The following is a 72,089-nucleotide window of genomic DNA, read 5'->3' on the forward strand; positions in this document are numbered from 1 at the left end:
CATACATCACAAACTGCTACATACTCTGCAATATCCTTCTTCATTTCGGTCCACCAGAAAGTATCCTTCAAATCCAAATACATCTTGGTATTTCCAGGGTGAATCGAATATGGTGAATCATGGGCCTCTTGCAGAATCAACTTCCTGATCTCCGGGTTGTTAGGCACATAAACACGGTCTTCAAACCATAGGGTATCGTGCTCATCCTCATGAAATCCTTTAACTTTTCCTTTGCTCATCTTCTCTTTTATAGAGGCAACCTCCTTGTCAGTCTTCTGAGCTTCTCTGATCTTATCCATCAAAGTAGATTGGATCTCCAATGCTGATACATAGCCTCTCGGAACTATCTCCAAACATAGCTCACAAAGGTCTTCGGCTAACACCTTCGGTAAATCTCCTGTCACTAGTGTGTTGACATGGCTCTTACGGCTCAGTGCATCGGCTACTGTTGGGGAACGTAGCAGAAATTTAAAAATTTTCTACGCATCACCAAGATCAATCTATGGAGTCATCTAGCAACGAGGGGAATAGGAGTGCATCTACATACCCTTGTAGATCGTGAGCGGAAGTGTTCAAGAGAACGGGGTTGATGGAGTCGTACTCGTCGTGATCCAAATCACCGATGAGCGAGCGCCGAACGGACGACACCTCCGTGTTCAACACATGTACGGTTTGGAGAGACGTCTCCTCCTTCTTGATCCAGCAAGGGGAGAGGAGAGGTTGATGGAGATCTAGCAGCACGACGGCGTGGTGGTGGAAGCAGCGGGATCTCGGCAGGGCTTCGCCAAGCACCAACGAGAGGGAGAGGTGTCACGGAGGGAGAGGAAGGCGCCAGGGACATGGGTGCGGCTGCCCTCCCTCTCCTCCACTATATATAGGGGCCAGGGGGCACCGGCCCCTCTAGATCCCATCTAGATGGGGGGCGGCGGCCAAGGGGTGGCTTGGCCCCCAAGCCAAGTGGAGGCGCCCCCACCCCTAGGGTTTCCAACCCTAGGCGCAAGGGGAGGCCCAAGGGGGGCGCACTAGCCCACCAGGGGCTGGTTCCCTTCCTACTTCAGCCCATGGGGCCCTCCGGGATAGGTGGCCCCACCCGGTGGACCCCCGGGACCCTTCCGGTGGTCCCGGTACAATACCGGTGACCCCCGAAACTTTCCCCGTGGCCGAAACTGGTCTTCCTATATATAAATCTTTACCTAAGGACCATTCCGGAACTCCTCGTGACGTTCGGGATCTCATCCGGGACTCCAAACAACTTTCGGGTTACCGCATACTAATATCTCTACAACCCTAGCGTCACCGAACCTTGAGTGTGTAGACCCTACGGGTTCGGGAACCATGCAGTCATGACCGAGACAACTCTCCGGCCAATAACCAACAGCGGGATCTGGATACCCATGTTGGCTCCCACATATTCCACGATGATCTCATCGGATGAACCACGATGTCGAGGATTCAATCAATCCCGTATTCAATTCCCTTTGTCAATCGGTACGTTACTTGCCCGAGATTCGATCGTCGGTATCCCAATACCTTGTTCAATCTCGTTGCCGGCAAGTCACTTTACTCATTTCATAACACATCATCCCGTTACCAACTAATTAGTCACACTGAAAGCATTATGATGATGCATTACCGAGTGGGCCCAGAGATACCTCTCCGTCATACGGAGTGACAAATCCCAGTCTCGAGTCATGCCAACCCAACAGACACTTTCGGAGATACCTTTAGTGTACCTTTATAACCACCCAGTTACGTTGTGACATTTGGCACACCCAAAGCACTCCTAAGGTATCCGGGAGTTGCACAATCTCATGGTCTAAGGAAATGATACTTGACACTTAAAAAAGCTCTGCAAACGAACTACACGATCTTGTGCTATGCTTAGGATTGGGTCTTGTCCATCACATCATTCTCCTAATGATGTGATCCCGTTATCAATGACATCCAATGTCCATGGTCAGGAAACCGTAACCATCTATTGATCAACGAGCTAGTCAACTAGAGGCTTACTACGGACATGTTGTGGTCTATATATTCACACATGTATTACGATTTCCGGATAACACAATTATAGCATGAACAATAGACAATTATCATGAACAAGGAAATATAATAATAACCATTTTATTATTGCCTCTAGGGCATATTTCCAACAATCTCCACTTGCACTAGAGTCAATAATCTAGTTACATTGTGATGAATCGAACACCCATAGTGTTCTGGTTTAGTCAACGGATCTGCGACATTCAGGTCCGTATGCACTTTACAAATATCTATGTCTCCATTTTGAACATTTTCACGAATGGAGTTGAAGCGACGCTTGATATGCCTGGTCTTCCTGTGAAACCTGGGCTCCTTGGCAAGGGCAATAGCTCCAGTGTTGTCACAGAAGAGAGTCATCGGGCCCGACGCATTGGGAATAACTCCTAGGTCGGTAATGAACTCCTTCACCCAGATTGCTTCTTGTGCTGCCTCCGAGGCCTCCATGTACTCCGCTTCACATGTAGATCCCACCACGACGCTTTGCTTGCAACTGCACTAGCTGACTGCCCCACCATTCAAAATATACACGTATCCAGTTTGGGACTTGGAGTCATCCAAATCTGTGTCGAAGCTAGCATCGACGTAACCCTTTACGACGAGCTCTTTGTCACCTCCATAAACGAGAAATATATCCTTAGTCCTTTTTAGGTACTTCAGGATATTCTTGACCGCTGTCCAGTGTTCCATGTTGGGATTACTTTGGTACCTTCCTACCAAACTTATGGCAAGGTTTACATCAGGTCTGGTACACAGCATGGCATACATGATAGACCCTATGGCCGAGGCATAGGGGACGACACTCATCTTTTCTCTATCTTCTGCCGTGGTCGGGCATTGAGCCATGCTCAATCTCGTACCTTGCAACACAGGCAAGAACCCCTTCTTTGACTGATCCATATTGAACTTCTTCAATATCTTGTCAAGGTACGTACTCTGTGAAAGACCAATGAGGCTGTAACGCCCTCGATGCGGCTATATCTCCCACGTGTCGAAGCACGACTTAGAGGCATAACCGCATTGAAAGCAATGTCGCAAGTGAGGTAATCTTCACACAACCCATGTAATACATAAGGGAAAAAGATACATAGTTGGCTTACAATCGCCACTTCACACAATTACATGAATAAAGCATTACATCAACCAGATACAATCAAGGTCTGACTACGGAACCAAAATAAAAGAAGAACCCCAAATGCAACAAAGGTCCCCGATCGACCCCAACTGGGCTCCACTACTGATCAACTAGAACAAAACAACACAAAGGACAAGATCTTCATCGAGCTCCTCCTGAGCTTGGTTGCGTCATCTGCAAGGACTCATCGGCACCTGCAAACTGGTTTGGAAGTATCTGTGAGTCACGGGGACTCGGCAATCTCGCACCCTTGCGACCAAGACTATTTAAGCTCATGGGTAAGGTAAAAGGTATGAGGTGGAGCTGCAGCAAGCGACTAGCATATATGGTGGCTAACATACGCAAAAGAGAGCGAGAAGAGAAGGCAAAGCATGGTCGATAAAAGTATGATCAAGAAGTGATCCTAGAACAACCTACGTCAAGCATAACTCCAACACCGTGTTCACTTCCCGGACCCCGCCGAGAAGAGACCATCACGGTTACACACGCGGTTGATCCATTTTAATTAAGGTCAACTTCAGGTTTTCTACAACCGGACGTTAACAAATTCCCATCTGCCCATAACCGCGGGCACGGCTTTCGAAAGTTCAAATCCCTGCAGGGGTGTCCCAACTTAGCCCATGACAAGCTCTCACGGTCAACGAAGGATATTCCTTCTAGCGGGAAGACCCGATCAGACTCGGAATCCCGGTTACAAGACATTTCGACAAGGTAAAACTAAACCAGCAACACCGCCCGAATGTGCCGACAAATCCCGATAGGAGCTGCACATATCTCTTTCTCAGGGCACACTCAGATTGTCTTAGGTACGGGTAGGCCAGCCCAGAGTTGCCCCTGGTGGCCATCGGCAGCTGACAGGTTGGACCAACACTCAGAGGAGCACTAGCCCGGGGGGGTTAAAATAAAAATGACCCTTGAGTCTGCAGAACCCAAGGGAAAGAAAAGGCTAGGTGGCGAATGGTAAAACCAAGGTTGGGCATTGCTGGAGGAGTTTTATTCAAGGCGAACTGTCAAGGGGTTCCCATTATAACCCAACCGCGTAAGGAACGCAAAATCCGGGAACATAACACCGATATGACGGAAACTAGGGCGGCAAGAGTGGAACAAAACACCAGGCATAAGGCCGAGCCTTCCACCCTTTACCAAGTATATAGATGCATTAATTAAATAAGATAAATTGTGATATCCCAACAAGTAAACATGTTCCCACAAGGAACAACATCTCCATGTTCCAACAAGGAACAAACTTCAATCTTCACCTGCAACTAACAACGATATAAGAGGGGCTGAGCAAAGCAGTAACATGGCCAATCAACGGTTTGCTAGGACAAGGTGGGTTATAGGCTTGGTTCAACAATATAGGAGGCATGATAAGCAAGTGGTAGGTATCGCAACATAGGCATAGCAAAAGAGCGAGCAACTAGCAAGCAAAGATAGAAGTGATTTCAAGGGTATGGTCATCTTGCTTGAAAACCCGTAAGGAAGAAGAACGAGTCCATGAAGAAGATAAACGGACGAAGTCGAACGGGTCCTCACAAACGCGACGTTGTCGGAACCAACCCGAAGAAGCAAACACCGGAAAGGAGCAAACAACATAGTAAACAACCATCACATCAACATGGCATGATGCACAACCAAGTATGATGCATGTCCGGTTTAATGAGGCATGGCATGGCAAAGTGCACAAGCAATCCTACAAATTAAGTGGAGCTCAATATGCAACTCCGCTGCATATTGACGAAACACCACGTTCAAGTTATTTAGTTCGATCTCGTTTATGTACCCAACAATATTAAATGATGTTAAACATGGCAAGAGGGTGAAGCAAATGAAAACTACCTATCTAGGCAAGTTTAAATGAGGCCGGAACAACAAAACAACATGTCCGAAAACTCCTCATGTGCATATATTAGGTTAGGTCCTGTTCTGCCCTAAACCATATTTTAGAGTTGTTAGGCATGCAAAACAATGTCACCATGATAGACTAGGCAAAATTTTACCCCATTTACATATAAAGTTTGTTAAAAACGGAGCTACGGTTATTTAGTTATGAATTAAACCATTTTAGCATGGCATAGGAGCAAATTTAAACAAACATCATTTTAAAAAATTTAAACATGGGTGAAAATGACATGTTATGAAACTAGATGAAAATCTAAGCAAGTTTCATATATTAAGTTTTTACATTTGATGCATGGTTGGTGAGTTATTAAATGCATGAAGAACAGGGACTTATCTGCAAAACGGGTAGTACTCAGGAAATTAGCTAAAACGTTCTGCGGAAAAAAAATACATCTCGGGCCGAATCTGGTTGGCCCATCAGTGGGAGGGGGCGCAGCAGTGAGGCTCACCCATGGGCTTGGCCCGTTCGGTGGAGATGAGAGAGGCCGGCAGGCTGGGCCTTGGAGAGGCAAGGAGGCCCGCGCGAGGCGAAGGAACTGGGCAGGCCGGCTGCTGGGCTCGGCTCGCTGGATCTGGACCAAGTCAACGAGGGGCGGCCTCGTTCGGGAAGCAAGGCGACGGCTGCGGTCAACGTGAAGCGCAGGCGAGCGGGCACCTCGTCCTCTGCTTGTCAGGACGCAGAGCAGCGGTGACGTCTTAGTGCGGCTCCACGTTGGTGCCGGCGACGAGGAAAACGGGTGGAGGAAGGAGCGGATCCGCGGCGGCTCGCGGTGGTCCTGGACGGCGACGAAGCAATGGATCCAGGCGGCGAGGCGGTGGCGAAACTCCAAGGCCATGGCGGCCTCCTTCGGTTCCCTGTCCAAAACGAGACAGAGAAAGAGATAGTTGAGAACGGGGAAGGGAAAGCAGGCAGAGAGAAGGAAGGGAAGAAGAAAGGAGCAGGGGAGGTCGGTCCTGGTAGCCGTTGGTCTGCTCCAGCGAGCTGGCCGGTGCTCGGGCGGCTGGAGCCTTGGGCGCTCGCGGCTCCAGGAGAGGGGCGACGGGCAGAGGAGCTCGGGCTCCTACAGGATTGGTGGTTGGACAGGAAGGAAAAACGAGGAGAGGGTTGGTCTGGCGGCGGTGAAGGGACAGATCCCCTAGGGATTAGGGTTTGGTTAGAGTTTGGTCCGGTGAATATATAGCAGGTGGACTAGGCTTAGGGGCTATTCGGTCCATCCGATCATAATCGGACAAACCCAGATAATTAGGTTAGGGGGCCCAATTAACAAAACGGAGACGTTTTGTAGATGTTTGGGGATGATCCGGACACAACGGTGGCGACAGTCTGGGTCGGGTTCGGGACAACTTTCGGACGCGCGCGAGGGGGGCTGCGGGCTGACGAGAGAGGTTAGGTTGGACCTGACGGTAGGTAGTGGGCTGTGTAGACGGTCTAGAGAGGAAAGAGAGGGAAAGCCCGGCAACAGTTTTCGGAGACCGAAAACGTCCGACGTTAGACCGGCTATATTGCCGCTATAGTTATCCGTTGGGGCGTCAAACGGACTCCGAACGCGATGAAACTTCACAGGCGGTCTATCTACACTATAATAAGACCGCACGCCAACTTTCAACCCATTCCGAGAACATTTTCCGGCCACTTATAAAATAATATTTCGTACATGCCGCGGGCACGTGCAAGTGTGTCTGGGCTCAGAACGGACAACGGAGAGAACACAGAGAACCCGGACGAATGCAAGTGTCGAAAACATGATGATGCAATGCACAAGATGACATGATAAAATGCAACACGCAAGCGAATGACATGGCAACGACGGCGAATAACTGGATGACACCTGGCGCAACGGTCTTGGGGCGTTACAACACTCCACCACTACGAGAGGATCTCGTCCCGAGATCTAGAATGGCGACGGAGGGGAAAACGGAAGAGAACGAGAAGAGGTAAAACTAAGTTGCTTCTTTTACCAATGAGTGAAACCAAAGAACCTTGCGAGGTTGAACAATTTCGAGCAAAGAATACAACTGAGATGAACGAAGTTGAAAACACTCCGTTAGAAGAGAGGAACAAAGAACATTGCAAAAAACCTTGAGGTTGAAAGGCAAGATATATATTGAAACCACTCCGGTTAAAACAAGATAGAGAAGGATTAAGAATGATATAATTTGGACAGCACTCCGACTGCAAATGGAAGGAATTAACAAGAACTTGACAAGATGATAGGATGCTTGATGAGATCAACAACATACTGCCTCCGGAACTATTGAATGAATGGAACAAGGGGTAAGAAAGATCTCGGATAGCACTCTGGTTTAAAAGAGATGAAAAACTTGATAAAATGAAAGAGCTTGAGCAAAGGGACACAACACTCCGGTTGAAAGGATAAGCACGAAAGGGACATGATCTTAGACAACACAAGATGAAGGTTGAAAAGAACAACATCAAAGTGCCTCCGGAACGAAAGAATAGAAGATAGATAATTGAAATAGGAGAATTGTGAAGAAAGTGCCATCTTATGCCACAAGAGAGCTTGATAAGGCATCCTGAGGAGACGGGTCGAGCGGAGTTGTTGGAACACCAACAATGAAAAGAATAACCTTGATATGGTCTTATGGAATACATCTCAAATTATGAGGTGACAACCTGCCACTCACGGGAAAAAATTGGATTGATAAGAACAAGGAGACGAGAAACTTATCTCACCGAGAGGATAAATGAAGAACTTGGGTCATTTATAAGCACCATAAATAGCAACAATCCTCAGGGAAAGGTTTAGGTCAAATATAAGCCAAGATAATTCCAATGAATAGATTGATGGGTTGTAAAGGATCTCATGAACGAATTGAAAATGATGGATTTAAATATCTCATTCCTGACAACTTGTGAATCATGAAACACCAAACAATTGTCAAAAATGACGTAACACCACCTCAAAAGATAAGGTAGAACGAATTGCACTTTGGAATGAAAGATGGAGAATACATGAGCTCGTCTGAAAAAGAATCTCGATGAACACTTCGAGAAGGAATTAAGTCCTTGATGAACCATCATGTAGAGCCTCCATGAAGAACTCCGGTAAACAAAGATAATAACGAAAATAAAGAGAAGTTGGAAACACAAGGTGAAACCTTATAATGACTTAGATGGATCTCCGTGATGAAATAGTTGAAAAAAAAGGTTGGAACTCTGGGAAAAGAGAAGATGAACAATTGAGATCAAGAATTTGATGAGCCTCCGGAATAGGGAATTAATCATTTGGATGAAACAAGAATAAGAATTGCATTATGCTTATCCTTCACCAATTAAATTGATGACAATCAATGGATTTGACACACTACTTATTCTCGTATCAAGGATTAAGAGAGATATAACATAAACTTGGGAAGGTCTTCAACGATCCACCGGTAGAATGAAACAACGAACAAATTGATATGATAACCAAGGAAAGAGATCTTGAACGAACCACCGTAAGAATTGAGAACGATTGAAGAAAAGGTAAAGAAACACCAGGAAGAAGGAATTAAAGAACGAATGAAGATACTTGAGGGAATTTGATACATGAGAACGAAGGGATCATGAACTGATTAGAGATCACTTGAATGATGCACCGGTAAGATTTGGAGAACGAGAGCTGAAAGCTGGAATGAATAATAATGAGATGATGGCCTCCGGAGAATCAAACTGAAAAGACTCCTAAATTTGCACCGGATGGGTGAAAAGAATAGTCACAAAGAAAACAATTATGAGAGGAAGACATCAAGCTAGAACCATGAATCTTGAAAAGAATGGAGCAAGATTTAAGAGAAACTCTTCTTCGGTCTTCAAATGCAGAGAATGACGATGAGAAACACCACCATGAATTATTTAGGCACTCCGGAAGAATCAAAACGAAGAGGTTGAGCCAACGATGAAAAGAATTTGAAAGATCTTAGAGAAACCCTCTGACTGATGAAAATTCATTCTTACGTCACACTTCGAAAAGAAATTTGGATAGCTCCGGGAAAATAAGAAGAGTCAGGTAAGATCCTGGAAAAAGACCTGTGGGTTAGGGCCCACTCAAAAGATACACCGTTGAAAAGATTACTTGAAAAGGAGAATGCACCGGTTGAATTAAATGACTTGAATGAGATAACATCCTCGAAAGAGCTTGAACGAAAGCAGAGTGGAAACACGAATCTTCGGGATATCTTGAGCACTCCAGAACAAATGAATAGCAAGTAGGGAATGATTATGAGGTGCACCGGCATAAGAAAAGCATTGGGCAAAAAGAAAAGACTATGCTCAATACCAAAGCTTGAATTGAGTCCACCGGAGAAGAAAAGAATGAAGAATGACGAACTTGAGGTTCCGTTAGGATCTTCATGAGAATCACCGGATAAGGACATTGACGGAAAACATGGAGAGACTTCCAATCAATAAAATGGATACTTGAAGAAGAAATCTGAGTCCTTGAAGAAACAAGGGGAGGGAGGGTGGGAAAACACCGTTGAGAACGAAACGAACACCGTTGAGAAGAAATGATAATTGATCTTGCTGATGTTGAAATGATCGGATCCACTTGAAGAGAGACACACCGGTTGAAAAGGATTGGCAAGACAATCTCGATTATCCAGAAGGATTAGTATTCACATCGGAGTATGAGAACACCATTTGGGGAAGGTATGGAATCAACACTTGACATTGAAGCAACTTGAATACCACAACTCAAAACAAAACAAAGGATTGGCTTGCAGACTAAACCGGAACAAACATATGATAGAGATTTCGTCCGAAGTTTTCATGGTGGGACCTACACGGGCTCGATCGTACAGCACCATCATATACAAGGCAGTGCACATGACATACGAAGCGTCCCCGAGTCGGCATAGCCAAGGACTCTTTAAGACACAACGAGACCACTGTAAAACCAACCGTGAATAGGCGGACCACTAGACGTCGAACCCCAATTTCATATCATATATCCGTCGGAAAGATATCCTAAGAGCTACTTGAATTCCCACTTATAAACTCCCGAAACTTTCCAGTTATGCAATCAGGTGTTGGGGATACAGGGGAAGCATAATATCTCACCCAAAACGAGCAAATCCTACATCCAGTTGTATCCATCCTTCAACACATAACCAAGAAACCTTCGGAAATCGTCTACCTCAACCTTCGAAAAGCATCCGTTATACAAGTTATGGCAATACTCCCGAACTCCCGCCCCAGTACTGGGTGGCGTCGAGGTTATCTCACCAACAACTGCATAAAAGAGATTTTCTATGTCGGCGAAACTAAACTCAGGTATTCCAGAACTGCAACAATAAAATTGTGACGACAACACCTCAGAGCTCAACTCCCTGGGACACTGCCACAACCCCTAAATGACAGGAGGCACCAAGAACAATGTTCTCGTCACAAATCCATCGAAACGATTCCAAGATACCCGTGTGATCCTAATTTTTTTTAGTGAAATTTGAGAAGAGAAGAGTCAAAACTCTACGTCAGGATGCCTTACCAGAGCGATGAAGGGACTGGGGAGTAAAAAGAATTCCTAAACTCTCCGATATATAATTCCTAAATGACTCAAAACATTTTTTTCTAGACTCAACAACGGCTGCTAAAAACGATCAAGCAGTGGGGGCTCCTAAGGTCGGGGAAGGCTCTGATTATCAACTTGTAACGCCCTCGATGCGGCTATATCTCCCACGTGTCGAAGCACGACTTAGAGGCATAACCGCATTGAAAGCAATGTCGCAAGTGAGGTAATCTTCACACAACCCATGTAATACATAAGGGAAAAAGATACATAGTTGGCTTACAATCACCACTTCACACAATTACATGAATAAAGCATTACATCAACCAGATACAATCAAGGTCCGACTACGGAACCAAAATAAAAGAAGAACCCCAAATGCGACAAAGGTCCCCGATCGACCCCAACTGGGCTCCACTACTGATCAACTAGAACAAAACAATACAAAGGACAAGATCTTCATCGAGCTCCTCTGAGATTGGTTGCGTCATCTGCAAGGACTCATCGGCACCTGCGAACTGGTTTGAAAGTATATGTGAGTCACGGGGACTCAGCAATCTCGCACCCTCGCGATCAAGACTATTTAAGCTCATGGGTAAGGTAAAAGGTATGAGGTGGAACTGCAGCAAGCGACTAGCATATATGGTGGCTAATATACGCAAAAGAGAGCGAGAAGAGAAGGCAAAGCATGGTCGATAAAAGTATGATCAAGAAGTGATCCTAGAACAACCTACGTCAAGCATAACTCCAACACCGTGTTCACTTCCCGGACCCCGCCGAGAAGAGACCATCACGGTTACACACGCGGTTGATCCATTTTAATTAAGGTCAACTTCAGGTTTTCTACAACCGGACGTTAACAAATTCCCATCTGCCCATAACCGCGGGCATGGCTTTCGAAAGTTCAAATCCCTGCAGGGGTGTCCCAACTTAGCCCATGACAAGCTCTCACGGTCAACGAAGGATATTCCTTCTAGCGGGAAGACCCGATCAGACTCGGAATCCCGGTTACAAGACATTTCGACAAGGTAAAACTAAACTAGCAACACCGCCCGAATGTGCCGACAAATCCCGATAGGAGATGCACATATCTCTTTCTCAGGGCACACTCAGATTGTCTTAGGTACGGGTAGGCCAGCCCAGAGTTACCCCTGGTGGCCACCGGCAGCTGACAGGTTGGACCAACACTCAGAGGAGCACTGGCCCGGGGGGTTAAAATAAAGATGACCCTTGAGTCTGCAGAACCCAAGGGAAAGAAAAGGCTAGGTGGCGAATGGTAAAACCAAGGTTGGGCATTGCTGGAGGAGTTTTATTCAAGGCGAACTGTCAAGGGGTTCCCATTATAACCCAACCGCGTAAGGAACGCAAAATCCGGGAACATAACACCGATATGACGGAAACTAGGGCGGCAAGAGTGGAACAAAACACCAGGCATAAGGCCGAGCCTTCCACCCTTTACCAAGTATATAGATGCATTAATTAAATAAGATATATTGTGATATCCCAACAAGTAAACATGTTCCCACAAGGAACAACATCTCCATGTTCCAACAAGGAACAAACTTCAATCTTCACCTGCAACTAACAACGCTATAAGAGGGGCTGAGCAAAGCGGTAACATGGCCAATCAACGGTTTGCTAGGACAAGGTGGGTTAGAGGCTTGGTTCAACAATATAGGAGGCATGATAAACAAGTGGTAGGTATCGCAGCATAGGCATAGCAAAAGAGCAAGCAACTAGCAAGCAAAGATAGAAGTGATTTCAAGGGTATGGTCATCTTGGCAGAAAACCCGTAAGGAAGAAGAATGAGTCCATGAAGAAGATAAACGGACGAAGTCGAACGGGTCCTCACAAACGCGACGTTGTCGGAACCAACCCGAAGAAGCTAACACCGAAAAGGAGCAAACAACATAGTAAACAACCATCACATCAACATGGCATGATGCACAACCAAGTATGATGCATGTCCGGTTTAATGAGGCATGGCATGGCAAAGTGCACAAGCAATCCTACAAATTAAGTGGAGCTCAATATGCAACTCCGCTGCATATTGACGAAACACCATGTTCAAGTTATTTAGTTCGATCTCGTTTATGTACCCAACAATATTAAATGTTGTTAAACATGGCAAGAGGGTGAAGCAAATGAAAACTACCTATCTAGGCAAGTTTAAATGAGGCCGGAACAACAAAACAACAAGTCTGAAAACTCCTCATGTGCATATATTAGGTTAGGTCCTGTTCTGCCCTAAACCATATTTTAGAGTTGTTAGGCATGCAAAACAATGTCACCATGATAGACTAGGCAAAATTTTACCCCATTTACATATAAAGTTTGTTAAAAACGGAGCTACGGTTATTTAGTTATGAATTAAACCATTTTAGCATGGCATAGGAGCAAATTTAAACAAACATCATTTTAAACATTTTAAACATGGGTGAAAATGACATGTTATGAAACTAGATGAAAATCTAAGAAAGTTTCATATATTAAGTTTTTACATTTGATGCATGGTTGGTGAGTTATTAAATGCATGAAGAACAGGGACTTTTCTGCAAAACGGGTAGTACTCAGGAAATTAGCTAAAACGTTTTGCGGAAAAAAATACATCTCGGGCCGGATCTGGTTGGCCCATCAGTGGGAGGGGGCGCAGCAGTGAGGCTCACCCATGGGCTTGGCCCGTTCGGTGGAGAGGAGAGAGGTCGGCAGGCTGGACCTTGGAGAGGCAAGGAGGCCCGCGTGAGGCGAAGGAACTGGGCAGGCTGGCTGCTGGGCTCGGCTCGCTGGATCTGGACCAAGTCAACGAGGGGCGGCCTCGTTCGTGAAGCAGGGCGACGGCTGCGGTCAACGCGAAGCACAGGCGAGTGGGCGCCTCGTCCTCTACTTGTCAGGACGCAGAGCAGCGGCGGCGTCTTAGTGCGGCTCCACGTCGGTGCCGGCGATGAGGAAAACGGGTGGAGGAAGGAGCGGATCCGCGGCGGCTCGCGGTGGTCCTAGACGGCGACGAAGCAATGGATCCAGGCGACGAGGCAGTGGTGAAACTCCAAGGCCATGGCGGCCTCCTTCGGTTCCCTGTCCAAAATGAGACAGAGAAAGAGAGAGTTGAGAACGGGGAAGGGAAAGCAGGCAGAGAGAAGGAAGGGAAGAAGAAAGGAGCAGGGGAGGTCGGTCCTGGTAGCCGGTGGTCTGCTCCAGCAAGCTGGCTGGTGCTCGGGCGGCTGGAGCCTTGGGCGCTCGCGGCTCCAGGAGAGGGGCGGCGGGCAGAGGAGCTCGGGCTCCTACAGGATTGGTGGTTGGACAGGAAGGAAAAACGAGGAGAGGGTTGGTCCGGCGGCGGTGAAGGGACAGATCCCCTAGGGATTAGGGTTTGACTAGAGTTTGGTCCGGTGAATATATAGCAGGTGGACTAGGCTTAGGGGCTATTCGGTCCATCCGATCATAATCGGACAAACCCGGATAATTAGGTTAGGGGGCCCAATTAACAAAACGGAGACGTTTTGTAGATGTTTGGGGATGATCCGGACACAACGGTGGCGACAGTTCGGGTCGGGTTCGGGACAACTTTCGGACGCGCGCGAGGGGGGCTGCGGGCTGACGAGAGAGGTTAGGTTGGACCTGACGGTAGGTAGTGGGCTGTGTAGACGGTCTAGAGAGGAAAGAGAGGGAAAGCCCGGCAACAGTTTTCGGAGACCGAAAACGTCCGACGTTAGACCGGCTATACTGCCGCTATAGTTATCCGTTGGGGCGTCAAACGGACTCCGAACGCGATGAAACTTGACAGGCAGTCTATCTACACTATAATAAGACCGCACGCCATCTTTCAACCCATTCCGAGAACATTTTCCGGCCACTTATAAAATAATATTTCGGACATGCCGCGGGCACGTGCAAGTGTGTCTGGGCTCAGAACGGACAACGGAGAGAACACGGAGAACCCGGACGAATATAAGTTTCGAAAACATGATGATGCAATGCACAAGATGACATGATAAAATGCAACACGCAAGCGAATGACATGGCAACGATGGCGAATAACTGGACGACACCTGGCGCAACGGTCTCGGGGCGTTACTGAGGCGTCTCGATCTATCTCTATAGATCTTGATGCCTAATATGTAAGCATCTTCTCCAAGATCCTTCATTGAAAAACACTTGTTCAAGTAGGCCTTTATGCTTTCCAAGAATTCTATATCATTTCCCATCAATAGTATGTCATCCACATACAATATGAGAAATGCTACAGAGCTCCCACTCACTTTCTTGTAAACGCAGGCTTCTCCATAAGTCTGTGTAAACCCAAATGCTTTGATCATTTCATCAAAACGATTGTTCCAACTTCGAGATGCTTGCACCAGCCCATAGATTGAGCGTTGGAGCTTGCACACCTTGTCAGCATTCTTAGGATCGACAAAACCTTCCGGCTGCATCATATACAATTCTTCCTTAAGGAAACCATTAAGGAATGCCGTTTTGACATCCATTTGCCATATCTCATAATCATAGAATGCGGCGATTGCTAACATGATTCGGACGGACTTCAGCTTCGCTACGGGCGAGAAAGTCTTATCGTAGTCAACCCCTTGAACTTGTCGATAACCCTTAGCGACAAGCCGAGCTTTATAGATGGTCACATTACCATCCGCGTCTGTCTTCTTCTTAAAGATCCATTTATTTTCTATGGCTCGCCGATCATCGGGCAAGTCAGTCAAAGTCCATACTTCGTTTTCATACATGGATCCTATCTCGGATTTCATGGCTTCCAGCCATTTGTCGGAATCTGGGCCCGCCATCGCTTCTTCATAGTTCAAAGGTTCACCATTGTCTAACAACATGATTTCCAGGACAGGGTTGCCGTACCACTCTGGTGCGGAACGTGTCCTTGTGGACCTACGAAGTTCGGTAGCAACTTGATCTGAAGTTTCATGATCATCATCATTAACTTCCTCTCTAGTCGGTGCAGGCACCTCAGGAACATTTTCTTGAGTTGCGCCACTCTCTGGTTCAAGAGGCAATACTTCATCAAGTTCTACTTTCCTCCCACTTACTTCTTTCGAGAGAAACTCTTTCTCTAGAAAGGATCCATTCTTGGCAATAAAGATCTTGCCTTCGGATCTGAGGTAGAAGGTATACCCAATAGTTTCTTTAGGGTATCCTATGAAGACGCATTTTTCCGATTTGGGTTCGAGCTTTTCAGGTTGAAGTTTCTTCACATAAGCATCGCATCCCCAAACTTTTAGAAACGACAGCTTAGGCTTCTTCCCAAACCATAATTCATACCGTGTCGTCTCAACGGATTTTGACGGAGCCCTATTTAAAGTGAATGCGACAGTCTCTAAAGCATAGCCCCAAAATGACAGCGGTAGATCGGTAAGAGACATCATAGATTGCACCATATCCAATAGAGTGTGATTACGACGTTCGGACACACCATTACGCTGAGGTGTTCTAGGCGGCGTGAGTTGTGAAACTATTCCACATTTCCTTAAGTGCGTGCCAAATTCATGACTCAAATATTCTCCCCCACGATCTGATCGCAAGAACTTGATTTTCCTGTCACGTTGATTCTCAACCTCACTATGAAATTCCTTGAACTGTTCAAAGGTCTCAGACTTGTGTTTCATTAAGTAGACATACCCATATCTACTCAAGTCATCAGTGAGGGTGAGAACATAACGGTAGCCACCGCGAGCCTCAACACTCATTGGACCGCACACATCAGTATCTATGATTTCCAATAAGTTGGTTGCTCGCTCCATTGTTCCGGAGAACGGAGTCTTGGTCATTTTGCCCATGAGGCATGGTTCGCACGTGTCAAATGATTCATAATCAAGAGACTCCAAAAGTCCATCTGCATGGAGTTTCTTCATGCGTTTGACACTAATGTGACCAAGGTGGCAGTGCCACAAGTATGTGGGACTATCATTATCAACTTTACATCTTTTGGTATTCACACTATGAATATGTGAAACATCACGTTTGAGATTAAATAAGAATAAACCATTGACCAGCGGGGCATGACCATAAAACATATCTCTCATATAAATAGAACAACCATTATTCTCGGATTTAAATGAGTAGCCATCTCGTATTAAACGAGATCCTGATACAATGTTCATGCTCAAAGATGGCACTAAATAACAATTATTGAGGTTTAAAACTAATCTTGTAGGTAAATGTAGAGGTAGCGTGCCGACGGCGATCACATCGACCTTGGAACCATTCCCGACGTGCATTGTCACCTCGTCCTTCGCCAGTCTCCGCTTATTCCGCAGCTCCTGTTTTGAGTTACAAATATGAGCAACCGCACCGGTATCAAATACCCAGGAGCTACTGCGAGTACTGGTAAGGTACACATCAATAACATGTATATCACATATACCTTTGGTGTTGCCGACCTTCTTGTCCGCTAAGTACTTGGGGCAGTTCCGCTTCCAGTGACCACTTCCCTTGCAATAAAAACACTCAGTCTCGGGCTTGGGTCCATTCTTGGGCTTCTTCCCGGCAGCTTGCTTACCGGGCGCAGCAACCCCCTTGCCGTCCTTCTTGAAGTTCTTTTTACCCTTTCCTTTCTTGAACTTAGTGGTTTTATTCACCATCAACACTTGATGTTCCTTTTTGATTTCCACCTCCACTGATTTCAGCATCGAATATACCTCAGGAATGGTCTTTTCCATCCCCTGCATATTGAAGTTCATCACAAAGCTCTTGTAGCTAGGTGGGAGCGACTGAAGGATTCTGTCAACGACCGCATCATCCGGGAGATTAACTCCCAGCTAAGACAAGCGGTTGTGCAACCCAGAGATTTTGAGTATGTGCTCGCTGACGGAACTATTCTCCTCCATCTTACAACTGTAGAACTTGTCGGAGACTTCATATCTCTCGACCTGGGCATGAGCTTGGAAAACCATTTTCAGCTCTTGGAACATCTCATATGCTCCGTGTTGCTCAAAACGCTTCTGGAGCCCCGGTTCTAAGCTGTAAAGCATGCCGCACTGAACCAGGGAGTAATCATCAACACGGGACTGCCAAGCGTTCATAACGTCTCGGTTTGCTGGGGGTGGTGCTTCACCTAGCGGTGCTTCAAGGACATATGCTTTCTTGGCAGCTATGAGGATGATCCTCAAGTTCCGGACCCAGTCCGTATAGTTGCTACCATCGTCTTTCAGCTTGGTTTTCTCTAGGAACGCGTTGAAGTTGAGGACAACATTAGCGTGGACCATTTGATCTACAAGACATATTGCAAAGATTTTATAGTATGTTCATGATAATTAAGTTCATCTAATCAAATTATTAATGAACTCCCACTCAGATAGACATCCCTCTAGTCATCTAAGTGATACATGATCTGAGTCAACTAGGCCGTGTCCGACCATCACGTGAGACGGACTAGTCATCATCGGTGAACATTTTCATGTTGATCGTATCTTCTATACGACTCATGTTCGACCTTTTGGTCTTCCGTGTTCCGAGGCCATGTCTGTACATGCCAGGCTTGTCAAGTCAACCTAAGTGTATTGCGTGTGTAAATCTGGCTTACACCCGTTGTATGCGAACGTTAGAACCTATCACACCCGATCATCACGTGGTGCTTCGGAACAACGGACCTTAGCAACGGTGCACAGTTAGGGGGAACACTTTCTTGAAATTATTGCGAGGGATCATCTTATTTATGCTACCGTCGTTCTAAGCAAATAAGATGTAAAACATGATAAACATCACATGCAATCAAATAGTGACATGATATGGCCAATATCATTTTGCTCCTTTTGATATCCATCTTCGGGGCGCCATGATCATCGTCGTCACCGGCATGACACCATGATCTCCATCATCATGATCTCCATCATCGTGTCTTCATGAAGTTGTCTTGTCAACTATTACTTCTACTACTATGGCTAATGGTTAGCGATAAAGTAAAGTAATTACATGACGTTTATGTTGACACGCAGGTCATAAATAAATTAAGACAACTCCTATGGCTCCTACCGGTTGTCATACTCATCGACATGCAAGTCGTGATTCCTATTACAAGAACATGATCAATCTCATACATCACATATATCATTCATCACATCCTTTTGGCCATATAACATCACACGGCATATGCTGCAAAAACAAGTTAGACGTCCTCTAATTGTTGTTGCAAGTTTTTACGTGGCTGCTATAGGTTTCTAGAAAGAACGTTTCTTACCTACGCCAAAACCACAACGTGATATGCCAATTTCTATTTACCCTTCATAAGGACCCTTTTCATCGAATCCGATCCGACTAAAGTGGGAGAGACAGACACCCGCTAGCCACCTTATGCAACTAGTGGATGTCAGTCGGTGGAACCAGTCTCACGTAAGTGTACGTGTAAGGTCAGTCCGGGCCGCTTCATCCCACGATGCCGCCGAATCAAGATAAGACTAGTAACGGCAAGTAAATTGACAAAATCAATGCCCACAACAACTTGTGTTCTACTCGTGCATAGAAACTACGCATAGACCAGCTCATGATGCCACTGTTGGGGAACGTAGTAGAAATTTAAAAAAAAATTACGCATCACCAAGATCAATCTATGGAGTCATCTAGAAACGAGGGGAAGAGGAGTGCATCTACATACCCTTGTAGATCGCGAGCGGAAGCGTTCAAGAGAACGGGGTTGATGGAGTCGTACTCGTCGTGATCCAAATCACCGATGACCGAGCGCCGAACGGACGGCACCTCCACGTTCAACACATGTACGGTTGGGAGAGACGTCTCCTCCTTCTTGATCCAGCAAGGGGAGAGGAGAGGTTGATGGAGATCCAGCAGCACGACGGCGTGGTGGTGGAAGCAGGGGGATCTCGGCAGGGCTTCGCCAAGCACCAACGAGAGGGAGAGGTGTCACGGAGGGAGAGGGAGGTGCCAGGGACTTGGGTGCGGCTGCCCTCCCTCTCCTCCACTATATATAGGGGCCAGGGGAGCCGGCCCCTCTAGATCCCATCTAGATGGGGGGCGGCGGCCAAGGGGTGGCTTGGCCCCCAAGCCAAGTGGAGGCGCCCCCCACCCCTAGGGTTTCCAACCCTAGGCGCAGGGGGAGGCCCAAGGGGGGCACACCAGCCCACCAGGGGCTGGTTCCCTTCCTACTTCAGCCCATGGGGCCCTCAGGGATAGGTGGCCCCACCCGGTGGACCCCCGGGACCCTTCCGGTGGTCCCGGTACAATACCGGTGACCCCCGAAACTTTCCCGGTGGCCGAAACTGGTCTTCCTATATATAAATCTTTACCTCCGGACCATTCCGGAACTCCTCATGACGTCCGAGATCTCATCCAGGACTCCAAACAACTTTCGGGTTACCGCATACTAATATCTCTACAACCCTAGCGTCACCGAACCTTAAGTGTGTAGACCCTACGGGTTCGGGAACCATGCAGTCATGACCGAGACAACTCTCCGACCAATAACCAACAGCGGGATCTGGATACCCATGTTGGCTCCCACATATTCCACGATGATCTCATTGGATGAACCACGATGTCGAGGATTCAATCAATCCCGTATTCAATTCCCTTTGTCGATCGGTATGTTACTTGCCCGAGATTCAATCGTTGGTATCCCAATACCTTGTTCAATCTCATTACTGGCAAGTCACTTTACTCATTCCGTAACACATCATCCCGTTACCAACTACTTAGTCACACTGAGCTCATTATGATGATGCATTACCGAGTGGGCCCAGAGATACCTCTCCGTCATACGGAGTGACAAATCCCAGTCTCGATTCGTGCCAACCCAACAGACACTTTCGGAGATACCTGTAGTGTACCTTTATAGCCACCCAGTTACGTTGTGACGTTTGGCACACCCAAAGAACTCCTACGGTATCTAGGAGTTGCACAATCTCATGGTCTAAGGAAATGATACTTGACACTTAGAAAAGCTCTAGCAAACGAACTACACGATCTTGTGCTATGCTTACGATTGGGTCTTGTCCATCACATCATTCTCCTAATGATGTGATCCCGTTATCAATGACATCCAATGTCCATGGTCAGGAAACTGTAACCATCTATTGATCAACGAGCTAGTCAACTAGAGGCTTACTAGGGACATGTTGTGGTCTATATATTCACACATGTATTATGATTTCCGGATAACACAATTATAGCATGAACAATAGATAATTATCGTGAACAAGGAAATATAATAATAACCATTTTATTATTGCCTCTAGGGCATATTTCCAATAGCTACTATGTTAGCCTTTCCGGGATGATAATGCAATCTCATATCATAATCCTTGATGAGCTCCAACCATCTCCTTTGCCTGAGATTTTGCTCCTTCTGCGTGAAAATATACTTCAAACTCTTGTGATCCGTGTATACTTCACAATGGTTCCCAATAAGAAAATGTCTCCAAGTCTTCAATGCATGCACTACGGCTGCTAACTCCAAATCATGCGTGGCATAATTCAACTCATGAGGTTTCAGCTGTCGTGAAGCATACAAAACAACTCTTCCCTCCTGCATAAGCACTGCTCCAAGTCCTCGACGTGAAGCGTCGCAATATACTTCGTAATCCTTGCGCTGATCTGGCAGAATCAACACTGGCGAGGTAACCAAACGTTTCTTCAACTCCTGGAAACTGGCCTCACATTCCTCAGTCCATTTGAACTTGGTATCCTTCTTCAACAACTCCGTCATAGGCTTCGCAATTTTTGAGAAATTCTCTATGAATCTCCGGTGGTATCCTGCAAGTCCAAGAAAACTCCGGATCTCTCCAACTGTTGTTGGTGCTTCCCAATTTGTCACAGTGACAACCTTGGTGGGATCTACTACTATACCTTCTCCGGATATAACGTGTCCGAGGAATCCAACTTCCTTCAACCAAAACTCACATTTGCTGAACTTGGCATATAGCTGATGTTCTCTGAGCTTCTCAAGTACCAAACGCAAATGCTCCTTATGCTCCTCTTCATTCTTTGAGTAGACCAAAATATCATCAATGAACACCACGACGAACTTATCCCAAAACTCCATAAACACCTTGTTCATCATGTTCATGAAATATGCAGGTGCATTAGTCAGACCAAATGACATAACGGTATACTCGTACAGCCCATACTTAGTGGTAAAAGCCGTCTTAGGTATATCCTGCTCTCGTATTTTTAACTGATGGTATCCTGATCGCAGATCGATCTTGGAAAATACCTTAGCTCCTTGTAATCGACCAAACAGATCATTGATCATCGGCAGTGGGTACTTGTTCTTGATTGTTACCTCATTCAATCCTCGATAATCAACAACCATCCTTAACGATCCATCCTTCTTCTCCACTAGAAGTACTGGCGATCCCCAAGGCGAAGAACTTGGGCGAATATAACCTTTATCTAGTAACTCTTTAATCTTCTTCTTAATCTCCTCCAAATCTTTTGCGGGCATCCTGTATGGTCTCTTAAATATGGGCCATGTGCGTGGCAAAAGCTCAATCAAAAACTCAATATCTCTATCCGGTGGCATGCCTGACAACTCCTCTAGAAATACGTCAGGGAAATGCTTCACCACTGGTACTTCCTCCTGCACAACTCCTGATAAGGAACTTACTTGGGTCCTCTTCGGCACATGCCGGGATACATACTTGATCCTTCATCCTTCTGGCATCGTAAGAAAAATTGACTTACTGGCGCATTCAATGTTCCCTCCATACTTCGATAACCAATCCATGCCTAATATCACATCCAATCCTTGAGATTCCAATACTATTAGGTCCGAGGGGAATACATAGTTACCAATCCTTAATGGTAACCGATCACACCATAGACTAGCCATATACTCTGCTCCAGGCGAGGTTACTAACATGGGTGACCTAAGGGCTTGGGTTGGCAGTTTATACTTATCCACAAATCCCCTTGAGATGTATAAATGCGATGCACCAGTATCAAAAAGGACGAGTGCAGTAAATGACTTAACCAAAAACTTACCTATTACTGCATCTGACTGAGCTTCAACCTCCTCCACATTAACGTGGTTCACCTGTCCCCTATTGAAAGGGTTCGGCTTCTTCCCAGATCTTACATTGCCATTTCCATTCTGGGCTTCAGGACATTCATTGGCGTAATGTCCAGTCTTCTGGCACTTATAGCAAGTGACTTGGCTCAGGTCTCTCTTGGCTGGTGTTGATGGGTTGGTATGGTTCTGGCCGTTGCTTCCTCCATTCCCATTACCATTCTTGGGGCCATTATGATTGTGCGAGCTGCCTCCTCCGTGGGTATGCTGAAAATGTCCTCCCGGTTTAGGGGTAAAATGTGGCTTCTGCTGAGCTCCAGAATTGTACTGCCCTTGTCCATACTTCCTCTTGCGGTTTTCAATCTACTGTTGTTTCCCTTCAATCATAAGAGCGTGATCTACCAACTCCTGATAGTTGTTGAAGCTTGCTACCATCAACTGCATGCTCAACTCATCATTCAGTCCTTCCAGAAACTTCTCCTGCTTACCTGCATCCGTAGCAACGTCATCTGGGGCATAACGTGCTAGCTTACTAAAGTCATCCACATACTGACCAACTGTCCGTCCTCCTTGGCGCAAGTTGCGAAACTCACGCTTCTTCATGGCCATAGCTCCTGCTGAAACATGGGCGGTATAGAAAGCCTGCTGAAATTGGTCCCATGTCACCGTGGCTATAGGGTAGGTGATAGTGTAATTCTCCCACCATGATGCTGCTGGTCCATCTAACTGATGTGCGGCAAAGCGCATCTTCTCAGCATTAGTACATCCTGTAGTGGTTAACTCCCTTCCAATCTTGCAGAGCCAATCATCTGCTACTATAGGCTCGGTGCTACTAGAGAACACTCGCGGATTCAGCCTAAGAAAACGGGTTAAGTGATCAACAGGTGGTGGCGGTGGGTTGTTGTTGTTGTTGTTCCCCTGATTCTGATTCTGGACTAGCAACTGCATCAACGTATTCTACTGCTGGATCAACTGAGTGAGCTCCGGTGGGAAAGCAAAACCATTGTCACGTCTCAGAGGCATCTGGGGTTTAGAAAAGATGAGACTATAGAATAGAATGAGGTCTAGAGGGAAAACACTACCCATATGCACATGAGGCAAATGCAAACAAAATCACTTCATTCAATCAAACAAGGGCATACAACGGTCTATCTATCGTTACAAAAGTGCTCGGGCTATACTAGATACATGGGAGAATACTACTACTGATATGGTGGTCGACTAGAAAAACTGCTCCAATGAAGACTCCATGATATCTGCTCCAGCTTCATCAACATAGTCATCATCACTATCGTCCGGGTCTGAGTCGGTGTCGTCGATGGTGATGTAGTTCTCTGGACAAGTGTAATCTTCGTCTTCTCCTCCAGTTGCGGGAAATCCCATGAACACTTTTAGCTTCTTCTTCAGATCATCACTCTTCTCTACTAGTGTTGCTATTTCCTCCTCATATCCATCGCGTGTAGACTTGAGTTCTTCCTCCAGCTCCGTGATCTTGGTCATGGCCTTCTTCAGGTCTATCATGCATGCGCATATCTGGTTCTCCTGGCGTCAAATGTGCTAGTTTAACTCCTGGATGAAAGCTGCAATTGATCTATCCTTCTTGGTGCTAATCATCTCCCATTGCTCATCTCGGTGCCCACAAATCTGATAGATAGTATCCTTGAGATCCTTGTGGTAAACTTCTCCAATGCGCCCCATAGTGATGTGGGCTGCCATACTCTTTCCTAGACTCCAGGTTGGTGCATCAAAGGAAAACTCGATGGGCTCAGTGACGGGCATGAACGTCCTTCCTGGAACTTGAACTTGAATCATCCAGCGTTCCTCTTCAGGTAAAGTGGTGTTGTAGGTCCCGGTGAAGCTTGGTACTCCGATGTTCAGGTATCTAGTGACTTCCTTCAAGTGACGTCCAAAGGGTGTATCTTCATCTGGTTGCGTGAACTTGTTCCTTGCATCCGCCATCCTAAAAGAGTAGAAAAGACGAGGAGTCAGAAATGAGAAGAGTGAGTAGTGATCTAGGGCTTTTAGCTTAGTGGTCGTGTTCTACAGTCAGCGTGGGCTCTGATACCATCTTGTAGCGACCAGACCTCAAGCAGTCTGATCTCTGTGCTTTAGTGTCATCCTTGGATCAGTAATGCTGACACGCACAGTACTTGAAGGATTTATAACAGAGTAGCAATTACACACTTATTACATCGAATGTCTCAAAAGAGAACTTATTGCAATAAATATGGCTTAAGGCCATCTAATAACGATAACAGCGGAAGGCTTGGAAGATAAGTGAGTCCATCAACTCCAACGGCATCACTGAGTATAGAACCACGACCTAAAGGCACCTTACTCGTCGTCTGAAAAGTCTGCAACATGAACGCTGTAGCTCAAAAATGGGTCAGCACATGGAATATGCTGGCAATGTAACACATAGAGAGTAATGAAATAATAAAGCTATACTACATGCATATTTGGCTGGTGGAAAGCTCTATGGTTACAGTTTTTGCATAAAGCCAATTTTTCCCTACTGCAAAGGAATAAATTTTATTTAACTATCATGGTGGTTGTTAAACATTGAGAAGATAGACATCCTCTCAATCCCAATTAAGTATCATCATTAAAACCCAACAATATTAATTTAAAGTAACATGATGAGATTCACATGATAATCCAAGTACTAGATACTCAAGACGTCCATAACCGGGGACACGGCTAACCATGATTAGTTTATACACTCTATAGAGGTTTGCACACTTTTCCCCACAAGACTCGATCTCCTCCGTTGGGATTCTCGCACTGCATGATGTTTGAGAAACGGATGACCGAGACATAGTCTTTTAGAAGTGCTAGCACCTTACGATCGGGTAGACAGTACCAACCTACATCCCCTACATCTACTAGTCTACCACTTTAAGAGTTCGCATGACTTAGTTAACTATGCTAGAGCCCATAGTAGCTTGTGGCTGCACACGGAAGTTTCTAGTATGAATAATCTCATGATCCCTTTGAGCCTGGGTGGAGGTCCATAAAGAAAAACAGGCAATCGCTGGAATACCCAGGTGCCTCAATCCACCCAGATGAGTGTTTAAGTTGCCACCTTAAATAAACCATTAATTTATCAATCTCACATATGTCATGGATACACTCACCCAATCCACGTCTACTAGCATAGCATGGCATAATAAGCAAACGTAGAAGTAACTCCCAAGGGTTTGATAATAAAACAGGTAATAGGTACTACCTCATCTACTTCCCAAAACCCACAATTTAATTAGATCCTAATCATGCAATTGTTTGAGGATTGATCTAATGCAATAAAACTGGGTAGTAAAGAGGTATGATCAAAGTGTTACTTGCCTTGCTGATGATCCGCGAAACCTATAAATTCAAAGTAGCAAGCGGCGCACTCCGGGTACTCTATCGCAAACAAACAAGCATACAATAAGTACTCATCTAATGCACGGGTAAAACTCAAATAAGAAAACTAACTAGAAAGTTCAACTTAAGAACTCCGGTTTGCAAAAAGAATCAAATCGAACGAAACAACGAAAGTCAAACAACAAAAGAAACAAACTTCGTTTACTAATCTGGATCTAAGTCAAATTTTACAGATGCAAAAAACTTGTTTGAGTTGGTTAAACGGAAAGAGGGTTTCGAGACGAAACTCCAGGCGCTTGAATCCCCTGATTCCGATAAAAGAGCGAAAAGATAAACTAAAACAAAAATCGGATCAGAAATAGCGATCAGAAATAACCATGGAAAATCCGAGAAAAAGAAAAGCTGACGAACAGATTAACGAACAAACGTTCATTTTCTGAAACTAAACGATGAACGCGTTCGTTAAAACGAATGAACGAGCGAACGCTCGCTAAACAAATAAACCGGGAAAACCGATTTATAAAAAAACCAAACTAGGGTTTCTAAAAAACGGATCGGGTTTAAAAACACGGACCACGGCGGCAACGGCGGCTATACCTCCGGCTCGGCTCCGGCGGGACGACGCGGGGTGGCGGGGCTGCGGCGGCGGCGCTAGGTGGCTCGGCGGGGCTGGGCGGCGACGACGCTAGGCGGCTCGGCAGGGCTGGGACGGGGTGAGGGCGGCGGGGTGGCGGCGTATTTATAGGAGGGGGGCTCGGCCGGCTTGGGGAAGGGGCGACAGCGGAGGCGGCTCGGGGTCGGACTCCCCGAGTTCGGCAGCGACACGGCAGGGCTGGCGGTGGCGCTGGCGAGGCCGGCCCGGCTCGGCTGGGCCTTGGCCCAGTCAGGCTCTCGCGCATTTTTTTTAAATAATTCCACCGAATAGAAAATAAATTCTAGAAAAATAAATAAAAATCTAAAAATGCCAAAACAAATTTTCACCGTCTAAATAAAATATTTAGAACAGGATGAACATTTTCTTGGCCCTAAAATGCAGTTTTGAAAACGTGCAATTTTTCCTAAATTCAAATAAAATAGCGAGAAAATCCGAAATAAAAATCTTACTTGATTTTTTATTAAACCTTCAATATTTCTTTATTTTGAGAAAGTCATTTTATTCTCTCTCTCATATTTTATTATAGAAATAATTGAAGAAAAAATAAATAAAATCAATGATCCTATTTTCAAAATTTGAGAAAAACCCAAATATGAAAATAACGAAATCCCCAACTCTCTCCGTGGGTCCTTGAGTTGCGTAGAATTTCTGGATCAGGCCAAAAGCAAATAAAATATGATATGCGGTGATGACCTAATGTATAACATTCCAAATTGAAAATTTGGGATGTTACATAATACTAGTAGCGATGGGCAGGAAACACGCTAGTACTAGTTAGATTAGCAGTAGCACTGGATAAACACGCGCCGCGGCTATATGTCTTAGCAGTAGCGTGTGCCGCACGCGCTACTTCTAAGTAATAGCTGTAGCGCCTTACTAGTAGCACGGTTCCCCGCGCTACTAATAGGCATTAAACCCACGCTACTACTAGGCTTTTCCCTAGTAGTGGGTGGTCCAGGTGAAAGCAGCGGCTCGAGGAGGCAGGCAGTCGTCCAGGCAGCGTCTCGAGGGGGCTTCCTCCTATCTGGACCTGTGCCTGCGCAGGGACGACGGCTCGGCTTGTCATGGCCGTGGCTGGAGGGTGGAGGAGGTACCGGGGTAGCTGCCCCGTGGAGAAGGTGGATGGTGGTGCGGTGGATGTGCGACTCTTGTGGCGGAGCATGGCGGATTGTGGTGTTGTCTCTCCCGTTGGCGAGGCTCGAGGCGCCGTTTGTGGTGGGATTGTCCTTGGCCGTGGGGCACGGTGCTGGGCGAGCGTTGCTCCGGTGACACTGGCCAGTGCGATGGTGGCACATTGCCTCCTCTCGGTTGTAGGCGGTCTTGACACTGGTGGCCTAGGCCCGGCGAGCATGGTGGCTTGGAGGGTTGGTTGTCTGTGGTGGTCTTGGCGGTGGGTGGTTTCAGCTCCGTGTGCGAGGTGGTGGTGGAGGCGGTTGTGTTGCGTAATGCGACGCCTCCTATAGTGTTGGTCGACCTGATTGAACAACTCCGGAACTTTGGATTTTTGTGATCTTGGGCTCGGAGAGATTCCTGTTTCGTAACACCGGGCCTAGCAATGGCGACGTCCGTGGACGCCGTTCCCTCCTTGGAGGCGTTGCTTTGGCCCCGATTCGACTCCCTCCCTCGTGCTCAGGGGAAACCCTTGGTCCGAGCTCTAGACTAGGAGGCGGCGACGTCATAGCGTCGTTAATTCATTGGAGGCCGTCTTGTAGCTTGAGGAGTCCCGGTGACATGGCTCAAGTCGGTATCGGCTACTACTCTGGGCGTGGGCCTCCGAGGCGCAATGTACACCATCATTGGCGCCCTCCTGACGACATCGTCTTTAGGTCTTCCTAGGCCCCATCGTCCACTTGTCGACTTTTTCTTGGCGCAATTGGTGGGGTAAGTTGGCATGTGTTGTCATTGAGTCTTGATCTTGTTGTAGAGGTCTCCGGCGTCGGTTGTGATGTGGCTTGGTTGCTATGTGTCTTGCCTCGCTCATCGTCTTTGGCATGAGGTTGACCTAGGTGTAGCATCGTATCGTAGTTCACGTGATGGATGTGTTCGGTGGATGTGGATATCAATCCTTGTGATTGGTGTGGTAATGGCCAAACCACGTTGTATCCGGCTTCTTTGCCGCTTGTTCTTTACTTTTGCAGGATAAAACATAGTTTTATTCCATGGTAATACTGCTAAAACAATATATGATACACATGCTTATGAGTATTCTAGAAAGGAAAGAATATAGATATTTTTCTCTAGAACACTCATCCGTTATATATTTTTGCATTAATAGTTTGTTCACTACAGACAAAGTAATCAATTATTGCAAGCCAGATGTAGTTAATTATCGGATTCCCTGATACTTTCCAAAAACAAGAACTCAGTTTGTTTGTACATAAATACTACCTCCTCCGTTTCTAAATAATAGTCTTTTCAGAGATTTTAATATAGACTATATACGGAGCAAAATGAGTGAATCTACTATTTAAAAATATGTGTATAAACATCCGTATGTAGTCCGTATTGAAATCTTAAAAAAACTTTTATGTAAAAACGGAGGGAGTAACTAATTGTTCATTTTTTTTAGAAAAGGATATGATGGCTAGCTTTATTGAATTAGAAAACAGATACATCGTTTAAGAGTTTATCAACAATGCAATATGGGGGATCATTCACCCAGCTACTCAAACACTTATTACAAAAACTATAGCAACAAAATTTACCAAATGATAACAATGTTTAAATTTGACCTTCCCAATTAAAAACGCCGTATCAACACAATCTGCAAAAATAGATGTAGCCGCATCCCACCATTGACTTTGGCCAGTGCAAAAATTGATCACATTCAGTAAATCAGACTCAGCTTCTACCCGATTGAATCCAAGTGAATTAGCAAGCATTAGTCCATCCTTTATTGCCATAGCTTCCATAGTCATCACATCTGCAGCAAAAGGAACAAATCGACATTGTGCAAAAGGAACGAACCATTACGTAGCACGACCGCCGTTGCACCTGAACCTTCATCCTCAAAAAATGCAGCATCAACATTGGCCTTAATGAATTTTGGATCCGGCTTCGTCCACTTTTGAAGAAAAGAACACTAATTGTTCAACACCACCCAAATCATATGTGGTCCTCGATGGAAATAATTAGTAAAGCTTGGCAGATCAATATAATCTACTAAATAAAATATCCAAAAGTACAGATGAATTGCAAAAAATGATTTAAAGCTTGGCAGATAAAATATAATTTGCTAAAATATCCAGATGTACACAATAAATTACAAAAAAAAGATTACACCACCTTGGGTCAGCGTGATCTGCTCCGAAATAATTAGTAAAGTTTGGCAGATCAATATAATCTACTAAATAAAATATCCAAAAGTACAGATGAATTGCAAAAAATGATTTAAAGCTTGGCAGATAAAATATAATTTGCTAAAATATCCAGATGTACACAATAAATTACAAAAAAATATTCCACCACCTTGGGTCGGCGTGATCTGCTCCGAAAATTGAGGCATTTATATACGAAAAAAACGCGTGGACGGTAGGATTCGAACCTACGCGGGCAAAGCCCATATGATTTCTAGTCATACCCAATAACCACTCTGGCACGCCCACTGCTTGTGTTGACGACTGCACCCGGTGTTATATATACGGTGTTTTTGTCAGGCCTGTCATCTCCATAATCCGCAATGCTAGACGTGACTGTCGTGTTTCGTACTTCGGGGTCAGCATTATGACAGCAAAACATATTACTTAATAAATCAATTTTTCGTACTCTATCAATTGGTACTCATATTAGCAAGAAAATATATGATGATTCAAGACATCTCAATGTATGCTTCTTTGTTTGTTAGGGTAAAAGACAACACCATTACTTACAAAAGCAAACTGCCGGTTTAGTAAAGCCTAGTTGAATGCCTGTGTGCTGCTACGAAATAAAAAATATAGACCCAAATATATGCCATTTATGATGGCATGTGGTTTCAATTAATATAGGGTTCGGTTTTCTCCTGCTTCTTTCATCCTTGGCAATCGTCATGTCTCCTTAACCACCATATCCTTGTATGAAAACAAAGTAACATATTTCATCTGGGTCCTCCTACACCCTTGACTTCCATTCTCTTTACCACATTGCTCTAGCATTGTCACCACTTCAAGAGTCTAGTACATTGTACCTCTGAGTTACAAATGAAATGCTTCTAACCAATCTTGAGAGATAATGACATACTAAAATTCTTATTTACAAGATGCATGTAGTGCAATGACAATGTTTGTCTCCTTATTCTTCGATGTCAACAAAGATAACGCTTTTGTGTCCACAAGAAACATAGAGAAAGTAATATGGTGTATATATATATATGAGAAAATAAACAAAAACAAATGTCCGAGTAACAAAGTGGCAATTCCCTTAGACTTCTCCTATTTTTTCATGTTATGCATATCGTCCAATGATGAGTTGTGATTTAGAAATTTAACTATAACACATGGATAGTACGAACCCAGAGTCACATCCATTTATTTAAACCAAGTTTCTTCACTGGAAGTATCATGCACTACTTCTCCCCACGACCAATTGACGTTAGTTCGGCTCTAGCCATTCGGAGCGCAAACCCCCATGGCAGCATGCCCATCAAGAAGCTTCACCGGCTAGGTCTTCCACGTCTACGGATATGAGGGAGAAGCTAGACACACATCTGACGCCGTTGTCTCTTCATCTTCTTCCGGTGCAAACCGTTCACTATTGTAGCTCCCTAGCACGAATAAATTATTTAGCCGTTGGAACACTTCAGGCCCCCTCCCCTCATTTCCTTTAGTGCTTGCTCAGCTGACCAATAGACAATCTAAATGCATGAATATCAATATTTAATTTCATATATTTTTAATTCACAAAACAAATAGTTTCCAAAGTAGATTAATTAAGGCATAAGCTAATTTGATTATATGACTAAAGGTTTCATATTTCTATCCCCGGTCGAAGTAAAATTTTGCTCTAAATGCAACACATGTATGATGTCTTAGCTAGATCTATACGAGGGCCCAATTCATATTTTTGAACTAATAGAAATTACAGTATGACTATGTATCTTGTCCCTCTATTTGAAAAAAGGAAGAAGCATCTAGTAGTACTTCTGAAATAGCAAGGTCTTGCGAACCAACCTATGGTTGGATGGTTAGTAGGATAGGTATCCTCAACCTATCAGAGTTCAAGTCCTAGACTTGACACTGGTGCTTAGATTTTCCTGGTTTTATTCCAGGCCTTTCGGCGATGCGTGTTTAGTGCGAGGAGACGTTCCTGTCGATTACGAAGATGCCTATGATGACTTCAACAATCTCAAGATGATATGCCGACTCAGTCTCTCAAAGGTGGCCGTAGGAGTAGGGTGTGCGTGTGTGCATTCATAGGGGTGAGTGTACATGTGTTTGTATGAGCATCTGCGTCTGTACCATGTTAAAAAAAAGAAATAGAATGGTCTTGATTGTCCATGTTTCCTTGCTATTTGTAACAGAACCATGCCATCCAAATCTAGTATCTTTTGTTGTAAAATAGTACAATATTCCTTTTTAAAAAACATCACAAATATTATAGTGGTCTATATGTGGTTAATTAAGGACACCCATTTTGTAGAGCCGCGGGTTTACTACACATGCTATGAATTTCTTATTGTGTCATTTCTTTTACCTTTAATTGACCACGGGACACAACAAAGAACATGACCTTATCAACCCTGTTGAGATACCTTCATTGATGTTTTATAGCCAATCCCATATTTTCTTGACGGTCTTCATAGAGCCGATGCAACCATACTGCCCTTTGATGAGGCAATCACATATTAGGTCCTTAGCTTAAGCATCAAGTTGTCTATTTCGTTGTCGTCCTGAGTGACGTTGGATGGTCCAAGAATCACTTAACCTTCTACAATCACTCTCCAGAGTTCTTCACCGACATCATTAAGGTGCATTCACATTTTATTCTTCCGATACAGGTAGTTTGTGCCATCAAGATTGGGCGCTTGGCGGGAGTCCTGAAATTTTCTTTAGTCGGCATAACTATAAAGTAAATCACACAGAATAAGAGATCATCTTGCTCTGCTACCAATTATAAGAATGATTAATCGACTAGAGGGAGTGAATGAGAGATTTTAAGAAATTATTCAAAGAAACCAGTTCTTCAAAGAACAACGAGTTAAACTAAACAGAATATAACAGATTAAACTAAATAGTGCATGCAATCAGAGTCATCAGAACGGTAGATGGCATGCAGGTGATGAAATTGAATGTGTAAACTATCTTAACAAAGAACACATACAATTCATCACGACAACATTGAATAAGCCAAGCATAAGAAAATGAAGTGGATCCTCAAAGTATTCAATGAAAGTCTTCATAGAGAGAGGGGCGATCAAATTCTTTAGAACATGCAAATTATTTAAAGTAAACATAACCGAAGAATATGGGACCAGGGGCTCAGTGAAGACATTCAATTTTTTTGCACCAGTTCAAGTTGTTGTGATAACTCTACGTGTGATTGCGGGGGGGGGGGGGGGGGGGGGGGGGTTGAACTCGGAAGAACGAGTCTTCACCCTGTTCTCTTTGAGCTAATATCACTTAGACCTCGCCCAATCAATCATGGGAGATCTCCAAACCTTCATAGACTTGTTCGCCCGACAATCCACAATTACTATTGGATGCTCTGAACTGACGCCTAACCGTCTAGAAGATCACAATCTTCAAGAGTAACAAGTCCTTCAGTGAGCTCACACATATTCTTCAGTGATGCTAAATCACATTGGCTATTACACACTGAGTTTTTCCTCACAAAGGATTCACTCAAAATCATGATCAGCATGGGTTGCTCAGTCGACACTTGTCTCAATTTCACTCGAAGCAACCATCCAACTTATGGTGGAAATGGGTGGCTATTTATAGTCGGGGTCATAGCATAAGGGCCGGCATGACCGTTGGACAGGGAAGGCCTGCCAACCATCTGTCGCCAGCAAGGCAATGGTTGGAAAATTGAACTCTCAAATTCCTCATGGTGGGAGAACCAAACTGTTGGTTTTCTAACTCTTCAGCGACGACTTCGACTAAAGCGTCCCGAAGAATATCATTTCGGACACTGAATAAAAATATTATGTGTTAAAAGAGATTTCCAAAGTCTTCACTCGGAGAAATAGGTTTGGATTGAGAAAACTTTGGAAATATTGTCTTTTTATCACCTGGACCCCTCCCCTTTAATAGTATAAAGTGTCATATGACTAAATGTAGAATAAAAAGAACTATAAAAATACTAAGTCTTGACGATCTAGTTCTTCGGCTAATTCTTCACAAATGGCATGCTGAACTCTTCTATGTTTCCTTCACATTTTAGAGGTCACTATCATTGTTTAAACCAAATCTTCAAGGACTTTTACCAGTGTATACACAGACATATTAATCCTTAACTAATTTTGTTATCAATACACCAAAACCATGGGCACTAGATGTTGGGGAACGTAGTAATTTCAAAATAATTCCTACGCACACGCAAGATCATGGTGATGCATATCAACAAGAGGGGAGAGTGTTGTCTACGTACCATCGTAGACCGTAAGCGGAAGCATTATGACAACGCGGTTGATGTAGTCGTACGTCTTCACGATTGACCGATCCTCAGTACCGAACGTACGGCACCTCCGCGTTCAGCGCACATTCAGCTCGGTGATGTCCCATGAACTCACGATCCAGTAGAGCTTCCGAGAAGAGCTTCGCCATCACGACGGCGTGGTGACGGTGTTGATGAAGCTACCGACGCAGGGCTTCGCCTAAGCACCGCTATGATATGACCGAGGTGGATTATGGTGGAGAGGGGCACCGCACACGGCTAAAAGATCAATGATCAATTGTTGTGTCTCCAAGGGGTGCCCCCACCCCGTATATAAAGGAGTGGAGGAGGGGGAGGGGGCGGGCTCCTATGGCGCGCCCCATGAGGAGTCCTACTCCCACCGGGAGTAGGACTCCCCCCTTCCAAGTAGGAGTAGGAGAAGGGAAGGAAGGGAGAGAAGGATAGAAGGAAAGGGGGGCGCCGCCCCCCTCCTTGTCCAATTCGGACTAGAGGGGGAGGTGGTGCGTGGCCGCCCTTGGCCACCCCTCCTCTTCTCCCACTAGGGCCCATTAGGCCCAATATACTCCCTGGGAGGTTCCGGTAACCCCTCGGTACTCTGATATATGTCCGAAACCTCCCGAAACACTTCCGGTGTCCGAACATAGTCGTCCAATATATCGATCTTTACATCTCGACCATTTAGAGACTCCTCGTCATGTCCGTGATCATATCCGGGGCTCCGAACTACCTTCGGTACATCAAAAACTCATAATACCGATCGTCACAAAACTTTGAGCGTGCGGACCCTACGGGTTCGAGAACTATGTAGACATGACCGAGACACGTCTCCAGTCAATAACCAATAAAGGAACCTGGATTCTCATATTGGTTCCTACATATTCTACGAAGATCTTTATCGGTCAAACCGCATAACAACATACGTTGTTCCCTTTGTCATCGGTATGTTACTTGCCCGAGATTTGATCGTCGGTATCTCAATACCTAGTTCAATCTCGTTACCGGCAAGTCTCTTTACTCGTTCCGCAATGCATCATCTCGTAACTAACTCATTAGTCACATTGCTTGCAAGGCTTGTAGTGATGTGCATTACCGAGAGGGCCCAGAGATACCTCTCCGACGATCGGAGTGACAAATCCTATTCTCGATCTATGCCAACTCAACGAACACCATCGGAGACACCTGTAGACCACCTTTATAATCACCCAGTTACGTTGTGACGTTTGGTAGCACTCAAAGTGTTCTTCTGGTAATCAGGAGTTGCATAATCTCATAGTCATAGGAACATGTATAAGTCATGAAGAAAGCAATAGCAGTAAACTAAACGATCAAGTGCTAAGCTAACAGAATGGGTCATATCAATCACATCATTCTCCTAATGATGTGATCCTGTTAATCAAATGACAACTCATGTCTATGGCTAGGAAACTCAACCATCTTTGATCAATGAGCTAGTCAAGTAGAGGCATACTAGTGACACTATGTTTGTCTATGTATTCACACATGTATTATGTTTCCGGTTAATACAATTCTAGCATGAATAATAAACATTTATCATGATATGAGGAAATAAATAATAACTTTATTATTGCCTCTAGGGCATATTTCCTTCACTAGATGCACTTAAATGGAGGCTATGGTTAGTTTTGCTCCTGAAGTGGACAAGGTATTTCGTCCGTAGTACTTGAGAGAAGCAAGTGACAAAGACACAACAAGAATCACGATACTTGGAGAATCAAGAGAGTTTCCAGGTATGCTCGGATCTCGGGATGCATGTACTAAAAATGAAACAAATGACCATATGCTCAATAAGGGCAATACTGGGGCCATCACAAAAATACTACCATTATTCTTGAAGCACTTGCATCACAAGACCTCTGGATTCGACACTCTTTCTTTGGAATGTCAGGATCTCACAATTGAAACAACGTGCTGCAGTGGTCTCCTTTGTTTGCCTGGTTGTGTGCGGGCGAAGCTCCTGCGTGCAATTATACCATCCATGGGCATGACTACAACATGGGGTATTGTCTTTGTGACGATATATATCCTTCATGAACGACAATTGTCAAGACCATCTCCGATCCAAGAGGTAACAAAATCACTTTGATGCAAGACAAAAAGGTGCTCGAAAGGATGTGGAGTGGGCATTTGGAGTGCTAGGAGTTCGTTTTGCAGTTGTTTGCGGGGCTGCTAAACAATGAGATCCAGAGACACCGTGGGAGGTGATGACAAATTGCGTGATCATGCATAAACATAATTGTGGAGGATGAGGGTGAGGGAGTGTGCCATGGTCTGAAATTTTAAAACACGGGTGATTCTGTACAGCTTCCAGAGTAGAATCTACGACATATGAGGAATTTCTCAAACTGCATCATCAGAATCATAATCGAGAAACTCATATGTAGCTTCAGAATGATCTCGTTGAGAATTTTTTAGCGTTTCATATGGACAATTAGAACATGTGTCCGAATTAATTGAAATCAAATTTGAACTATTTATTTAGTAATTATATATTTGGATTGTAATACTTTTATTTGATTATAGTTGCATTGAAATATTTATCTTTGAGTTAGAAGCACTGCGATATTTTCCTTTGATTCTTTTCAAACCATGTAAGAGATTTGCATGTGATTCATTAAGAGAGCAATGGTATAACGTCAAAGAAGGCAAGACCATTATAAAGACCACATAGGGATAACCCAACTAAAGAAACCAAACCATTGATGATTCACAATTAATAAACCAACAAAACCAGCCTAAACTAGAGCAAGGGCACCACACATGACAACAAAGTAGGAAAACATTTTCAGTGCATAAGACTACAGTCGACAACAACACTATACCAACACGGCCACGACAACGACAACATTGATTAAAGCCCAAAGAACACATGAAGAAGGCATGATATCACCGAGCAACGAGGCGACAAACCCACCATCGCCGGGCTGGCTGCCACCAAGGCCATAAAAGAAGGACCGTGGGGTGCATAGACACAAATCGGAGCAGGAGGCACACAAGCAAGTCCACCACGACCAACAAAGACGACATCAACCACGATCAAGTACCAGAAACAGGGGAGGAGCGAGGGAAAAGCTGTCGGAGACTCGGAGTAACACTGGAGTATTTTTCTTTGATTATTTTCAATATTCAAACTACACAAGACCAACATCTGATACCAAACATTTGATAACTTCAATTGGATGATATTGGCGATGATGTCTGTTTGGTGATCCGCCCGAGATGCCAAGCTTTGTAGCCTCGCACGCGCTCGCCAACAAACTGCCTCACTCGATTGTAAAAAAAATGATTTTTAAAGACAAAAAAAACTGACTCACTCGTCACTACCCTACCGTCCTACGTGGCACCTGGGCGCAAGGCGACGCCGTCCTCTCCTGCCGCGCGCGTCCGCGATCACACCACCGCAAAAACCCAAACCTCTTCGCCGGTGCGTCCCACTCCCACGCTACCATCCATGCAGCCGTCCGCCCGCGCGCGCGCTGCCCGCACCACCCGCTGGCGGCCACCACGCCGCCACTCTCGCGTGAAGGCTCCGTCCGCTTCCTCCTAGTCCCACTCTCTCCCCGTGCTAGTAGTATATAGCATCCGCCCTCCGGCCCCTCCCAATCTTAGAACACCACCCCCCTGTGCCTCCGCATTTCGCTTGCGTGGGTTTAAGCAGGAGACGGGGCGGGGTCAGTCGGGCAGTTAGGTTGGATCCGATCCGGCTGCGGCGGCGGCGACGAGATGGCGTCGCCGGCATTCGCAGTTTCCGCGGCGGGCCTCGCCCGGCCGTCGGCTCCTCGATCCGGCGGGCCAGAGCGGAGGGGGCGCGGGGTGGAGCTGCAGTCGCCATCGCTGCTCTTCGGCCGCAACAAGGGCACCCGTTCACCCCGTAATTATTGGCGCTACCTTCCTCACTCCCATTCTCGTTTATTCGTAGCGGGCTGCGGTTCAGCGACCTTACGTTCCCTCCTGGTGTGGTGATGTCTGTAGGTGCCGTCGGCGTCGGAGGTTCTGGATGGCGCGTGGTCATGCGCGCGGGTGGGCCGTCCGGGGAGGTGATGATCCCTGACGGCGGTAGTGGCGGAACACCGCCTTCCATCCACGGTCCCGTTCAGTTCGACTCTGATGATCTGAAGGTAGTTTTTATTTTCTTTTTTTGCATCGATCTGAAGGTAGTTGACATATTACCCTGAGTAAACTAGTATTGCCACCGTATTTTTATGGTTCACTTGAAATGCCTGTTTACTTGCTACGGCTTTCACTTTCATTGAGACGTCAGACGAAATTCACTGAATTCCTATAATTTGGTAGACACCGAAATATGTGCTACCTTTTAGGTCAAAATATTCTGGTAGTTTCAGTTGTATACAAGAATTCAAATGCCTTTTTTTAAAAATAAAAAAATTCAACTAATTGGTTGAGTTTCAAGTGAAGCGTTTTGGTCCTTTGGCTGAGATGTAAACTAAAATCACTGAAATTCACTGAATTTCAGTAGTAGTTGAAACTTTAATACTCCCTCCGTTCGGAATTACTTGTCGCAGAAATGGATGTATCTAGACGTAGTTCTAGATACATCCATTTCTGCGACAAGTAATTCCGAACGGAGGGAGTAGAACTGAAATACAAAATCTGCTATCCGGCGAAATTATATACTAAAGATTTGCTTATTTCACACGTAGGTCGCAGTACATCCTCTTTCTAATTTGTTGGGGAATGGGTATTATTATCTTGCTAGTACCTGCCTGCATGACAATTGAAATCTAAGACAAAACACCATATGCGAAGCCTACACGGTAGGTTGGTTTACAACTATGTGTGCCACAGTTCGTCTGAACTTTTTGTCCTTCACATCGTGTTAGGTTCCATTCATCGATGATGAAACAAGCCTACAGGATGGAGGTGAAGATACTATTTGGTCTTCAGAGACAAATCAGGTTACTGAAGAAATTGATGCTGAAGGCACGAGCAGAATGGACAAAGAATCATCTACGGGAGAGAAATTACGCATTCTGCCACCACCGGGAAATGGACAGCAAATATACGAGATTGACCCAACGCTCCGAGACTTTAAGTACCATCTTGAGTATCGGTATGCTTCGCTTCTATTGTGTGCACTTTAAACTTTAAATACAATTTACAGTCTTTGATAAGATGTGAATGGCTGCTTGCTGTGACACAAAACTCTTGAAGTTCGTAGTCGCTCTTGTGTGTTCATGGCTCTGAGGTGACATGGTAACCGAACAAAAATAGGAAAGTGGCAAGAACTGCAATGTGAGCTACCGATAAGCACCCATTGTAATTGGGTACACTGATTAATATATGTCTTGATGGGTTCTATGTTTTTTCAGTATCTATGCCAATTGAACAACAATGCCACTTCATTTCCCCTGTGTTGCTTTTGTAAGGATGAAACCCATATGTCCAGATCAAACTGTACTAGCAGTCTCACTGTGCCTTAATGGATCAAAAACAGATACAGCCTATATAGGAGAATACGTTCAGACATTGATGAACACGAAGGAGGCATGGATGTATTTTCCCGCGGTTACGAGAAGTTTGGATTTGTGCGCAGGTGAAATTTCTTGACTAGATAAGTATGTATCTACCTTTTTTCTGTATCGTATCTACATTCCTCTTCCCATGCAGCGCTGAAGGTATCACTTACCGAGAATGGGCTCCTGGAGCAGATGTATGTTCTTCTGACTGTCTGATCGTTTACCTAAGTATACTAGTTCTATCTTTCAACTGCTTGTGAATAATTAGTGCTCATCTGCTATCCTAAGGTTGGGGATTTTGCACTTCCCAGATGAACAGCATATTAAGTTGCACAACTAGCTTTATTAAGAACTAACTCTTGCTTCCAATTGCAGTCTGCAGCATTAGTTGGCGACTTCAACAATTGGGATCCAAATGCAGACCATATGAGCAAAGTATGCATGTAGTTTCACAAATATATAATTTTTTCTTTGTAAATTTGTTTCTTAAGATCTGCTTACTATTTAAATGTGGTTGAATATACACCTTATATGTATTCCGGAGTTGAGCTGTGAATATAGTTGGAAGTGTTTAGGAGTATTAAAGTCACTAGACTCTATTCTTTCACTTGCCTGTTGCACGAGCCCATTAATTACTAGATATCAATGTTGATGATGCTTTTGTTGTATAACGTCAAATTGACAACATGCATGTTACCCTTTTATATAAGTAATGCTGCACAAATATTTTTGATGATTTAGACATGATTTAATGATTTTGGTTATTGCAAGACACTGAGCGGTTTTACATAGTAATGGTATTGGAGTAGGCTGACTGGATAACCCGTGAACTGTAGCTCCATGTGGTTGATATGGATTTACAAATGCTCATATTCAATTTAATTGTTTTCAGAATGACTTGGGTATTTGGGAGATTTTTCTGCCAAACAATGCAGACGGTTCGCCACCAATTCCTCACGGCTCACGGGTGAAGGTTGTTTTCTTCTCCTCGCCAACCGTGTTAGGCTCAGGAACATGTTCTGTATTACTCAGAAGCTCTTTTGAACATCTAGGTGCGAATGGGTACTCCATCTGGGACAAAGGATTCAATTCCTGCTTGGATCAAGTACTCCGTGCAGACTCCAGGAGATATACCATACAATGGAATATATTATGATCCTCCCGAAGAGGTATTTTACTTCGTCTTCTGTGCTTTTAGATTTCAGATATTTTTAATTGGAAAGAAAATTATGATTTGTTTTTCTCACGAAGCTTCCCAAGTGTTATTTCAAGTTGTTCTACTTCTTATTTGTTGTTGGCATCTTAGTTTTCTATTCACTAACCAGTTATGAAATTCTTACATGCATGTGCAGGAGAAGTATGTATTCAAGCATCCTCAACCTAAACGACCAAAATCATTGCGGATATATGAAACACATGTTGGCATGAGTAGCCCGGTATTTCATCTTTACCCTGTATTCCATAAATGAAGTTAGCTATATGCAATTCAAGTTAATTTACAGGTTGTTACAATGGTATTTTTGTGTTGTTGGCCTTCTTTCGTTTTATAAGTAAAAAACTTATCATAAATTTATGTGTTATGCCACTTGGTTAATACAATCTGAAAAATGTAACTGTGGACAATCTAGAACTAGATAATACAAATCTGAAAAAACATTCTGGAATAGTGTCATTTCAGTCAAATAGGATGTTTTGAATGCTCGAGAGAAGTACTAGATTGTGTAGCATCAAAAGCTGGTGTCCATTTGTTCGAACGTTTTACTTGATGTAACTGTGAATGTTACATCTTTTGCTATTAAAGTTCATTTTTTCACTATATTACATGTTTCATCAACAACTTAATTAACCTCATTCCTTACAAACATTTGTATTTACATTTGTTCCTATATAAATGGTTATTTTATATATCAACTTATGAATCCTGAACGTTATAATTAAGACCGATGGTATATCAACGATTGAGATAATTTGGCATATGCGGATGAATTTTGTGGCTTGTTATGCTCTTGTTTTAATAATATAATAAATAGATTATGCTTGTTGGTAGCCTTTTTACATTAACACATGGGCAATTACTTGTTTCTTTGTGCAACCAGGAACCAAAGATCAACACATATGCAAACTTTCGGGATGAGGTGCTTCCAAGAATTAAAAGACTTGGGTACAATGCAGTGCAAATAATGGCAATCCAAGAGCACTCATACTATGGAAGCCTTGGGTAGTTCTCTGGGTCGATTTCTGATTCTTTTAGTTATTTTTTGTCCATGGAACATATTTCAACTTTAGCAACTATACTATTATATTAACTTTTCAGCTATTCTCTTCCTTTTTCTTACTAGTAAAGTATGTGTGTGCAATGCACGTATTAGGTAGGATATTAGTGGCACGTTATATTAGGTAAAATATATTTATGGCACATTGATATTTGCTAAGATATTAATTGCTTTCTTCGCGGGAATGGTAAAATATTAATTACATGACAGATTTCATGGGATAGCGTTGAGTCTAAACATGTTTATAACCAATGATAGTGATAGGTAATTAGAGCGTTAAACATGTTTGGTGCTCAACATTGGAGCGATTTGAACTGCTAGATTACATGATTTGACGGTTGAGATGGTTTGGATCTGCCCCTTTGGGTCTTTTTATATTGGTATAGATGTGAGAGACTGCTGCTTCTTGCTACTTCCTGTGTTCTCATTCTGAGTAGATATCTTATGAGTGGACAACTCTATGTCGACATTCTGGAAGTATCACTGGTTGATTTGGTCTAAAATAACATACTGCACAGATAGCCACATAACAGTGCGATTACACACATAATGACCATGTTTGCATAGAGTGGCGGTAGTATGTTCCTCACCATACTAGCATAATGATTTGTTATATAGGAGTATATCATATTAACTTCTTTTCCAATGACATGGAAGCTGTAACAACTTTCAAATCATATTTGTCTTTTAAGTGCTGCTTTTTTTCCTGTTTGACAATTAATACAATACCACTTTTATGTGTTTTTACTTCTATTGCAGGTACCATGTTACCAATTTCTTTGCACCAAGTAGCCGTTTTGGGTCCCCAGAAGATTTAAAATCTTTGATTGATAGAGCTCACGAGCTTGGCTTGGTTGTCCTCATGGATGTTGTTCACAGGTACTTAATGTAATTTGCCGTTGGCGTGTTAGGTTCACATTAATCTTAATTCTTTATTTCAGTTCCTATGGCCTCTCTCCTAGATTGGAACAGTAAAAGCATCATCCAGTTTGTATAAATTGCTAAAAGAACATTTTACATGTTAAGTATTTTCAATTACTATGAAATATAGAAAATTACATACTTATTGATTTTACGACAGAAGTACTGATCTCACAAATCGAACAATTGGTTGATCACATATCATTTCATACTACAATACAAAAAAATGAATAGAGAACGAGTTAATATTAGCCTTGGTAAAATCAGCAGCTTGTTTGGAAATAAAGTATAGTGATGCCAGTGCAAAGAACAAGGCATCAAGTTGGTTTCAGCTCCCACGGTCGGTGCTAGCTGTCGAGGGTAATTTGCAGGTAGTCGCCCATAGATTTGTGTGGGAGTGGAAAATAACCACGGGTTGTCCGAGGAACACGGGACACACGTCTTACCCACAGGTTTGGGCTCCCCTTGATGCGGGTAATAGCTTTACTCCTTATATGAAATTATCTCAAGATAGATTTCAATTTGGGGTTACCCTTAGGAACTCAACAAGTTAAGGATCAACTCGATGAGTTCTATATGACCGATCTTGACGAGATATCTTGATCAAGCTAAGTAGAAAAATCCAGGCCTTGAGACGTTGAACATGTCCTTCATTTTGGGCTGGATGCCATTGGGCATAAGGTGTTGTCCTTCCTTCATGTGCTTCTTGCAGCGTATGACATAAACTCCTCTAAGTTGGTAGATGCACGGTTCCCTTTGAGGAAATCAGGGGTAGTGCATCTAGGGAAGTTGGTCACCCAGGCATGGATCGTCCAGTCCACGCGCACACGGGCAAACACGGTGAAACCACTTCTCCTCGACACTAGCTAACTAGACATTCAAGCAAACTAAGAATATAACTTATCTCTAAATGAATTGGACAGCCTCCTTGTGCCTACACCTACATAGTACAATGCCAGCTTTGGACCGAACTCTTGTGTTCATGCATGTGCAAATCAGATAGGTTCTAACCATGATTCTAAATAGCGCGATATAGCTCCACTATAGCATGCTATAGCGTTTAGAAGATCCCGCGCTAAGGGACCTTAGTCCAAATACATGATCAAACATTGTACATAGTGCGCTATAGCGTTTAGAAGAGGTCCGCCGCTAAGAGGCATAACTCGCTATTTAAAACTATGGTTGTAACTTTTAATCTATTTTATGTCTTGGTTCAAAGCCCCTTTTTGTTCTGTAGCTTTACCTTTGGGCTGAGATCACCCTTAACCCATTGGTAATCCTGGTTGATTTACTCCATCCTTTCTTGCGTAGCTTTACTTTTGGTTTTCTGTTTCTCACAGTCACGCGTCAAATAATACCTTGGATGGGTTGAATGGTTTTGATGGCACGGATACACATTACTTTCATGGCGGTTCACGGGGCCATCATTGGATGTGGGATTCCCGTGTGTTCAACTACGGGAATAAGGAAGTATGGGACTATAGAACTTCTATTGCCATCTGTCATGTATTTATCCAATAATTAATCTTCCAACTGATATTCCAACATTGTTATCTTTATACAGGTTATAAGGTTTCTACTTTCCAATGCAAGATGGTGGCTAGAGGAGTATAAGTTTGATGGTTTCCGATTCGACGGCGCGACCTCCATGATGTATACCCACCATGGATTACAAGTAATTCATTGCTTGATTGTCCTTGTTCTATCTTGACTACCTGGGCAACTTTGATAAGATTACACCTAGCTAATATTTCCTTTTATGTTATAGTATCAATTTTTATCTGAGCTTGGAACCTAATTTACTTCTTTTTTTTCTAAATTATTGCACTCTATTTTAGGTAACCTTTACAGGGAGCTACCATGAATACTTTGGCTTTGCCACTGATGTAGATGCGGTCGTTTACTTGATGCTGGTGAATGATCTAATTCATGGGTTTTATCCCGAAGCGGTAACTATCGGTGAAGATGTAAGTGTTTCTGTAGTCATCTTTCAATATGAACTTGTTAGAACTATTTGTGGTCATCTTTTTTGTAGTTTAGGCTATTCTGTCCATTCTTACAGGAGGTGCATACAGAAGTTGCTTTAGATTTTGAAATGCAGTGCACATTGTGCCATTACTTTGAAGTAGCTATATCGAGTTGAGACTTGAGAGCCATGGGGAATCAAGTTCCTGACGTGGCATTGCATTAGATAGTGTCAAGTTTCTGAAGTGGAGACAAAAGAAAGAACGCACCCCCCTGCCCAGAACTGTGCTGCAGCGGTTTGTGGCAGCTTGGGCATCGGCAGTGGCCCGAGTCTGCGGTGGCGGCGTGTCTGGCGTCCGGAGGTGCAGCGATTGTGCGGTTGTGTGGCTCAGGCTCGGAGGGCGTGCGGGCTGCCAGGTCCGGCCAGATCTGGCCTCGAGTGGCTTCGTGCGGGACGGTGGCTGTTGCGGGCCCGTGGGCCGAGGTTCGGGTGTGGCTGCTGCTTGCCCGGACCGGGTGGTGCGTGAGGATGCCGGGGCAGCGTCCTCGGGTCGTCGAAGTGGGCGCTTCTCCGGTAGCTTCAGGGGGTGATTCGTCGCAGCGGGTGGTGCACTGGGGGTCGGGATGGAGGCGCTCGGCTGATTGTGGCGCCATGGTGGTAGTGGTTGTTGGCGGTGGCGAGGTGACTGGTGCACACGGCTAGGGTTTCGGCGGATGGACGGACTTGATGCAATGTCTTAGGGCATGGTGAACTTCAGGTAAATACGTAGCACCAACCTGCCGCTGGTGTCCTAAGACGTCGCTATCCTCATTGAAGGCGTTGTGTGGAGCCCCTTTACCTCCCTGCGCATTTGTATCTCGAGCTCTCTGGTGAAAACACAAGCTTTGGATTTGGCCGGAGTGGGCGATGGGCCGGTGGCGGCGTAACCGTCGCTCCCCCCTTGGGGATGTTGTCTTGGAGGTCCAGATTTCTGTTAGGCGTCAGTGGTTGGTGTGGTCCTGAAGGTTCGTCATCGGTTTGACAGAAACACAGCCTCGGGGTTGGTGTGGAAGCAAGAGAGGCAGCTCCGGAGAGTGCATTTGTGTTGCATATGGTGCTGAGTCTGGTCGCTTGGGTAGCAGAGTCGTCGGTTCGTTGGGTACATGACCTCAGGGCTGGTGTGGTAGCAGGAGCGGCGGCTCGGGAGAACGCCCTTTATGTTATAGGGTATCGATTTTGGTCACTTGAGTTACAGAGTGGTCGACTCGTCTCGACAGGTACGTGGCCTTGGGACCGATGTGTGTGTATGTTTGTGTGTTGTTGAGGTTTGTACGCCAGGGCGGCGGCTCCAGGTCGTGTTGTATGGTGTCTGACTCGAGTCGTTAGGGTGACTGAGTCGCCGGCTCATTTGGGGTGCAGCCTTGGGGCTGGTGTGTGTGTGTGACAACCGTTTTTGAGCTAGTTTTTCTTGTTAACCGGTCAATTCTATCCTATATGAAAGGGCAGAGCTTTCGTCGGTTACTCGAAAAAAAATTCTTGCCGTGGAAAACTATTTTCTATTCATTTCATGTAGTGACAACTTTTCTTTTTCTTGAGTGAGACTCCTAACTTTTCATGAAAGTCAGATGAAAATCAACAACTTCTATAAATAAATAGAACTTCCCAGAAATAAGCAACGAATTGTTGGATATATCAGCAATTTTTCAACATGTGAGTGCCTGCATAAAACATGCATATCTCTTAACATAGTGAGTACTACAAACTGACGAACCAAGCACAAGTGGGATGAATGGATCATACCCTCCCGTAGCAAAACTTAGGGGTTAGGGCCGTGGCAACAACAACATTGGCATTGGTGGCCTTCTTCAAGGCACCATTGTTCCCGCCCATGGATTTGGTTGGGAAAGTCAAGAAAGTAGTCGAAGTCATGGATGCAAAAGGACGGAAGGGAGCCATCACGGAGACACGCTCCCCAATAACCTTATTGATATATCCAACATTTGTTAGGGGCACAGCCTCGGTGCATGGTTCTGTTGCGTGGCACAGAGAAAATGCACACGTGTATCACTCCTCTTCTCATGCTCCAATGGGTCCTGGAAGAGAGTTTCTTATATACTGGTCCAAACTCTCCTCCACTCCTGGGGTTGGACTAAATTTCCAACCATTTCATGAAACCACTAATGGGTCTTCGAGATTATGCAAGAGTTATTAATTATATAATATGGTCTAAGATTCATCTAACGTTCAACAATAATAACTTAATTGTTCAACTGAGGTGTTGGTTTTTCATTTGAATTCTCAGGTTAGTGGAATGCCTACATTTGCCCTTCCTGTTCAAGTTGGTGGGGTTGGTTTTGACTATCGCTTACATATGGCTGTTGCCGACAAATGGATTGAACTTCTCAAGTAAGTGTTTCATAATTGGTATGTATATGTTAATATTTTATTGGACAGAAGATCTGACTGTACAGTGTATGTTAATGCAATTAAAATGTTCCTTTGTGTAACACTATTGCACATATGGACTTTCACATGAATGTCCAAAAACATGTATCGTTATTTTGTAGTTTATGCAGTATATAATAACAAAAGTAGAATACACATACTAACTTTAGGAATTCTTATAATGATATTACACTTCTTTAATATGCTATATCCTTACTTGCATCTCTCATCATTTCTATTGTCTCATTGTTTCAAGTTTCTGTTTTGGAACTGTAAAAGTTTGGTTTTGTGTTCTGGTTATTGATGTGAAGTATCTTGTATCTGAAACATGAATTGCAACATTTTATTCTAAACAGAGGAAATGATGAAGCTTGGGAGATGGGTAATATTGTGCACACACTAACAAATAGAAGGTGGTTGGAAAAGTGTGTTACTTATGCCGAAAGTCACGATCAAGCACTGGTTGGAGACAAGACTATTGCATTCTGGTTGATGGACAAGGTAACCACATTATTTGTCCAGACTTTACCTACTACCATTTATGTTGTTTCGTCAATTTCCTTACATCTATGCTTTTTTAAGAATACTTATCTCTCTTGATTTTCCTCCACCACAAAAATGCAAGCTATATTTTTTTCTCAAAAAGTATGCAAAGTTTGTGCCTATGCATTTATAGAATGAAAGTATTTACCAGCCTAAGAATAGGCGACAACCGACCACTCAAGAGAAGTCCACAATCAAACGGTTGTTAGACACGTTACCGAACTACTGTTAGCCTAAATGCCAACCACACAAACGCACTGGGTTGCCCCTGCTCTGGATAGAATCAATGGCCCCTACACTGCCAGTCTCACCTCGGAACCGCCAACCACCCTGGCCGCCTGAATGGTGAACCATCACACATTGCCATATCCTATATCTATTGAAACTTACATCCGCAACCGTACTCGATCGTGCCCCCAAGATGCCACATCACGGGATTGGCACATGGCTGATGCAAGTAGGAACCGCTGGAAGAGCGAAGGCTTGTGTTCATACCAATTGAAGGAAACCTCGAAGAACAAAGTTATCGGAAAGGTATCAACATCAACCGTGCTAATTGGTATTCCTTGACAATGCCCCCAAGGTGGAAACGGTGTTAGGAAGGCGTCACCATCATCATCAGTGACAGTGGGAATATCAAGTGCCCCTAACATTTAAGTGTTCCAGTGTCTAGAAAAAACAATTTTAAATGTTTCAAAAAAAAATTCTTTTTTTGTGAATGTTCATAAAACATGTGTTTGCAACCCCTAAAAAGTACAAATGCAAACTCGAAATACCTATAGGACAACACAAAAGACAAATCTAGATGTGAACATTGTCATTTTTGTTTTTGATTCTATTCATGATGAATTTGTCTTTTTCCTCTAAGTATTTTGACTTCAATTTTTTAGGGGCCATAGACACATCTTATGAACTTTCACAACTTTTTTTCTAGAATCGTTTGAAACATTTAAAAATGATTCTCTAGACTGGGGAATGAGAGTGCCTAAGTGTTGGGAGCACTATATATCCTCCCAGCATCTACATTGTCGGGGATGGTTTTCGTCCGAAGCCGCATGACCACCTCTCACGCCATGGTTGCAGCCCCACAAAGGCTCCTTCACAAAATCGTATCACCACCCACAATCACACTAGCTCGACAGCCTGATTGCCATGCCATTCCCACCAACAAAGACTACCATGCACTTCACATCAGGACCAACATAGACTGACTGCAACGAGCCGGAACATGGTCTAGGAGCCTATGTATTTGGAAACCTATACCTGCAGTGAGGTCCGGATGTACGACAACACCTCTAGAGCACACATCATCAACCCTGGGTAAAGCATGACAAATGATGCCAGGTACATTCATCTATACATGTCGCAAGATGACGCTGGATGGGAACTAAGAGCATCTCGAATAACTTGTAGAATGTTAGTTTGTTACAAAACATAGTAACCTCATCAGCCAATAAGCTAACCTACAAATACTCCAATGGAGGGTATTTAGCTTGTTGAATAGGAGGTGAGAGGATATATAAGATTGCTCCTAGGTATCGCTAAGTGATGTAGGGCAAGCCCTATGGTTTGTCCCAATCTTCACAATTTGTAGGTGGTAAAGGGGAAATTCAGAAAGAACACATAGATCTAAAGTGGAAACACTCAAATAATGTTCTCATCACACATGTCCTCTCAAGGCATCCAAGTTAATATACACATATAGATTCACACACAACAAAGGTAAGGGTAAAAAGGATAGAGTTCCCAAATCTCCAATAGGTGGGGCCTTGCAAGATGCTCTTCTCCAAACCCTAATAGGGTGGAGGTCTTATGATCTCTAGGATGATATACAAGGAGCAAGCTCTCTCAAGTTCTAGTTTAATGCTTTGCTAACCCTAATTTGAATACATGGTACAATTTATATAGCTTAGGGATGAAGGGGGTAGGTAGGAGAGTGATACATGTCCACTTGACCCGATTTGCATGCAAGCATGGGATGGAAAGTCCGGGTTGCAAGCCTAACAGTCTGGCCATTGTAACTCTGTCCAAATCAGGGCTTCCGCAGACGTTGCTCGAAGGGCTCACTCCAGGAGCCGGATAGTCTAGGCTCCAAGCTGGATAGTCGGCTTCACCAATTTAGCTTTTGTTGCCTAGCGCGTGGTAGCTGGACTAAAGGTCGGACGGTGATCCAGAGGAGGTTTACATGCGGTTGTTGGATTACAGTAGCCCATCTCCTTTGCCGTGCGCTTCCGCCTCCGCTTCCACGCTTCCTTCGCAGATGGTGGTAGGCATACTCTTGTGCTTGCCTTGGTGAATTCGCTCTCATGTTCAATATGGGTGAAAGTGTCTCTCAACTCATCACCATACGCCGACATGTTTGAAGGGTAAGTCCCATGCTCAACCATCCCGTCACTGTCGCAAGGTGTCTTCGAAGATGGAGCGGTCACCCTTGCTTGTAGTTGGTGGTCTACGTGATGTAGTCGTCGGAGCGTTGGAGCTTGAAGGAGTATCACTTGTTTGTAGCTCTAGGAAGAGACATGTTGCTTGATGTAGTATTGTGTCCATTGTTGGTGTAGATTCTTGAAGGGAACATTTCTTGTAGGCGTCATGCGTTGTTTTCTTGATGTCATGGTCGTTCCTCTTCATGATGCACTTGGAGTGTGTGGAAGCGCTCTTCTTGTAGGTGGCATTCTTCTTGTTGATGGCGTTCACGGTCAACGGTGTGGCCTTGGAACCCATCGTCGCGAAGGTGTGTAGCTTGATGTTGCTCTTGGACTTCGAGGTGTCGATGCTGGTGTGATCTTGATGACTCACGGTGGTTCAACATGTTTTGAAAGAGAGTTGTGCGTCAATCTTGGTGTCCCAACAGTCCATCTCGGCGTCGAAGTTTTTGGTGTAGGCATAGACCGGTGGTGATGTGCCCTTCCCTATTCATATTGACACTTGAGCAAAGTGTGAGTGGAGAAGAGAAAGATCAATACCAAAGTTACCTCTTTCCTATGTTGGTGAAGGATCAAGCAATCTCACACTATGGAATACTAAGAGATTACAATTGGTAAACCTTGTTCAAGCTCACCTACACACAAAAGGCTTATCGAGTAGCTTGGTAGGGCTTAGTTGCACGATATCATGCAATAGTGGATCAAGATGTTGAAAATGTTGAGTAAGATCAAAAAATGCAGATGTGGTACAAGTGGATCAATGAGTAGAGATAGAGCAAATGGATACACACACGCAAAGATAAATGGTGCTTGTGCAACCAAGGAATGAGCATACAATTTTTTTCCTAGGAATGACTAAGCTCGTGTTGCACAAGCAATAGGAGAGACGCTAGCTTGATTGCTCTCGTGGGCTAGATTTGTGCTTGTGCACCAACCTATAGGAACAAGCGTATTGTTTTCCTATCCAGGTATCCTTGTCACAAATATCTTTTGATGCTCACTCTTTTTGCTTATAAGCTTGCTTTATATATTTTTATTTCACTCTTTTTTTTGCTATCTCTTTCTTTACCACTTTCCTTGAGCCTGGATCAAATATGAAAAACAAGTATCCAAGATATGTACAGAGTGACTATGGTACACGAGATGAGGCAATGTATCACTACGACGCACAAGTTAACGAGGCCCGACAATTCTCAGATAACTAGTCTCTATAGGTTTAAGGTATTCGCAAAGATTGGTCGGGCTATCAAGTGCAATGGCAAGGGAAGACATTGTGTGACGGAATCATTCGTCAACACAATACCTTTGTCGAGGTCAGAGGCAACCGGCCTTGCTTTTGCTTATGGTGTCAAAGGATGGAGTGGTTGGTGTCGTTGATGAAATTGTTGCAGCGGAGTCAAAGGTTGTTGTAGATGGTGAAGCAGTCCCTATAGCAGCCAAATCACCTTAGGTAACGAGAACCAAAGCGGAAGAATAACTGCAAATCAAAAAGGGGCGAAAGAGGAACAAATTTCAGCATATTCAGGGGAGGTCGGATAGTCCAAGTTGGTGGCCGGATGGGCGTTGGCAGTCCGGGCAGTTTGGGTAGGTCAACTTCAGTTGTTCTTCGGTGGAAATTGGATCTCGAAATTGGGAGGGAGAATTTTTTTGGGTGGAAATGGAAGAAATTGGCTAAAGCAACGCAAAGGGAGGCCAGATCTATGAGCAACACATCAAATCCATGGACGAAAAGCAACAAAATCTCACAAGAACCACAAATTGTAAGAAATTGGGTGGAGCTATTTTTGGTGGGGATTTTCAAATTAGGTAAGAACAAAACAAAATTAGGGTAGAAGGATGAGGAGGAGGGGCTCTAAATCGTGCAAGCTCATGATACCAAATGATGTAGGGCAAGCCCTATGGTTTGTCCCAATCTTCATAATTTGGAGGCGGCAAAGGGGAAAATCACAAAGGGTAGAGTAAAAAGGTACGGTTCTTCCCAAATTCTAAGAGAGATGTTCTTACTTTGGATGTTCTTCTCCATACCCTAGGAGGGTGGAGGCCGTGATGATCCTATGGAGAGTCCTTCTCCCTTAGGAGGCCTTGTTCCTCTAGGAGATACAAGGAGCAAAGCTCTCCCAAGTTCTAGTTTAATGCTTTGCTAACCCTAATGTGAGTCCATGGTACGATTTATATAGTTAGGGACGAAGGAGGTAAGTAGAAGAGGGATACATGGCACTTAGCCTGCTTTGCACGTAGACACGGGCTGGACAGTCCGGGTTAGTGGCCAGATAGTCCAGGGTCATGCTGGACAGTCTGGCCGTTGTAGCTGATTCAGATAAGAGCTTCCACATGCGCCGCTCGAAGGGCTCGCTCCAGGAGCTAGTCTGGGTTCCAAGCCGGACAGTCTGGGTTCCAAGCCGGACAGTCCGGCTTCGCCAATTTAGCTTCCGTTGCCTTGCGCGTCGTAGCTGGACGAAGGGTTGGACGGTGATCCAAAGGAGGTTTTTGTCTGGTTGTTGGATTCTAGCAGCCCATCTCCTTCGTCGTGTGCTTCCGCCTCTACTTCCATGCTTCCTTCGCAGATGGTGTAGGCGTACTCTTGTGCTTACACTCCTCCTTGACCGACGTGAAGCTCGGCTCAAACCTATGCACACATGAAGGAGGGTCAAGTAGCACACCATCCGTGAGAGAACCAAGTAGGCACACATAAAGGATATAATTCACCTTTGTATATGTCTTGTGTGTGTCCCTTGGCGAGCCAACACCATGGTGATGACCCTAGGGTGCTCCGCACCACAAAGATTATTGATTCATCCATATACAACATTGCTTTCTATTCTCAATATTTGCTACATCATAAAATCTTATATGGCAATATTTATTGACAACTATCTCACCGCTACTAGTGATGCCCTAGGACATGCGCCATTTAATGTTCTACACCATGCTGGTTACCACGTCAGGCCACACGCCAAACCTTTGCCTCCGGCTGACCACGGGTGCACAGTCGTCCAAATCAGTCATCGCACACTAAGCACGCCTTTTGGAAAACTCCCCAACCCCTTGCGTCTCACTGACAGCAAACTCCATCCCCCTCGCACACCGACCGGAGGAGGGCAGGCCCCGATATCCATGCGGCTGTCAAGGGACAATGCCGCTTGGGCACTGCCGGCCTTTGCGCATGCCAGACAAACCGATGAGAATGCTGCATCGCCATGCTGGGGAACATCTTCACTCGTGGCCACCATCACCTCCAGCATGGGCTGGATCTCCTGTCACGCTTGGAACCGAGGGAGACATGAGGCCAGCAAGGAGAGAGGGATGCGGCGGTGGTAGGGGGGAGAACGGTGGCAGAGCTAGATTATTGGTTTAGCTAGACAAGTGCCCCTGCTTTCTCTCATATCAGTTGTATGCATCTGCGATCATTTTATCCCGCATTTCTTAAAATCTTTTGCACCTGAGAATGATTGACACCAGTATTTTTGTCTGATAGAATGATATTCATAACTAAGCCTTTGACAACTGGGATTTCCTTGTTTGAAGACTTCATTGATTTATCTGATTTAATTGTTCATAGGAAAGTACATGTGGAAGCACACCATCATAAATTTTGACTAAAGAATGACAGGAGACCTCATGTTTTACTGATGCAGGATATGTATGATTTCATGGCTCTGAACGGACCTTCGACACCTAATATTGATCGTGGAATAGCACTGCATAAAATGATTAGACTTATCACAATGGGTTTAGGAGGAGAGGGTTATCTTAACTTTATGGGAAATGAGTTCGGGCATCCTGGTGAGTTTTTTTAAATAGAGTTTAAATATTTTGTTGCATGTTGTTTGAATCTTGACCAGACATTTCACTTGAATCTTGAGATGGTAGTTCTAATGTCTGAGGAAGGCATTAATTCTAAGGTTTTGTTTCAAACTTTTATTTTGTAGAATGGATAGACTTTCCAAGAGGCCCACAAGTACTTCCAACTGGTAAGTTCATCCCAGGAAACAACAACAGTTACGACAAATGCCGTCGAAGATTTGACCTGGTAAATTTTCTTTCGAGTGTTAACTAACAACAGTAATTTTTCTACCTCCATAGAGTCAATTTAGTTTTGGTTAAAAAGGTGAGTCAATTTAGAGCTTCTTTTACCTCTTCTCTAGTGCTTTATTAAACAAGGTACCATATATGATGTTCATCTTGGTTCTCTGCTCTTATTCTCATTAGCATTTGGGTAGTAGTATCACTATTATATTTTTGAGGAAACACAAAAGCTTTACATCTCTCAATGTATTGATTGAAGAAGTAATATGTCGAAGTTTAGCCATATTTTTGACTGAGTCATCGATAAGAAAATCTCCCTTGCTTTACTTGTCAGGGTGATGCAGAATTTCTTAGGTATCATGGTATGCAGCAGTTTGATCAGGCGATGCAGCATCTTGAGGAAAAATATGGCGTATGTACTATTTACATCATTTTCTTTTCCTGTAGGTTGAGTCGCCATCATTTCGCGTCTTTCCCACTAAAAACATCATATTAGGAGTTGGTCTTTCATTCTTTCTGTATGTCATTCTATTCATATTCATTTAAACTGTCACATTAGGAGGAGTTTGGTATGATGGTACAAGGGACATGCACTAAATCTGATGAACTAATCCACATAAGAAAATGCAGCATTTTGTATTCATGTACTCTCGTTTTGTATTAATCATTTTAATATGTTGTCCGTCTTAATTATTTAGCTTAAAAAATAGCAAAATCATACTGGTGTTTCTAAGGTGTCCTCCCTCCTTAGGGGCCTGGTGCTTGTATTCTTTTCCCTACATTATTAAAATAAGGAAGAGTACACGGCCTTTCTTTTAAAAGATAACCTTAACAGAACAGTTACCTTCATATATGCTGGATAGAACAATTAAATTAGTACAGAAGGCAGTGGGGGATAATACTATAATCTTCCTTTGTTTCTTTATTAAGGATCAGTCGTCCATGTTTTCCTTTCTATTATCTCCATACTTCAACAATGTCAGGAGAAAGCTGCACATTTTCTCCTCCTTTGAAAACATTTGATTTGTCTTCACTTGTGAGTGCTAAACTCAGATTTGAAATTGGGGTAGTGTATTTACAGTACCTCTACTACTGCTTTCTTGCCTTCAAATTATATCTGGTAACGTAGGCAGATCCTAGTAAGTTCATTATGTGGCACCTATGAATATTCGCTGATGAAACAGGCCATGTAATTGCAGTTTATGACATCAGACCACCAGTACGTATCTCGGAAACATGAGGAAGATAAGGTGATCGTGTTTGAAAAAGGGGACTTGGTATTTGTGTTCAACTTCCACTGGAGTAATAGCTATTTCGACTACCGGGTTGGCTGTTTAAAGCCTGGGAAGTACAAGGTATTCAGCTATTGCCATTCCCCATGTTAAGTTTGTTAGTTTTCTTTGCTGTACACTTGTACTATACACATTATCTCATGCTCATCCTTGAATACGCTGATAGGTGTGGGGGGTCTTGGTAGTCTGACTAGGTTCTGTTTCGGTCTTGTTTTTAGAAAAAACCTTTATCGGGTTGCTTTTGTAGTACGAGCAAACATAGTAAGCAAAATCCAAATGCTTTATACCTGTTGGAATTAATATCTCTCTCACAAATATTTCAAGTTTAATCACAATCTCAGTTAACAATTCACCGCCTATGTTGGATACTGTTGAAGTGTTTCATCTGTTCGGATTTTTGGTTGCATTGGCTAGTGCATGAAACTCAACATGGTATTAGGGCCTAAGGTCTTGAGTTCAAGTCATGGCTCTCGAAATTTATTCAAAAATTGCTGTTGCCCCCCTCTGTGTAGCCATACCTTTGAGTCTATTCACGTGTTGACTTCTCGCGTCACACGTGAGAGGAGGTGTTGAAATGTATATGTGGATTGCCTAGCCCTTTTTATCAGTTCGGACTTTTGGTTGCATTGGCTAGTGCACGAAGCTTAACAAATAGTTTTATTTCATCTTTACTTGTAAATGACTTGACTATTATATGATGAATAAAGTTCTTTACCCTTAAAAAAAGAATACCACCTATGTTGGGTTGTTCTATGCCTAATCTTTTGATCCTCCCATTGTTCAGCCTGCTTTTTTTTCGAGCAACCAGTAGGAGCTCTGCCTTTTCATTAAGAAGAATAAGAATTGGCCCGTTAATAAGGAAAATTGTCTCAAAACCGATACATCGTGAATGTATCGGTTTTCTAAGTCACCGCTCGTGAGGCCATGCACCTGACGAGTCGCCGGCTCCGCCACCCAAGCAACCGAAGCCGACGCCCTACAACCAGATCCGAAGCCGCCGCTTCGACATCCATGACAGCCCTGAGACCGTGCACCAGATGAGTCGATGACAGAAGTCACTCAAGCAACCAGAGCCGACACCCTACAACACCATGACGGTTTTCTAAGTCGCCACTCCGACTTACAAAAGAAAGAACAAACATACACGCCGACCCCGAGGCCGCGCACCAGGCGAGGGGCTGTGAACCCAAGCAACTGGAGCCGACATCCTGCAACCATCTCCAAAGCTGCTGCTCTAACCTCGACACTGGCCCTGAGGCCACACACCAGGCTGGCCAACGGCACTACCACCCAAGTGACCAATGCCTGACACCCTTCCTTGACGTCAAGATCTGGAGCCACCACTTCGACTTCCATGCCAGCCCCGAGGCCGTGCACCACACTAGCCGATGGTTCGACCATGACGTCCACTATGCACACCGCAATGTCACGCGGTGCATGCTTGTCTGGCTAGGCCATGGCCTCCTAAGGCGATGCCTCCAAGGAGGAAGTGATGAGGATGCCACCATCACCCACTCCAGGAGCTCGAACTTTCGTCTGGAGGAACCAACGGCAGTGAACGCAAGAGATGAGCCAAAGCACCCACGATGATGCCTCCAGGGAGGGGGCGGCGCCCACGGTCGCCATCGTCTTCGACACCAACCAAAGTGCAGTTGGGCTTTCGCCCGAGGCTCCACCACTCCCGCATCGGCCACCATCCGAACCACACGCCCGTGTGTGACGAGCCACTGTAGACGCTGCCGCCAACCATGCCCGCAACCACCACCCACCTCCGCACGTAGCACCCACCATAGCACCTCATGCAATGGCAGGCACCACCGCGCCAACGTCCACAGCCTAGGGCCGCCGCCCCATCCTCCTTGCGCCTGCACCTGCCGATCACTCCCTGGCCAGATCCCCTGCAGCTCGACACCCAGGACCCCGGATTCGGCACCACCAGGAGCACACCACACGCCACCCGACGGCCCAAGCTGCCGCCTCCCCGGACCGAAGTTGTGCGAGCCAGCGCGCCTCCCAGAACGACACCTAGCCAGGTTCGCTGATGAAGGGAACCGCCCCGCGCGCGCTGCGACCAAGAACCCAGCTAGGCCTGCGATGACCTCGGCACCTCCAGCACCCTGCAAGCGCGCAACCCACACTAGCGTGCGCGATGACAGCCGCCGCCCGGCCGACCACAGTTACGCAGCAACACCGCATGTCCACCGTGAGTCCGCCCGGTGCCACGTTCAGAGTAGGGCCCGCTGCCACCACGGAGATCTGAGCGGCAGCGGCGGAGGAAGGGAGGTGCTGGCGGGGGAGCCTGGCAGCGGTGCTAGATTTTCCCATGAGTCGCCCAAGTGGAGCGACGCGGGGGTCGAGAGTGCAAAGTTTTTATTCCGAGTGTATTGTTCAGCCTATTCATGTTTTGGAATTTACTCAAAATTCCTCGAATTAGTTCTGATTCTAAAGCAGGCACAGATATACCTTCTTGTGTTGGGTGTGCTGAAATTGTATTCTTTCTACCAGGTTGTCTTAGACTCAGACGCCGGACTCTTTGGTGGATTTGGTAGGATCCATCACACTGCAGAGCACTTCACTTCTGTAAGCCTTTTCCTCAGATGTGGTTTGCTTCTACGTAGTATACTACGAGTACTTGTGTAATCTCATTCCTGGTAAACCTGAAGTAACATATGCTTCACATGTAACTTGCAGGACTGCCAACATGACAACAGGCCCCATTCGTTCTCAGTGTACACTCCTAGCAGAACCTGTGTTGTCTATGCTCCAATGAACTAAACAGCAAAGTGCAGCATACGCATGCACGCTGTTGTTGCTAGCACTAGCAAGAAAAAATCGTATGGTCAATACAACCAGGTGCAAGGTTTAATAAGGGTTTTTGCTTCAACGAGTCCTGGATAGACAAGACAACATGATGATGTGCTCTGTGCTCCCAAATTCCCAGGGCGTTGCGAGGAAAACATGCTCATCTGTGTTATCATTTTATGGATCAGCGAGGAAACCTCCCCCAAATACCCATGCCTCCTTAAACTTTTGTGGTCGTAAACCATGGCTACTATCCTCTAAATTGGCAGTTTAGCATAGAGGTTTTACTTTTGTAAATTTTTTTGACAGTTAATAGACTCTATTCCTCAAATAATTGACATGTCTTTTACAAGAAGATGAGAAATAAAATCAGGGATTGAAGAATCCCAAAAGCTAGATGATCTAGAGCTAAAAGATCTTTTTGCTGAGGGCAACTCCAACCGGCCAACCCACACGTACAAAAGATTTATCATTTTTATTTTGTCTGCCGCCTATAGATGCGCCCAACGCAGACCGACGCATTTCACACTTGGGGCGTATTTTGGAATTAAAAAAAAAAGAGCCCACCAAAGTCAGTCTTACATTAATTAAAACTAGAAAACATTAAAATAAACAGCCATCCAACAATGATAGATCTAGGCGGCGGCGTCCTCCTCGGTCAGGTCGATGAAGACCGGTGTCAGCATCCATGGCAACGTCTACTGGAAGGCTGCCAACCCAGCCGCCTGCTGTTGCATATCTTGTGCCGCTACCTCTTGCTGCGCCTTGACCTCCAACGTGTGCTGCTCAGCCTACTCATCGGATGCGCCTAGCCACACGGGCATGCACGACACCTACATCGGTGTCGTGCTCGTCCACAACCAAGATTGGCCCTCTAGCTCTCACAGCTCCTCCACATGTGTGGGCATGGTTGTTGCCGGTGGAGACGTGTTCGCCTCTACCCTGGCCGCCGATTCGGCTAGCGTCTATGAATGGCTAGGGCACTTGGTGAGCTCCTTGCGCTCGGACTCCTCGAGGTCCGCAATGTAGGCCTCCTCGGCCGTCTAATCCTCCTCCATCTTCGGGGGTGGTGGTGGAGTGGCGAGTGCAAAAGTGGCTCGCCACCTTCAAGACCCCGGAGCTCACCGCGCGCATGTGTGACGCGGTGGCGGTCCAGTATAGCCGGAGGTTGGCCAAGCTCGACTTCCCGAGGAGGCCGACCACACATAACTCCTCACCTCGCCCATGTAAATTGTGTCCCTTGAGGAGGAGAAGGCGCACTGCTGGGCGAGACCAATGATCAGTTGTACATGGCAAAGTTTGCCAAGGCCAACTCGGCATGGTGGCGGAGCTTTCATTCTACACTACTAGGGGAAAGCCTAGCAGTAGCGCCGGTTTTTGGCCTATCAGTAGCGCGGGTAGGCGCGCTACTGATAAGGCGCTATAGCTAATGCTTAGCAGTAGCGCCTACAGGCACTCGCTACTGCTATATCTACTTAGTAGTAGCGCTTGCCTAGTCAAGCGCTACTGCTAATTACTAGTAGCGCTTTCAAAAACAATCGCTACTACTATCATTCCCTATTCCATTTCTCTTGAATTTTAGGCCGTATTCATATACCTGTATACAATTTTTCATACAGTAGCAATTTAGAGATTGTTTTTATATCATAATGAGTTATTAAATCACTAGGTGAAAGAACCTTGGATTAGTTTCAAGTGCATGGATCCAAAGTAACCAATGGTCACTTTGGATCCATCCATTTGAAACTAATCGGCGGTTCTTTCACCCAATGACATAATAACTTATCATCATCATCATCATAATATCATTAACAACTTATCATAATAATACATCATTGTCACATAACTCCTCATAATCATCATTTTCGTCCAATGTCATATAACAACTTCGTCACTAGTTATAATAACAACTCCTCATCATCATCATCATCATCATCATCATCATCATAGTAATCATAATCACTACTCCTACTCAGCATCACCATCAAGTCTAAGACATTGTAGTCATATATAAGCTAACCTACTCCTCTCTCCTAGCTAAAATACCATAAAACAGATAAACCGGTCCTTCACCATAATGGAGAATAGACATAAACTTATCTCCAACTTGTGGCTTGCGCACATTCATTTTGTCTCCAATTATTTGCGTGTGCGCATTCATCACTTTGCTCCATTCTTTGATTTTGAGCCTTCCATCATTTGAAGAAATCGAGTATGCAGTATGGTAAGCCTCCGAAGGAGTTGGTCGTAAGCTAACCATATGCATATCACCTTCGGTAAATAGCATATCAGGCACAACCTACTTCGGGAGCCTCTGTTCAAAAATGGAATAGTAACATATATAGTTAGCAATGGTTTACTTAAGAATAATGTATGCAATGAAGTTACCATCATTAACAAAATCTTACCAAGTTTTTGGCAATGAAGTTATCATCAAGCAATGTATGGACTAGTGGCACGTATCTAGTATAATTTGGGCTGATAGAGTGACTGTTTTTGAAGGCCTCAACATCTTCTATGAATGAGACAAGATAACCTTTCTCCTCACAATTAAGCTTGGAGTCATAGTTGTAGTATGTGTTCTCTACTACCTTCTGAGTATTTCTTGAAGATAAGAAATAAGCTGAAAATTATAAATAAATAAGTTTAGTACGGACGAACACCAAATAGTTTTAAATTAACAACATAAATTACTGAACTTAACAAATTAGTTTGGCAAACTCACATCTAGGCAAAACTGGAGGCATATCCACATCCACCCAGATGTCGATATTATCATCATCATCATAATCCTCGGGACGAATATCAAATCTTATTCGCATTCCCTCCTCAAATCCATATGACTTGCAGAGAGCTTCCCAATTAGAGCAATGAAAATGGGAGCGATCGACCGCATTGTAGAACTTAACCAGAAACTCATAACCATGTTTAGTTCCTAAGTGAGCCCTTCTCGTCTCCACATTCTCAAAGTCATCTAAACCAAAACCAAACTTCTCCAATACATATGGTCTAGCATGGCACGGGATGTACTAATCGAATTGAAAGAAATCCATAAATTACACGTTGAACAAAAGAAGCACAAGTGATGATATTAATTACGATGAAATGCTTGTAGTTGTGTACCGTACAAACATCGAAGGTCTCTTCCAGCTTCACGGTGAAAAACCTATCGTTTTGCAGGTGAGGAAACCTGTCGCACACACCTCGGTCATCGTAGCAGTACACACATTCCGGGATCCCATCGTCATCAGACATCTCCTGTGTTCAAAATTCAAAGATTATAACTCGACGGCAAAACCCAAAAAATCCGGCATGACCTTTGCTAAAAAAGGACATATTGAGCGCCTGAAATTTGCCGGAATGGAAATTAATCAACACTCCGGCAAAACATAGGCCACTTATCGATGGTCATTGCATTTCAATGGTTCAAAATATGAAAAAAAAACATTTGAAAATATCTTATATATAATCCTAACACTAAATAAACTAGTTTTATTAACTACTTACTAAATAAACTAGTTTTATTAACTACTTACTAAATAAACTAGTTCTATTAAGCACTTACTAAATAAACTAGTTCTATTAAGCACTTACTAAATAAACTAGTTCTATTAAGCACTTAATATAAATAAACTAGTTATAATAATCACTTACTAAATAAACTAGTTACCTATGATTTGCAAAAACAGAGACAAGGGAGGGAGGGAGGTGTTGGAAATATGCCCTAGAGGCAATAATAAATTAGTTATTATTATTATATTTCATTGTTCATGATAATGTTTATTATCCATGCTAGAATTGTATTGATAGGAAACTTAGATACATGTGTGGATACATAGACAACAACATGTCCCTAGTAAGCCTCTAGTTGACTAGCTCGTTGATCAATAGATGGTTACGGTTTCCTGACCATGGACATTGGATGTCGTTGATAACGGGATCACATCATTAGGAGAATGATGTGATGGACAAGACCCAATCCTAAGCCTAGCACAAAGATCGTGTAGTTCGTATGCTAAAGCTTTTCTAATGTCAAGTATCATTTCCTTAGACCATGAGATTGTGCAACTCCCGAATACCGTAGGAATGCTTTGGGTGTACCAAACGTCACAACGTAACTGGGTGGCTATAAAGGTTCACTACAGGTATCTCCAAAAGTGTCTGTTGGGTTGGCACGAATCGAGACTGGGATTTGTCACTCCGTGTAAACGGAGAGGTATCTCTAGGCCCACTCGGTAGGACATCATCATAATGTGCACAATGTGACCAAGGAGTTGATCACGGGATGATGTTTCACGGAACGAGTAAAGAGACTTGCCGGTAACGAGATTGAACAAGGTATCGGATACCGACGATCGAATCTCGGGCAAGTACAATACCGCTGGACAAAGGGAATTGTACACGGGATTGATTGAATCGTCGACACCGTGGTTCATCCGATGAGATCATCGTGGAACATGTGGGAGCCAACATGGGTATCCAGATCCCGCTATTGGTTATTGGCCGGAGAGTTGTCTCGGTCATGTCTGCATGGTTCCCGAGCCCGTAGGGTCTACACACTTAAGGTTCGATGACGCTAGGGTTATAGGGTAAGTATGTACGCGGTTACCGAATGTTGTTCGGAGTCCCGGATGAGATCTCGGACGTCACGAGGAGTTCCGGAATGGTCTGGAGGTAAAGATTGATGTATAGGAAGTATGGTTTTGGCCACCGAAAGTGTTCCGGGCATCACCGGTAGTGTACCGGGACCACCAGAGGGGTCCGGGGGTCCACCGGGAGGGGCCACGGGCCCCGGAGGCATACATGGGCCAAGTGTGAGAAGGGACCAGCCCCTAGGTGGGCTGGGGCGCCTCCCCACCAAGGCCCATGCGCCTAGGGAGAAGAGGGGGCAAACCCTAAGGGCAGATGGGCCCTAAGGCCCATGCCTGGTGCGCCTCCCTCTCCCCCCCCACTTGGCCGCCACCCCAGATGGGGATTGGGGCTGCTGCCACCCCTAGGGTGGAAACCCTGGGTGGGGGCGCAGCCCTCCCTCTCCCCCTATATATAGTGGAGGTAAAGGGGCAGCCCAACACATGAAGTTCCTCCCCTGTTGGCGCAGCCCTACCCCTCTCCCTCCTCGTCTCTCGTAGTGCTTGGCGAAGCCCTGCTGGAGTCCCGCGCTCCTCCACCACCACCACGCCGTCGTGCTGCTGCTGGATGGAGTCTTCCCCAACCTCTCCTTCTCCCCTTGCTGGATCAAGGCATAGGAGACGTCACCGAGCTGTACGTGTGTTGAACGCGGAGGTGCCGTCCGTTCGGCACTAGGATCATCGGTGATTTGGATCATGACGAGTACGACTCCATCAACCCCGTTCACTTGAACACTTCCGCTTAGCGATCTACAAGGGTATGTAGATGCACTCTCCTTCCCCTCGTTGCTAGATTACTCCATAGATTGATCTTGGTGATGCGTAGAAAATTTTGAATTTCTGCTACGTTCCCCAACAGTGGCATCATGAGCTAGGTCTATGCGTAGTTTCTATGCACGAGTAGAACACAAGTTATTGTGGGCGTCGATTTTGTCAATTTACTTGCCGTTACTAGTCTTATCTTGATTCGGCGGCATCGTGGGATGAAGCGGCCCGGACCGACCTTACATGTACTCTTACGTGAGACTGGTTCCACCGACTGACATGCACTAGTTGCATAAGGTGGCTAGCGGGTGTCTGTCTCTCCCACTTTAGTCGGATCGGATTGGATGAAAAGGGTCCTTATGAAGGGTAAATAGAAATTGGCATATCACGTTGTGGTTTTGGCGTAGGTAAGAAACGTTCTTGCTAGAAACCTATAGCAGCCACGTAAAAACTTGCAACAACAATTAGAGGACGTCTAACTTGTTTTTGCAGCATATGCCTTGTGATGTGATATGGCCAAAAGGATGTGATGAATGATATATGTGATGTATGAGATTGATCATGTTCTTGTAATAGGAATCACGACTTGCATGTCGATGAGTATGACAACCGGCAGGAGCCATAGGAGTTGTCTTAATTTATTTATGACCTGCGTGTCAACTTAAACGTCATGTAATTACTTTACTTTATTGCTAAAACATTAGCCATAGTAGTAGAAGTAATAGATGACGAGACAACTTCAAGAAGACACGATGATGGAGATCATGATGATGGAGATCATGGTGTCATGCCGGTGACAACGATGATCATGGAGCCCCAAAGATGGAGATCAAAAGGAGCAAAATGATATTGGCCATATCATGTCACTATTTGATTGCATGTGATGTTTATCATGTTTTACATCTTATTTGCTTAGAACGACGGTAGCTTAAATAAGATGATCCCTCACTAAAATTTCAAGAAAAGTGTTCCCCCTAACTGTGCACCGTTGCGAAGGTTCGTCGTTTCGAAGCACCACGTGATGATCGGGTGTGATAGATTCTAACGTTTGAATACAACGGGTGTAAGCCAGATTTACACACGCAATACACTTAGGTTGACTTGACGAGCCTAGCATGTACAGATATGGCCTCGGAACACGGAAGACCGAAAGGTCGAGCATGAGTCGTATAGAAGATACGATCAACATGAAGATGTTCACCGATGTTGACTAGTCCGTCTCACGTGATGATCGGACACGGCCTAGTCGATTCAGATCATGTTTCACTTAGATGACTAGAGGGATGTCTATCTGAGTGGGATTTCATTAAATAATTTGATTAGATGAACTCAATTATCATGAACATAGTCTGAATTGTCTTCGCAAATATGTTGTAGATAAATAGCTCATGTTGTAGCTCCCTGTTTCAATATGTTCCTAGAGAAAGATTAAGTTGAAAGATATTGTAAGCAATGATGCGGACTAGGTCCGTAGTCCGAGGAGTGTCCTCACTGCTACACAAAAGGCTTACGTCTTTGATGCACCGCTCGATGTGCAAACCCCTACAACGTCGTCTATGGATGTTGTGAACACCTGACAGACACATCCTGATGACTACTTGATTGTTTAGTGCACCATACTTTACGGCTTAGAATCGGGATTCCAATGACGTTTTGAACGCCATAGAACATATGAGATGTTCCAAGAGCTGAAATTGGGATTTCAGGCTCATGCCCGTGTTGAGAGGTGTGAGACCTCTGACAAGTTCTTTTGCCAACAAGATGGAGGAGAATAGCTCAGCTAGTGAGCATGTGCTCAGAATGTCTGGGTGCTACAATCACTTAAATCAAGTGGGAGTTAAACTTCAAGATAAGATAGTGATTGATAGAGTTCTCTAGACACTATCACTAAGCTACTAGATCTTCGTGATGAACTATGACATGCAAGGGATGGAATTGATCCCGGAGCTGTTCGCGGTGCTTAAGACCGCAAAAGGTAGAAATCAAGAAGGAGCATCAAGTGTTGATGGTTTAACAAGACCACTGGTTTCAAGAAGGGCAAGGGCTAGAAGGGAAACTTCATATGGATGGCAAACCAGTTGCCGCTCAAGTGAAGGAACCCGAGGTTGAACCCAAACCCAAGACTAAGTGCTTCTATTGTAAGGGGAACGGTCACTGGTAGCGGAATTACCCCAAATGCATGGTAGATAAGAAGGCTGGAAACTTAAACGAAGTATATACGTGTTATTAATGTGTACCTCACTAGTACTCCTGGTAGCACCTGGGTATTGGATACCGGTTCAGTTACTATTATTGGTGACTTGAAGCAAAAGCTACGGACTAAACGGAGACTGGCTGAGGGCGAGGTGACGATGTGTGTTGGAAGTGTTTCCAAAGTTGATGAGATCACCATCGCACGCTCCATCTGCCTTCGGGATTAGTATTGAACCTAGATAAATGTTATCAGGTGTCTACGCTGAGCATGAATATGATTAGATCATGTTCATTGCAATACGGTCATTCATTTAAGTTAGAGAATAATGGTTATTCTGTTTACATGAATGATACCTTTCATGGTCATGCACCCTATGTGAATGGTTCATTGAATCTCCGTCGTGGTGATACACATGTTCACGCCAAAAGATGTAGGGTTAATAATGATAGTACCACTTTCTTGTGGCATTGCCGCTTAGGTCATATTGGCGTAAGATGCATGAAGAAACTCCATGTCGATGGATGTTTGGAGTCACTTGATTTTGAATCGCTTGACACATGCGAGCCATGCCTCATGGGCAGGATGACTAAGACCCCGTTTTCAGGTACAATGAAACGGGCAAGTGACTTGTTGGAAATCATACATGCAGATGTGTGTGATCCAATGAGAATTGGAGCATGTGGTGGATATCGCTATTTTCTCATTTTCACTCACGAAGCACAAGTCTGAAATGTTTGAAAAGTTCAAGCGACTTTAGAGTGAAGTTAAGAATCATCATAACAATAAGATCATGTTCCTACGATCTGATCAAAAGGGGATTTTCTGAGTTATGAGTTTGGCAATCACTTAAGACATTATGGAATTGTTTCACAGTTGAAGCCACCTGGAACGCCACAAGGTAATGGTGTGTTCGGACATCGTAATCAAACCCTACGAGATATGGTGCGATCCATGATGTCTCTTACCAATCTACCGTTTTCATTTTGAGGTTATGCATTAGAGACAGCTGCATTCACTTTAGATAGGACACCATCTAAGTCCGTTGAGACGACGTCATATGAACATTGGTTTGGCAAGAAACCAAAGTTGTTGTTTCTTAATGTTTGGGGATGCGATGCTTAGGGCTTCAGCCAGAGAAGCTCGAACCCAAAGCGGACAAACACATCTTCATAGGATACCCAAGGGTGATAGTTGGGTATACCTTCTATCTCAGATCCGAGGGCAAATTGTTTGTCGCTGAGAACGGGTCCTTTCTCGAGAAGGAGTTTCTCTCGAAAGAATTGAGTGGGAGGAAGATAGAACTTGATGAGGTTGTCGAATCTTTACTTCAACCAGAGAGTGACGCAACACAGAAAGATGTTTTCTGTGGCGCCTACGTCTGTTGAATAGGAAGTTAATGATAGTGATCATGAAGCTTCGGATCAAGTTGCTATCGAACCTCGTAGGTCGACAAGGACATGTACTACTCCTAAGTGGTACGGTAATCCTGTCTTAGATATCATGTTGTTAGACAACAATGAACCTACGATCTATGGAGAAGCGATGGTGGGCCCGTATTCTGAAAAATGGTTAAAAGCCATGAAATCCGAGATAGGATCCATATATCAGAACAAAGTATGGACTTTGGTGGACTTGCCCGATGATCGGCAAGCCATTGAGATAAATGGGTCTTTAAGAAGAAGACGGACGTGGGCGGTAATGTTACCGTCTATGAAGCTCGACTTGTGGGAAAGAGTCTTTTCACAAGTTCAAGGAGTTGACTACGATGAGAATTTCTCACCCGTAGCGATGCTTAAGTCCGTCGGAATCATGTTAGCATTAGTTGTATTTTTCGATTATGAAATCTTACAGATGGATGTCAAAACAAGCTTTCTTACCAGTTTTCGTAAGAAAAGTTGTATGTGATACAATAAAAGGTTTTGACGATCCTAAGAATGCTAAAAGGTATGCTAGCTCCAGCAATCCTTCTATGGACTAGAGCAGGCATCTCGGAATCGGAATATATGTTTTGATGGAGTGATCAAAGCTTTTAGGTTTATACAATGTTTGCTAGAAACTTGTATTTACAAGAAAGTGAGTGGGAGCACTACAACATTTCTGATAAGTATATGTGGATGACATATTGTAGATCCGAAATAATGTAGAATTTCTGGAAAGCATAAACGGTTGTTTGAAGAGTGTTTTTCAAAAGAAGACCTGGATAAAGCTGCTTACAAATTGGGCATCAAGATCTATAGAGATAGATCAAGACGCCTGATGATACTTTCAAAAGACGCACACCTTGACATGTTTTTGAAGGAGTTCAAAATAGATTAGTCAAAGAAGGGGTTCTTGCCTGAGTTGTAAGGTGTGAAGTTGAGTAAGACTCAAAGCTTGATCACGGCAGAAGAAAGAGGAAGGACGAAGGTCGTCCCCTATGCTTTTGTCATAGGCTCTATACGGTATGCCATGCTGAAGTACCGCACCTGATGTGTGCCTTGCCACATGTCTGGCAAGAGGGTACAAAGGTGATCTAGGAGTAGATCACCAGATAGCGGTCAAAATTATCCTTAGAGGAATAAGGAAATGTTTTCTCGGTTATGGAGGTGATAAAGAGTTCGACGTAAAGAGTTACGTCAATGCAACCTTAACACCTATCCGGATAGCTCTGAGTAGAGACACCGGATACGTATAATGGAGAAAAAATTTGGAATAGCTCCAAGTGGAACGTGGTAGCAGCATCTACGATATAAAGTTTTGCGAAATACATAGGGATCTGAATATGGCAAGACCCGTTGACTACAACCTCTCTCACAAGCATAACATGATCAAACCCAAAACTCTTTGAGTGTTTATCACATAGTGATGTGAACTAGATCATTGAGTCTAGTAGACTCTTGGATGTTGGTCACATGGCGATGTGACCTATGAGTGTTAATCACATGGCGATGTGAACTAGATTATTGACTCTAGTGCAAGTGGGAGACTGTTGGAAATATGCCCTAGAGGCAATAATAAATTAGTTATTATTATTATATTTCATTGTTCATGATAATCGTTTATTATCCATGCTAGAATTGTATTGATAGGAAACTCAGATACATGTGTGGATACATAGACAACAACATGTCCCTAGTAAGCCTCTAGTTGACTAGCTCGTTGATCAATAGATGGTTACGGTTTCCTGACCATGGACATTGGATGTCGTTGATAAAGGGATCACATCATTAGGAGAATGATGTGATGGACAAGACCCAATCCTAAGCCTAGCACAAAGATCGTGTAGTTCGTATGCTAAAGCTTTTCTAATGTCAAGTATCATTTCCTTAGACCATGAGATTGTGCAACTCCCGGATACCGTAGGAATGCTTTGGGTGTACCAAACGTCACAACGTAACTGGGTGGCTATAAAGGTTCACTACAAGTATCTCCGAAAGTGTCTGTTGGGTTGGCACGAATCGAGACTGGGATTTGTCACTCCATGTAAACAGAGAGGTATCTCTGGGCCCACTCGGTAGGACATCGTCATAATATGCACAATGTGACCAAGGAGTTGATCACGGGATGATGTGTTACAGAACGAGTAAAGAGACTTGCCGGTAACGAGATTGAACAAGGTATCGGATACTGATGATCGAATCTCGGGCAAGTACAATACCGCTGGACAAAGGGAATTGTATACGGGATTGATTGGATCCTCGACATCGTGGTTCATCCGATGAGATCATCGTGGAACATGTGGGAGCCAACATGGGTATCCAGATCCCGCTATTGGTTATTGGCCGGAGAGTTGTCTTGGTCATGTCTGCATGGTTCCCGAGCCCGTAGGGTCTACACACTTAAGGTTCGATGACGCTAGGGTTATAGGGAAAGTATGTATGCGGTTACCGAATGTTGTTCGGAGTCCCGGATGAGATCCCGGACGTCACGAGGAGTTCCGGAATGGTCCGGAAGTAAAGATTGATGTATAGGAAGTATGGTTTTGGCCATCGGAAGTGTTCCGGGCATCACCAGTAGTGTACCGGGACCACCAGAGGGGTCCGGGGGTCCACCGGGAGGGGCCACGGGCCCCGGAGGCATACATGGGCCAAGTATGAGAAGGTACCAGCCCCTAGGTGGGCTGGGGCGCCTCCCCACCAAGGCCCATGCGCCTAGGGAGAAGAGGGGGCAAACCCTAAGGGCAGATGGGCCCTAAGGCCCATGCCTGGTGCGCCTCCCTCTCCCCCCCACTTGGCCGCCACCCCAGATGGGGATTGGGGCTGCTGCCACCCCTAGGGTGGAAACCCTGGGTGGGGGCGCAGCCCTCCCTCTCCCCCTATATATAGTGGAGGCAAAGGGGCATCCCAACACATGAAGTTCCTCCCCTGTTGGCGCAGCCCTACCCCTCTCCCTCCTCGTCTCTCGTAGTGCTTGGCGAAGCCCTGCTGGAGTCCCGCGCTCCTCCACCACCACCACGCCGTCGTGCTGCTGCTGGATGGAGTCTTCCCCAACCTCTCCTTCTTCCCTTGCTGGATCAAGGCGTAGGAGACATCACCGGGCTGTACGTGTGTCGAACGCGGAGGTGCCGTCCGTTCGGCACTAGGATCATCGGTGATTTGGATCACGACGAGTACGACTCCATCAACCCCGTTCACTTGAACACTTCCGCTTAGCGATCTACAAGGGTATGTAGATGCACTCTCCTTCCCCTCGTTGCTAGATTACTCCATAGATTGATCTTGGTGATGCGTAGAAAATTTTGAATTTCTGCTACGTTCCCCAACAGGAGGGAGGAGAGAGGAGGGGAAGGGGGCGGCCGGAGGAGGAGGAGGAGGGGCCGGCCGGAGGAGGAGAAGGGAGGGGCGGTCGGAGGAGAAGGATGGAGGGGCTGTGGGAGAGGGCTTCCGGCGGAGGAGGGAGGAGGGGGCGGCCGCAGGCAGAGGGAGGAGGAGGGAGGAGGGCACGGTGGGAGGAGGAGGGACGGAAGGAGGGAGTACCTCGGTGGCGGACGGACGATGGCGGCCGGTGGCGGCGACGAACAACAACGGTTATCGGCGCGGGCGGGAGTGACTGAGAGAGGGAGAGTGAGTGAGAGAGACAGGGTCGGCCGTACGTGTGGGGATAAGGTAGGGTTAGTAGTAGCGCGGGCATGAGAAAGCACTACAGCTAAGGAGAATAGCAGTAGCGCCGTAAGGCATAAGGCGCTACTGCTATAACTAGCTGGACGGCGAGGTCATGGCAATGGGAGCAGCAGCGCGGTTTAGAGATGACGCGCTGCTGCTATTTTCTATTCAGCAGCGTGTTTTCCCGGAACGCGCTGCTGCTAAATAGCAGTAGCATCGTATTTTGAAGAGCGCTGCTGGTAATATTCTATGTATAAGGTTTTCCCTAGTAGTGCTACGTCAAAATGGACACGACGCCTAAGAAGGAGGATGTGGAGGATCATCACAGCAGGATAGAGGCCGAGGTCGATGAGTTGTTTGACTAGTTCGACAGGTAGGGCTTGGACTGAAGGAAATATGCCCTAGAGGCAATAATAATGTTATTATTTTATTTCCTTATATCATGATAAATGTTTATTATTCATGCTAGAATTGTATTATCCGGAAACATAATACTTGTGTGAATACATAGACAAACCAAACGTCACTAGTATGCCTCTACTTGACTAGCTCATTAATCAAAGATGGTCATGTTTCCTAACCATAGACATGTGTTTTCATTTGATTAACAGGATCACATCATTAGGAGAATGATGTGATTGACATGACTCATTCCATTAGCTTAGCACCCGATCGTTTAGTATGTTGCTATTGCTTTCTTCATGACTTATACATGTTCCTATGACTATGAGATTATGCAACTCCCGTTTGCTGGAGGAACACTTTGTGTGCTACCAAACGTCACAACGTAACTAGGTGATTATAAAGGAGCTATACAGGTGTCTCCAAAGGTAAATGTTGGGTTGGCGTATTTCAAGATTAGGATTTGTCACTCCGATTGTCGGAGAGGTATCTCTGGGCCCTCTCGGTAATGCACATCACATAAGCCTTGCAAGCATTGCAACTAATGAGTTAGTTGCGAGATGATGTATTACGAAACGAGTAAAGAGACTTTCCGGTAACAAGATTGAACTAGGTATTGAGATACCGACGATCGAATCTCGGGCAAGTAACATACCGATGACAAAGGGAACAACGTATGTTG

General features: G+C 44.7%; 1 protein-coding gene and 1 non-coding gene across 2 annotated transcripts; one reads left to right on the forward strand and one right to left on the reverse strand.

Annotated features, from left to right (window-relative positions):
- Positions 1-30,102: 30,102 nt before the first annotated feature.
- TRNAS-AGA (transfer RNA serine (anticodon AGA)) lies at positions 30,103-30,184 on the reverse strand. The gene has a single exon. It is a non-coding gene; the product is annotated as a tRNA-Ser (tRNA).
- Positions 30,185-37,791: 7,607 nt separating this feature from the next.
- On the forward strand, positions 37,792-58,733 carry LOC125538390 (1,4-alpha-glucan-branching enzyme 2, chloroplastic/amyloplastic-like). Its single transcript, XM_048701645.2, has 22 exons — positions 37,792-38,061; positions 38,163-38,308; positions 39,032-39,261; positions 39,646-39,744; positions 39,819-39,861; positions 40,043-40,102; positions 40,560-40,640; positions 40,720-40,836; positions 41,020-41,103; positions 41,764-41,885; positions 42,700-42,819; positions 44,202-44,331; positions 44,426-44,536; positions 44,700-44,828; positions 47,109-47,212; positions 47,608-47,752; positions 53,853-54,000; positions 54,147-54,247; positions 54,578-54,655; positions 55,443-55,598; positions 58,041-58,115; positions 58,227-58,733. The coding sequence occupies exons 1-22, from the start codon at positions 37,914-37,916 to the stop codon at positions 58,308-58,310; spliced, it is 2,511 nt and encodes an 836-aa protein (XP_048557602.2). The 5' UTR covers positions 37,792-37,913; the 3' UTR covers positions 58,311-58,733.
- Positions 58,734-72,089: the final 13,356 nt, after the last annotated feature.

This window comes from Triticum urartu, chromosome 2A (assembly GCF_056163025.1).
Source record: "Triticum urartu cultivar PI428250 chromosome 2A, HENAU_Tu73, whole genome shotgun sequence".
In the NCBI taxonomy this organism is placed as follows: domain Eukaryota; kingdom Viridiplantae; phylum Streptophyta; class Magnoliopsida; order Poales; family Poaceae; genus Triticum; species Triticum urartu.

Bases quoted from the DNA above. Each gene is read 5' to 3' on its own strand.
- LOC125538390 (XM_048701645.2), top strand. From the start codon at position 37,914: ATGGCGTCGCCGGCATTCGCAGTTTCCGCGGCGGGCCTCGCCCGGCCG. The intron at 44,829-47,108 runs GTAAGTGTTTCT...TTGAATTCTCAG, and splicing joins CGGTAACTATCGGTGAAGAT to GTTAGTGGAATGCCTACATT. The intron at 58,116-58,226 runs GTAAGCCTTTTC...TGTAACTTGCAG, and splicing joins CTGCAGAGCACTTCACTTCT to GACTGCCAACATGACAACAG.